General features: G+C 35.6%; 2 protein-coding genes across 4 annotated transcripts in view; one reads left to right on the top strand and one right to left on the bottom strand.

The window, feature by feature from the left end:
- Positions 1–926: 926 nt before the first annotated feature.
- Positions 927–33,315, top strand: F13B (coagulation factor XIII B chain). Of its 3 annotated transcripts, XM_045456678.1 has the most exons (12): positions 927–1,212; positions 4,523–4,723; positions 6,299–6,484; positions 8,505–8,681; positions 9,402–9,578; positions 12,136–12,315; positions 12,404–12,589; positions 13,653–13,835; positions 22,177–22,377; positions 23,118–23,300; positions 29,457–29,670; positions 32,957–33,315. In XM_045456678.1, exons 1-12 carry the CDS (start codon positions 1,149–1,151, stop codon positions 32,988–32,990), a joined length of 1,986 nt encoding a protein of 661 aa, XP_045312634.1. In that variant the 5' UTR covers positions 927–1,148; the 3' UTR covers positions 32,991–33,315. The 3 variants fall into 3 exon arrangements, with proteins under 3 accessions (XP_045312634.1, XP_045312635.1, XP_045312636.1); XM_045456679.1 differs by lacking the exon at positions 9,402–9,578; XM_045456680.1 differs by lacking the exon at positions 4,523–4,723.
- Positions 33,316–51,845: 18,530 nt separating this feature from the next.
- Positions 51,846–72,089, bottom strand: part of CFHR5 (complement factor H related 5) — a 31,755-nt gene continuing 11,511 nt past the window's right edge. Inside the window, exons 4-10 of the mRNA XM_045456681.1 lie at positions 70,070–70,246; positions 68,805–68,987; positions 68,507–68,686; positions 63,856–64,032; positions 56,103–56,285; positions 53,446–53,628; positions 51,846–52,145 (exon numbers count right to left, since the gene is read on the bottom strand). Of these exons, the coding sequence (XP_045312637.1) occupies positions 51,949–52,145; positions 53,446–53,628; positions 56,103–56,285; positions 63,856–64,032; positions 68,507–68,686; positions 68,805–68,987; positions 70,070–70,246 (1,280 nt within the window). The 3' untranslated portion in view covers positions 51,846–51,948. The remainder of the gene's footprint in view (positions 52,146–53,445; positions 53,629–56,102; positions 56,286–63,855; positions 64,033–68,506; positions 68,687–68,804; positions 68,988–70,069; positions 70,247–72,089) is intronic.

Consider the following 72,089-nt stretch of genomic DNA (forward strand, 5'->3'; position numbering starts at 1 on the left):
AAAAAAAAGTAGTGTTTCACATCGGGGTGGGCATATTTAGTGACTTCTGAGGTGCTGGTATATTCTATTTCTTATTTTGAAATGGGTTCAGTTGGTGAGAATTCATGTTCTGTGCTCTGATGATTTGTGTGCCTTTTCCCTTAATATATTTTAATAAAAAGTTACATAAATTGGGGCGCCTGGGTGGCGCAGTCGGTTAAGCGTCCGACTTCAGCCAGGTCACGATCTCGCGGTCCGTGAGTTCGAGCCCCGCGTCGGGCTCTGGGCTGATGGCTCAGAGCCTGGAGCCTGTTTCCGATTCTGTGTCTCCCTCTCTCTCTGCCCCTCCCCCGTTCATGCTCTGTCTCTCTCTGTCCCAAAAATAAATAAACGTTGAAAAAAAAAAAGTTACATAAATTAAAATAATAACAGCTCTTATCTCCCCATCTTACTTTCTTATTTAGATTAAAACCCATTAAAATGTAAACTCCATGAAGACTATAATTTTAATCTTTTTTTTTTCACTGCTGTATACCCAAGATTAGAACATGACCTGCACATAGTGGTCACACCAAACATTTTTCATCAACGAATGATAATATCGCACAGTGCTTATTCCATCACCTGCCACAGAATACAAACACTGTAAACATTAGATCTTACTATAATATTATGATATCATTGCTTGACACAGTTAAGGTCACTTTTCTCTTCCAGCAGTGCAACCTAGACAGCACTGTATTTTTACATCAGGTATCCATTATCTCATGTTTCTAAGTTCATCTCTCCTTTTGATCAATGGTGGTGGAGAAATCAATGGCCACAGGTGAACTTTAGTCCATGGACTTACAATAGGGAATTGAAGTTGAAAATTTACCCTGTTTTTTTATGCAGTCTGAGTTAATTATTTATGCTGCCGCTCTTGTTGCCCTTATAGGTGATCATGCCCTTATTGGACTCTGGCACCCAAAATTCTGTCAATTAACATAGTTGTGTTATTTTAACATTATTCCAAAAATGGTTTAAATGAAAGATATGTCTTGTCACAAAGATACTTAGACAGATGTTGTAAATAATTAACTTTTTCTTCAGGCAAAGTATTGTGTACTTAATGAGGAGTCCCTAGTGCTTTATAATTGTTACAATCTTTCTGGGGCACACCACTGAAGATGAGGTCGAAAGACTTGGCTTTTATCATCGTATTAATCATCTCAGGAGAACTCTATGCAGAAGGTAAATTGAATTTTTAATACTCTTTATTCCCTAAAAACCATAAAGGGAAATTCTAACATCCATTTAACTTGAACTTTTAATAAAGTCTTTCATTTTTGTGTATCAACTTTATAAAAGCACAGTTCTTATAAATAGAATTTGTTATAGTTAGGCAGATTTATTTTTCCTTTGGGCATAACTAGTAAGTATTTTTGTAGTATTTAGTATTTTGTAGTATTTAGAAAAACAAAACAAGACAAAACAAAATCCTGCTTTGTACCTCTAGGTTTTAGGGCATAGGAGATTAGGATCTAAATACCTCAAAGGGTTTTCAGGCTAACAGTACCACCATTTAGAAGTCGTATGTGAATCTTAATTCTAACTTCATAATGGAATTGATTCATAACACTGCAAAGCTTGTACAAATTTAATTCTCTGTTCATAAAGTGAGATGTTAGTGTGGGAAATTTGAAAAGAAAAAATAGCCAAAAATCATCAAAATTTTTGACTCTTCACCCTTTGATTTTTACCCTAATTTACTTATTGGCTTCAATCTTTAGGTTGTGATCAGGAGGACCATGTAATTGATTACACAGACAAGGATACTTTTGAGAGTGAGAGGGAACTCTATTAATAATTATGTAGGACAACCGTTGCAAATCAAGAGTGTCCAGACAAGCCAATATCTGTTGACTCCCTGACTCAGAAATCTTCATCGCCGGACTTCCCAGTGTGTGAACTAGCGAATGTGAGGCAGGCAGTGTACAAGTGTGGATTATTTAGAAATAATTAAGCTGTAAGGATAAGAAACCAGACAGGTCATTAGATGTCAGCAGAGTGAATATACAAAATGGGAAACCACAGCAATAAGGCTTTTCTAAAATTCCTTAGGGAATTTGTTGAAATAAAATATCTTACAGATTATAATTGCCTTTTAGGTGAAGAGTTTACTACAAATTGTGTACCCCAAAAAAGTCTGCTATTAAAACAGTAAAAGTGAAATAAATAGAATTCATCTTATTCGATACATTTAATTCTACAATAAAATTATTTTTTAGGAATAGTTTCCTTTGGTTTTATTTTTCTGTCTAAATAGAGAAAAATCAGCTGATACAGTTCTCTATTATCTCTATCATGAAGACATTGCATTTTCTAGATAATTTCCTAATTTTTACATGGTCATAACCTTCTTTCTCCCAAGCAAACAGAAAAATAACCTGCCTGAAGACAGGGACCACAGTCTCATGGTCACCCCCCCTGGAAACCTAACAGGCAATAACTGATTTCATAGCATGCAATCATCATTGGCCTATGAAAGGTGCCACTTTTGCTCTATTTATACATTTCTTCCCTTTATCCCTGATCCCAAACTCCATTTCCCCTAGCATCAAACTGAGAGCCACTATAATGTGTTTGATATATTCTTAAATATGTAACCATCTTTCTGAACTATGTCTGCTTTTGTGTATGTGCTTGACATTCACATAAAAGCTTGCCATAGATTTTCTCTCCTTACTGGTTTGTTTTACTTGCTATCATTTAAACATATTTCCATGTTGCTCAATCTATTTTGTTGCTACTGCTACATAGTGTTTCATAAATTTTACTTATCCATCTCCCTGGTGATGGACACATAGTTACCTCTAATTTGCTTCTAACCACAAATAACTCTGAAATGAATGCTGTCCATATAATCACCCTATTTCTTTGTTATAATTTCTCTGGCATATATATATTCACATGTGTGTTAATAATATTATATTGTATATTTTAAAGTTGCTAAGAGAGTAGATCTTAAAAGTGCTCATCACAAGGAAAAGAATTTGTACCTGTGTTGTGATGGATGTTAACTATATTTATTGTGAGATCATTTTGCAATATATACAAATATATATGTGTAATCATTATACTGTATGCCAAAAACTAATATATTGTATATCAATTATACCTCAATAAAAATATTATGTAAGTACATATAATATTTACTTATGTGTGACAGGCATCTGTCACTCAATAATATGTTTGTGAGAGTCACCATTCAGAATTCACCACTTGTATTGCTATATACCATTTCATTGAATGCATAGTCTAAAATACATTTAACTTTTCCACCATGAATGGGCATTTGGATTGTTTCCAGTTTGGGACTACACCAATAATGCTGCTACGAACATTCTCTAAAATTGTCTTTGGGTGCACAGATAAATACTTTTTTTCTTTCTTCTTTCATGTTGTTGATGTGGTGTATTACATTGATGGATTTTTGTATGTTGAACGATCCTTGCATTCCAGGAATAAAGCCCACATGCTCATTGGTCCTTTTAATACGCTGCTGAATTCTCTTTGCTGCTATTTTGTTGAGAATGTTTGCATCAATGTTCATAAGGGATGAATGCTTTTTAAATATGGTATGTGCATATTTTGCTTTAATATCGCCAAAGATAGTTGAGTACTTTTTACTAGGTCTGTGACCATTTACACATCCTGTTTTGTAAATCTCTTGCTCAAGTCTTTTATTTATTTTTAATGGGTTGTCTTTTTCTTTCTAAACAAAAAAAAAAAAAGCCATTCATTTAAAAATTCTGTACGTTTGCAAATCCTAAGCAGAACTTCACCTATTCTAGAACTCTGCTGTCCAGTATAGTGACTACTAGCCACATACAGCTATTGAAATGTGGTGAGTCCACACTGGGATGTGCTGTAAGTGTAAATATGCACTAGAGTTCAGACTTAGTAAGAAAAAAATAATGAAAAATAATTTTAATATTTGAAGGGGTCAAATAATACCTATTAAAATTAACTTCAATTGTTCCATTTATTAACGTGACTACTAGAGATTTTGAAATTACATATGTGGCTTGCTTTATATTTCTGTTAGTGAGTGTTCTTTTACAAAGTTAGGGAAAGCTTCCCTGAGGAAGTGGCCTGACCAATTTTCTTCTTACTGTTGGGTATTGGGATTACAAGCAGATTAATTCTGATTGAAAAAATTGTCATAGAAGTGCCTTAAAATTTTAGTTAATAAAAAGAAGTACTAGTTAAAGTGGCTGCAAACATTTCGAATTTAGAAATGTTGGGGTGCCTGGGTGGCTCCGTCAGTCAAGCGTCTGATGCTTGATTTCGGCTCAGGTCATGATCTCATGGTTGTGGGATGGAGCCCCACACCTGAACGTGGAGCCTGCCTAGGATTCTCTCCCTCTGTCCCTCCCCTCCTCCTCCTCCTCCTCAAAAAAAAAAAAAAAAAAAAAAAAAAAAGTATTGCCATTTGGTCACACATTTCATGGTTTTAGGTATGTTTTTCAGTTTTCATCTTGATATTTACTCATTTCAGAGAAACCCTGTGGCTTTCCTAGTGTGGAAAATGGAAGGATTGCCCAATATTACTATCCTTTTAAAAGCTATTACTTTCCAATGAGAATAAATGAAAAATTGTCATTTTCCTGCTTGGCTGGTTATTCAACGGCAACTGGAAAACAAGAGGAGCGAATCACATGTACCCAAGAGGGCTGGTCTCCAGAACCACGATGCTTCAGTGAGTTGGTGGCCTGTGTCCACAAAATATGTATAATATGGGAAGAGAGTAGTCTGTAAGCGTCCAATAAAACCTGGCTGGTGGTGAAAAGTTTTGGTAGATTAAGAACAAAATTACTGGTCCAGGGTCTCTGTTACAAAATGAAGGCATATTCTGAAATTCTATAAATAATGTTTCTTATTAAAATGCTACTGTCTTTATTTTCAGTAACACCCTGTGAAGAGAATAAAAACATTTATTTTATTTTTTTTTAAATTTTTTTTTTCAACGTTTATTCATTTTTGGGACAGAGAGAGACAGAGCATGAACGGGGGAGGGGCAGAGAGAGAGGGAGACACAGAATCGGAAACAGGCTCCAGGCTCTGAGCCAACAGCCCAGAGCCTGATGCGGGGCTCGAACTCACGGGACGCGGGGCTCGAACTCACGGACCGCGAGATCGTGACCTGGCTGAAGTCGGACGCCTAACCGACTGCGCCACCCAGGCGCCCCTAAAAACATTTATTGAAATTGGTGTTATCATACCGCCAGAAACAGAGATACAAATAAGTTACTTTAAGGAGTGAGGAACTTATACAGATAATGTGCATAGGAAGCCAGAAAAAAATGCTTGTCACTGGCCATAGGAAGAAGAGTAAGATTGTTACTGTAGTGTTTTATCCTTTGAAAGACTCATCTCTCCTTTGTGCACCAACTTCTTCTCCCATAATATCCATTAAAAAATGTGTTTTCTGAATTTTGAGTTCAAATTTAGGAAAAATAAATCTGATGGATCTGTCTCATTATTTAATGCCAGGCTACCCTATAGTCAAACTATTAATTAGCTTCCATCAGAACAGGTGACCTCTCTCAAACAAAGAATTCTCTAAGCTCTGTTTTGCAGAATAGAGGTTTTAGATGAATCTCTTTTATTTAGAAAGTCGGTATGCGCTTTTGTTACACAGTGTTAAAAATTGTCAAACACAGTGGACTTAAAAATATTAGGAAGTAAATTCAAATGAAATTGCTTCTACTTGCCATTAATGACAATTAGTGGAAGAGCGCTGTTAAATTTTCTAAAAGTAGATGAGATAGGTGTAGGTGTCACTATAAAAACTGAAGTTAATAAATGCAAAGAATGTCAGTATGAAGTTGAATCGATTTTTGAAGTTTGTTACAGAACATGGAGGCTATTTCCAAAATTAAGGAATTTGGGAGTGAAATTTGTTCTTCATTCTTTAAATTCCAAGAATAATAGGGGCACCTGAGGGGCAACCGAGTGGCTCAGTTGGTTAAGCATCTGACTTCAGCTGAGGTCATGATCTCACTCTTCGTGAGTTTGAGCCTTGTGTCAGGCTCTGTGCTGACAGCTCAGAGCCTGGAGCCTGCTTTGGATTCTGTGTCTCCCTCTCTCTCTGCCCCTCCCCTGCTCACACTCTTTCTGTCTGTCTCCCTCTAAAAAAATACATAAACATTAAAATAATAATAATAAATAAATAAATTCCAAGAATAATATTAAACTTTTGCCTTATTTTTACAACTAAGTAAAAGACAAACTTAAGTTCACCAAGTTAAACAAAGAATTTTCTTTCCCATAGAAAAATGCACTAAACCCGAGCTGACAAATGGTTACATCTCTGATGTAAAATTATGGTACAAAATCCAAGAGAACATGCGTTATAGTTGTAATTCAGGATATAAAACTACTGGAGGGAAGGATGAAGAAGTGGTTCAATGTCTTGCTGATGGATGGTCTTCTCAACCTGCCTGCAGGAAGGAACATGGTATGTGTTTAAGAACCATTTCCTAAAACCGAAGAAAAGGGACAGTGAGGCTAGTACTTTCTTATATTGATAGGCATTTTTATTTAATAGAATTTATTTTTCATCATGTCTGCAAATGCAAGAAGTTGGTATTATATTGTTTTTCTTAAGTGCTAGCTGTTTCCCTAACCCAGGGGTTCTCAACTCCTAAAACACACCTACTCCAGTAGCTCCTACTTATTTGTTTTGATATTAATAGACTTTTATTTTTAGAGCAGTTTTAGATTTGCAGAAATATTGATCAGCTAGTACAGAGAGTTCCCATGTACCCCTTCCTGCCCTTGGCCACATACAGTTTCCCCTCTTATTAACATCTTGCATTGAGTGAGGCATATCTGTTGCAATCGATGAGCCAATGTATAACCAAATTCATACTTTACATTAGGGTTCATTCTTCGTGTTACACATGCTATGGGTTTTGTCCAGTGTCTAAGGATACGTATCCACCAGTAAGGTGTCATGCAGAATAGTTTCAGTGCCTAAGAGCCCCCTGTTTTCCACCTATTCATCCATTTTTTCTTCCCTCAAACCGTTGGCAGCCCTCATCTTGTTTTTTAGTTGTGGCAAAATACGCATCACATGAACTCTACAATTTCAACTGTTTTGAAGTGTACAATTCAGTAGCATTACGTACATTCACAATGTTGTCATCACCATCACCGCTGTTTCCAAAACTTTTTCATCAAACCGAAGAGAAACTCTCTACCTTTAATAATCCCCTACATCCCCCACCATACCCCAGTACCTGGTAACTTCTATTTTCTGTCTCTATCTATTTCCTTATTTTAGAAACTTTGTATAAGAGGAGCCATGCAATACTGTTCTTTTGTGTCTGGCTTATTTCACTTAGCACAATGTATTCAAGGTTCATTTATGTTTTAGCATGTATCAGAGTTAATTTCTTTTTATGATGGAATAATATTCTGTTATATATATATGTATATATGTATATATAAAACATTCTAATAATATATATATATATATATATATATATATATATATAGCATTTTGTTTGTCCATTTATCCACTGATGGACACGTGGATTGGTGACAATTCCTCTAAAAGTTAAACATAGAATTATCATACGATCCAGTAATTCCACTTCTAGGTATATACCCAAAGGAATTGAAAGCAGGAACTCAGTCTACACCAATGTTCGTTCCCAGCAGCGGTTTTTCACAACAGCCAAAAGGTGGAAGCAGTTCCTACTTTATACTAATAAAGAAAAGAATGAAATGGAATAAAATAAAAAAACCTTAAACCTGTTCCTTGCAACATATGTAAATTACTATTTCCTTTATTAAAGAAGAATTCAAGATAATGCCCATGATTTTTATTGGCAGACCCATATCGGATACACTTAAAATAATCCAGTAACTTGAATAGTCATACTTTGCTAACGTGTTGTTAGTTGCTTAAACTGTACAAATCCTCAGATGGCACATAATCAAAAAATTGTTACTGAACAAGCCTTTAGTTGAATTGTGGCCTTTTTTCAACTACACTAGAGTAGAATTTTAAGAATAGAGTGGGTGCCTGGGTGGCTCAGTTGGTTAAGCAACCAGCTCTTGCTTTTGGCTCAGGTCATGATCTCATGGTTGGTGAGATTGAACCCCGCATCAGGCTCTGTGCTGATGGCACAGAATGTGCTTAGGATTCTCTCTGTGTCTCTCTCTCTGTCTCTGTCTCTCTGCCCCTCCTGTGCTTGTGCAGATCTGTCTCTCTCTCTCAAAATATTTTTTTTTTTTTTTTTTAGAAAAAAGAGTATAAGACTGGTGCATTAACACACAAGGTGTATTTAAAAAAAAAAAAGGGAATAGAGAGACAAAGGCAAACTGGCTGTTTTTCAATTTTGCCAAAGATGATTCCACCAAATATGCTCCAGATTTTGTGAAAATACATTTTGAGATTTGTTTTTAATATTATTGTTCTAATGATAAAATTCATAAAATAAATAACGTTGATTTTTTTTTTTTTTTAGAAACATGTTCGGTCCCTGAATTACATCATGGAAATTATTCCACAACGCAGAAAACATTCCAGGTGAAGGACAGAGTACAATACGAATGCACTGCGGGCTACTATACAGCTGGAGGAAGGAAGGCAGAGGAGGTAGAATGTCGCACATATGGATGGTCTCTCACACCAAGATGTACCAGTACGTTCTCATTTTATTTTTTTTTTAATTTTTTTTTAATGTTTATTTATTTTTGGGACAGAGAGAGACAGAGCATGAACGGGGGGGAGGGGCAGAGAGAGAGGGAGACACAGAATCGGAAACAGGCTCCAGGCTCTGAGCCATCAGCCCAGAGCCCGACGCGGGTCTCGAACTCACGGACCGCAGATCGTGACCTGGCTGAAGTCGGACGCTTAACCGACTGCGCCACCCAGGCGCCCCAATACGTTCTCATTTTAAAGATGATCTGGTCTCATTTAAAAACTTTCTCTTATATGGAAATGTATATAAATTGTCACCCTAATTATGTTTCATTTTTCATACTTGTTTTTGCTTATGGTTTTAATTATGTCGATCATAGGCTTTGATCAGTTAAAGCTCTCAGGGGTTTCATACGTAGCTCCCTCGCTGAGGTCTGTTGGAAGTCAAGCCTCCACACAGGAAAAAAAAATAATTAAAAAAAAAATTAAAAAATAAATATAAAGCTCTCAAATAGCAGAATTTCTTTTAGCTCAGATAATTAAATTAACATAAGCCTAATGATATTTCATAAATATAGGAATTGACAAGCTTTTATATGTATTACAAAATATGGCAAATTTACCAATTTCTATTCCAGATATGATATATAAATAGATGAATTTTGTTCAACAGAAAAAATGACACTTTCTTTTGTATTTTATGTCGTTCTTTCATTTTTAGAATTAAAGTGCTCTTCTTTAAGATTAATAGAAAATGGTTATTTTCATCCTATAAAGCAAACTTATGAAGAAGGAGATGTAGTTCAGTTTTTCTGTCATGAAAATTATTATCTAAGTGGATCTGATTTAATTCAGTGCTATAACTTTGGTTGGTATCCAGAATCTCCTGTATGTGAAGGTAATTTTAAAAATTTCACACTCATACAAATAAAATATCATGTCTTAATCAGCTTTAATTTTTATGAAAAAAAATTTATCTGATGATATCTAATCCTTGTCCTGAGTGCTATCTTTTAAGATAAATATGGTCTTTTAAATCAGTGCTATTTTCACCAATATTTAATACATTTAAATTTGAAGAAATCTTAAATTTTGCATTAGTTTGTAGAGTGGTTATAACTTTTAAACTCTCTTATTATAAATTTAAATCTCTTATAACAATGAATAAATTTTCTTTTTGAGAATTACTAGATTCAATTATTCCAAGCTGGCAGCTTTGTGAGGGTTTCTTTCTTATCTGGCTACATATTTCGTGATATGAAAATACAGTCTTCAGAATACTGGGGGTAAAGAATAGAAAAATCAACAGAATATTAACCAGAGTAAAAATGAAAAATATGATCCTCTAGTAAGAGCTATTGTAAAATGTAATCCATGGGGTAAATTTCTATCACTGGACATGTCCAAGAAGATAGTATGATCACCTGTTGGAAGGCAACAATTCAACAGTCATTTAAATGTACCTACAATGAGATATGAAAGAGATCCTAGCCTAGCAGAGGGAACAGATTTGAAAATTGTTCATTTGAAAATGAACACATTGATGCAATGTGACAAATATAATAAAGTCAGGTATAAAGTATTTGAACAAACATTGAAGATTTTGAGGTATGGGGTGCGATAGCATTTTTGGAGGTGTTGGATAGTATTGGAACTGAAAGGTAAGTAGGAGTTTCAGGATTGGGAGAGATGGGGAGAAGTAAAGGTCTTGATAGCCTCTATTTTCTCTGTAATATAGAAAATAATGCCATTATTGACAGGCAGGAGGAAGACAGGAAAGTGGAACTTGGAAGAGGGGGTGAAGCTAGAAAGAGTGAAAGGGGAAGATGACCAGAGGTATGAGATGGGACTGCCCAGAAGGATCCTAATTCTTTAAATGCACCAAATGATAACTTCAATGTTTTTGTTTTTACTTTTCCAGTCCTGCTCAAGAGCCTTGGTCTAACAGTAGAGAGGAAGATTGTTAGCAAATTACCTGCCGCATGTTATTTGAGAAATAAATGGCAAACCTACATTATGCGTACCCCCCTCCCCCCATCCAAATTAGTCAGCATGCCAGCATGCCATGTTATTTTCTCTAGTAAATAGTCATTAGATGTAAGGTAGGCAGTGCAGTTGGCTGAATAATAATAAATTATATCCTAATCTCTGGGGCCAGTGAATGTTACCTCATTTATAAAAAGGGACTTTGCACATGTGATAAAATTAAGGATCTTGAGGTAGGAATAATTTCTGGGATTATCCATGTGGGCCCTAAATGTAATCCCAAGAGGGAGGCAGAGGGAAATTTGACTACAGAAGAGGAATACAGATGTGACAGTGGAAGCAAGAAGTTGGAGTAATAGGAGGAAAGGTCGTGTGCCTAGAAATGCGTTCAGCCTACAGAAGTTTAAAAAGGCAAAGAAGCTGATTCTCTCCTAAAGTTTCTAGAAGGAATGAAGCTTTCCTGATGTTTTGATTTTAGACCAGTGAAACTGGTTCTGGGCTTTGCCTTCCAAAACTGTAAAGAATAAACTTGTGCTATTTTAAGCCACTTAAGTGTGATAATTTGTCCCAACAGCAATAGGAAATTAATACAGTCTGCATTTTAGAATAGTTAAGAAGATTTTATTTAATTTATATAACATGGTACAAGAACAGATCCACCAGTTAATAGTTAATATACTTACTTCAGAAGCTTTAGTTTATCTATATGAGAGAAATAATTGTCCCTGCTTAATAAAGTTACTTTAGGAATAAAGGAGATAATGAATGCTGTTTTAATTTACTTGCTTTTATAGTTTTCTATTGGTGTATAACACCACTATTACAAATTTAGCAGCTTAAAACAACACATTTGTATTATTTCATAATTTCTGTAGGTCGGGAGTCTGGGAATAGCTTATCTGGATCCTCTGCATCTTTGTCTAACAAAACTGCTATTAAAGTGTCAGCTGGGGCTTTGGTCTCATCTGAGGCTTGACTGGGGAAGAATCTGCTTTCAAACTCATTGTGGTTGTTGACAGCATTGAGTGCTTTGCATATTGCTGAGCTGGGAGCCTCAATTTCTTCCCAGCTGCCTGCTGGAGTCAGCCTTCTGCTCCTGGCCTTGTTGTCTCCCCATTTGGAAGCTCACAATGTGGGACTGTGCTTTTTATCAAAATCAGCAGGGAGAGAGTCTCTCGACAAGAATGGCCTTACAGTATTATGTTGCATATTATACATACATAATCACATACATCCCCTCGTCTTTGCCACGTTCTATTGGTCAGAAGGAAGTCACAGTTCCTGCTCAGTGGGGAGGGGTATCACACAAGGAAATGAACAACAAACACATCAAAAGTGGAGATCAAGGGGGTGACCTAGGGTCTGTCTTCAATACTTCCTCTGGTACTTGGCTCAATGAATGTGTTTATTAAATCTACCTATTATTTTTGTAACTATATGACTAAATATGGTGATTTTTTTTTTATAAGGAAGAAGAAACCGATGTCCTCCACCACCTCTGCCACTAAACTCCAAAATCCAAACACATTCGACAACTTATCGTCACGGAGAAGTAGTCCATGTAGAATGTGAAATTAATTTTGAGATACAGGGATCAGAAGAAATACGTTGTGAAAATGGAAAATGGACAGAACCTCCAAAATGCATTGGTTAGCAACACCTTGAATAAGCTTTCCCTAAAATGAGGTTTGCATGTGTAGCTAAATGGTCTCTTTCCTCTCATTTGTTTCTTTGCAGAACAAAAGGAGAAGATAGCCTGTGAGGACCCACCTTTCATTGAGAATGGCATGGCAAACCCACACTCTACGATTTACTACAATGGGGATACAGTGGCGTATGAATGTAAAAGCGGGTATCATCTCCGGGGATCAAAAGAAATAACTTGTAAACGTGGAAACTGGACACGTCCTCCTGAGTGTGTTGGTATGTATGCTATATTTACCATCAACAGCTAAGCCAATTCCGTACAATTTTTCACTCTCCTTACTTAATCCACTCACTTATAGCAAGACACTACTGCCTACTACTGCACCTACTCTACTACCGTTTTCGTGTGTGTGCAGCCATCCATAGAATTTGACCCAGTATAAAGAATTGGGAAACTAAAAAAGATTTTTGAATGTCCATTAGTGCTAAGCACTGTTATCTGACCTATTTTATACCATGATTTCTGAGCTTTATATGAAATTACATAAGTAACAGTGTGCTTCATTAGAGAAGTAAATAAGGGCATGTTGGATTGGGTGACTGGCCATGATCATGATCTACTTCCTCTCCCTTTATGTCCTGCAAAGTTATATTAGAGCACTCTGTTACTGACTTTGAGTCAGTCCTTCTGATATTACTTATGCATCTGGCCAGTCTGAGCCCTACATCCTTCTGAGACATGTCTCTGGTCTTTTGCTGATACGCACAAGCAAGCTATACTGTCACTCCTAGGTGCTATCCTTCCTGTCATCCTTCTCATTTCTCGAGCTCTCCTAGAAAGATCTCCACAAACATGTTTATTTAAGATATTTATTGCATAAGAGAAAAGCTATGAAGGATGCTAAAGAAATCAGCAGATAAGAAAAAAACTAAAGGGAGAGAAAAAGTAGAAAATCTCATCCACAGATTGACTGAGATCTGAGATGAAGGGAATGAGAATAAAAAAAATAAACGATAAAAAAAAACTGACGGTAATATTTGGGTTATTGTTTACCTTTCCATACATTTTAAGAATATCTCTATTATGATTCATTCATAAGCAAAAAAAGTGACAAATATGCATATGTGTTCTTAGGTGAAACATTTGCTGTTTATTCTTACATAGTAAATTTTTAAAATATTTGAGTTGAATAGCATTTTTCTCATTTCTGGAGAATTTAGAAATCAATGGTCCTGAATCAATTGTCCTAAATATTGAAGAACTAGAGTATGGGTAACTTTATGATATCATTATGTTGTTATAAGTTCATATTAATTCTAAAATAACCACTTTCCTTAGAAAATAATGAGAATTGTAAGCCTCCACCTGCTGTAATAAATGGGGCTGTTGTTGATGGATTACTGGCAAGCTACACAACAGGATCCTCTGTGGAATATAGATGCAATGAATACTACTTATTGAGTGGGGCAAAAATATCTCGTTGTGAACAAGGAAGATGGTCACCCCCACCTGTTTGCTTAGGTAAGATAGAGAACACATTGTGTTTTTTTTTAAATAAAGAGATGCAATTGACACATAACATTGTGTAAATTTAAGGTGTACAATAAGGTGAGTTGATACACATATGTATTTTGAAATGTTTACCACAATAAGGTTAGTTAACATTTCCTTCACCTCACATAATCACCATTTTTTGTCATTCTTGTCATTATGAAGATCTACTCTCCTGGCAACATTCCAGTATCAAAACAATACTATTGACTATAGTCACCATTATGTACATTAGATCCCTGGAACTTACTCCGTTTATAACAGAACACGTTGAATTTCTTTTATGATTATGTGTCTATTTTTATGTGATTTTGACACGTTTTATGGCATGGAAAAGATGAATTTTGTATAAACTTTTCCCCAAATGTTTTCTTTCTCTTCTCTCTCTCTTTTTTTAGGAGGTTTTTATTTTATTTTTTTAAATATGACTTATTGTCAAACTGGCTTCCATACAACACCCAGTGCTGATCCCAATATCCCTTCGCTTTTCTGTAAGCAGAAAATCTAATATCACAGGGTCTAAAACTCCACTAGTTCTCACCTATTACTTTTTAAAAATTGTGGTAAAATATGAACAATAAAACTTTACCATCTTAGGCATTTGTAAATGTGCATTTCAGTGGCATTAAATATATTCACATTTTTGTGACTGGTTACATTTCGTGTCATCTTTCTCTGAACTGAAATTAAGGATCATCAGCATCTCTCCTATATTGTCCCCAGAATGTCATTTGGAGAGGATAATCAATCCAGTTCCTTCCTTGCTAGAGCATATTGTTAATAGCTTTCTTGGCTATCAATTCCTCACTTGAATGATCACCTTTCTTTTATTTTGCTGAGCAAATAAAGACATGCTTGTAATTACTTTAAATATATTTTGCATTAAGATATGGTATATACAATGTGTTAACAATGTGTCAAATGGAGAATTAAGGCAGCTATCTAAATAATTATCTAAATTGAGATAACTTTCAGAAAATAATATTCACCTTTCATTTCAAGCCTATATATTTGCCTCATTTTTGACATTGCTAGTCAAAATTATATTTAAAGGAGTATAATTGGTCACTACAGTTGCAATGAACTTCTTACATTGTGACTTCTACAAATAGGTAATGGTATCATAAACTTTCTATAAGTTAAAATAAAATAGTAATTTAATTAAAAATGTTAGCCTTTCAAACTATAAATGTAAATCATTGTTATTTACTAAAAAAATAAGTATATAGAAGCAACTAGAAGAAAACAGAAAATATCAGTAACTTAGGAGGAAACAAAAGCTGTTAATTACTTAGATAATGGTTTTCTAAACCTTTTCATACACATACACACACACACACACACACACACACACACACACACACACGCAACGCATATTTATAAAAAATATATGCTATCATGAGAGGCTATGTAACTTGTTTTTTCCCCACAAACTATATTATGAATGTGGTTTGATATATTTGTACAATATACATTTTAATTGATGCATAGTATTCTATAATGCAGATATGCCATAATTAAATTAATCACTTTTAATGGAAGTTTAGTGTGGTTTCAACATTTTTATATTCCAAACAGTACATTTTTTTGTACTAAATGTTTGCATGCTTAAAAAACACTTTAGTTTTTGATTTTTAGAATTAAGTATGTTTCTTTCACATGTCTTATTTTGTTTTAGCTTTTTTTTTTTTCAGATTTTCTGAAGGAGAACTTTGGATGAAAGAAATTTGGAATTTTAATTATTTTTCTGTAAATTGTCAAATTGTCCTTGAGAAAGTTAATCTGATTTATGACCCTACCATCAGTGAATCAAAGTAGCACTTTTCTTACACTTTAATCTTCACAAATTGTTAATCCAACAATTAAAATTATTTTAATTTGGTTTATTTAAGTACTAATAAATTGAGTTTATTTATTTGATTCGGTTATTTAAGTATTACTCAATTGAGCATTTGTCAATTTTCTAGTGGCTGGCCACAGGTTTTTTTTTTTTTTTTTCCAATGACCTTGATTTTTTTATACTTGTAATAAAAGTTTTATTAGTATAAATTATATTATTCACTTGACAATGATGCAAGATATAACAATGTATATTGCAACCATTTTTATTTTCCTTTTCTTTATACTGTTTTCATATAAGTTTAAATTTTAAATCGCAAGCTCTTTCCACATCCCCTTTGTGGTTTCTCTATTCCAAATCATTCTTAAGCTACTGTTCTCGTGCAAATTCAGATATGTCTACCTATGGCTTTTCTTTTTTATAGTTTTTTAAATGTTTTAAATGTTTTTTATTTATTTTTGAGAGAGAGAAAGACAGAGCATGAGTGGGGTGGTGGGGAGGGGGAGACACAGAATCCAAAGCAGGCTCCAGGCTCCGAGCTGTCAGCACAGAGCCTGATGCGGGGCTTGAACCCATGAACCACGAGATCATGACCTGAGCCGAAGCTGTACACTTAACCGACTGAGCCACCCAGGCACCCCTACCTGTAGCTTTCCTATTGCTTTCCTATTTTTATAAAAGTTTTTGATATTAAGGCTTTGATGATGTGATTGATAATGCATTGAATGGAATTACAGTCATCTCTGAGGATGGAGACTAAATGGAAATAGCAATGGAAAAGCTAGTAATGAAACAACCTCATAAGGAATAACAAGGTTTAAGGAAATCTGTCATTCTGTCTGGAACAATCGTCTCGAGACACATAGACTTGGTGCTCATAAGTCAAAGCAGATACCGAATGAAGACCATTTACTGTCATCAGGGCAAGAGGGCAGAGTTCTGTACATCTTATTTGTCCACAGAAACTGCAAGTATTCTCACTACAAATGGGGAAAATGGTGTTAGGAGCAGAATCTTCCATCTGTGAATTATTGTTCCAGTCATTATGAACCTCTTCAACCTCCCACCGATCTTCCCTGTCTCCTACTCCAGCCACTCTGGTTTCCTTGCTCTTCCTCACACAAGACAAGTATGCTCTTACCTCAGGGCTGTTTCCTCTTCCTGGAACGCCCTTCCCTCAGAAAAAGCCATGGTTCACTCCTTGACCTTCTGTCTGTGTCGATACTACTTCTTAGGCTTATCACAACCATTTGACTTAAAAATTACTTACTTCCCTTACCCCATCCCTCTGATAGCCCCTCCTCTCCCTCCACTACTTATTCCCCATCTAATTTATTATATGTGGTTTTAAGATGGCCACAAATTATAAAACCCATGTATTTATTTTAATTACTGCTAGTTCATTTGTGTTTCTCCCATTTAGAAGGTAAGGTCCATGAGGGTGGAGATCTTTGTTTTGTTCTTTGATATATCTCAAGCGGTAGGTGTCCCACAAATATTATACAGTAAATATGTTTGCTATGTCATGATTTTTATTTTAGAGGGAGGAAATCATGCTTAACCTAAGTGATTATATATATATATATATATATATATGTTTTTTCTTTTTACTGAAGTACAGTTGGCACAAAATTTTACATTATTTGAGGGATACAACATGGTGATTCCACAAGTCTATAAGTTATGTTACACTCACCACCAATGTAGCCAATATCAGTCACCTTACAACACTATTACAATACCATTGACTACATTCCCTCTGCTGTACTTTTTATCTTCATGATTTATTAATTCCATAACGGAAGACTGTATCTCCCACAATGTGTGAAGGGTCACACATTTTGCCAGTCCCCATATCCCACTCCTTTCTGGCAGCCATCAATTTGTTTTCTGTATATATGGCTCTGTTGCTGCTTTTTGTTTGTTTATGCATTTGCTTTACGTTTTAGATTCCATATATAAGTAAATCATATGGTATTTGTCTTTCTCTGACTTATTTCACTTAGCTTAATACCCTGTAGGTCCATCCATATTGTTGCAAATGGCATGATTTCATCCTTTTATTTTTTAAAAAAAATTTTAAACATTTATTTATTTTTGAGAGACACAGAGCATGAGCATGGGAGGGGCAGAGAGAGGGGAAGACACAGAATCTGAAGCAGGCTCCAGGCTCTGAGCTTTTAGCACAGAGCCTGACATGGGGCCCAAGAGACCATGACCTGAGCTGAAGTTGGACACTCAACCGACTGAGCCACTCAGGTGCCCCATGATTTCATCCTTTTCATGGCTGAGTAATATTCCATTATATGGACACTTGTGTTGCTTCCATATCTTATCTATTGTCTATAATGCAGCAATAAACATAGGGGTACATATATCTTTTTGGGTTTGTGTTTTCATTTTCTTTGGGTAAATATGCAGAAGTGGAATTATGGGATCATATAGTATTTTTATTTTTAATTTTTTGAGGAACCTCCACAATGTACACCACAGTGGCTATACAAATGTACATTCGATCAAGAGGGCACAAGGTGATTTTTTTTTCCCCTTCTACATCCTCACCAACATTTGTTACCTCTCTTTTTGATTCTAGCCATTCTGACAAGTGTGAGGTGATATCTCATTGTGCGTTTTTTTATTTAAAAAAATATTTTTTAACATTTATTTATTTTTGATAGAGAGAGACAGAGCACAAGTGGGGGAGGGGCAGAGAGAGAGGGAGACACAGAATCCAAAGCAGGCTCCAGGTTCTGAGCTGTCAGCACAGAGCCCCATTTGGGGCTCAAACTCACAAACCATGAGATTGTGACCTGAGCCGAAGTCAGATGCTTAACTGACTGAGCCACCCAGGGTCCCCTATCTCATTGTGGTTTTGATTTGCATTTCCCTGATGATGAGTGATGTTGAGCATCTTTTTATGTGTCTGTTGACAATTTATATGTCTTCTTTGGAAAAATATCTATTCAAGTTCTCTACCCATTTTTTAATTGGATTATTTGTTTTGTGTGTGTGTGTGTGTGTCTGTGTCTGTGTGTGTGTTGAGTTGTATAACTTATTCATACATTTTGGATATTAACCCATTATCATATATATCCTTTGCAAATATCTTCCCCAATTCAGTGAGTTGCCTTTTTGTGTTGTTTATGGTTTCCGTTGCTGCACAAAAGCTTTTTATTTTGATGTAATCCCCATAGTTTATTTTCACTTTTGTATCTCTTGCCTCAGGAGACATATTTAGAAAAATGTTACTAAGGCCAGAGTCAAGAAGATTACTGCCTATGTTTTCTTCTAGGAGCTTTAAGGTTTCAGGTCTCACATTTAGATCTTTCATCCATTTTGAGTTAATTTTTGTATGTGGTATAAGAAAGCAGTCCGGTTTCATTCTTTTGCATGTAGCTGTCCAGTTTTCCCAGCACCACTTATTGAAAAGACTTTTTCCCATTGTAATATTCTTGCCTCCTTTGCCATAGATTAATTGACCATATGAGCATTTCTGCACTCTCTATTCTGTTCCACAGACCTATGTGTCTATTTTTGTCCCATGCCATGCTGTTTTGATTACTTCAGCTTTGTAGTATATCTTGAAATCTGGGATTGTGATCCCACCAATTTGGTTCTTCTTTCTCAAGATTGCTTTTGCTTTTGTGGTTCCATACAAATTTAAGGATTATTTGTTCTGGTTCTCTGGAAAGTGCTATTGGTATTTTGATAGTAATTGCATTGAATCTATAAATTGCTTTGGTTGGTATGGACATTTTAGCAATATTAATTCTTCCAGCCCATGAGCATGGAATGTCTTTCCATTTCTTTGTGTAATCTTCAATTTCTTTGATTAGAGTTTTATAGTTTTCAGAGTAAAGGTTTAATCTCCTTGGTTAAGTATATTCCTAGGTATTTTGTTCTTTTGGACATATTTATAAATAAAATTAAAATTATTTTCTTAGTTTCTCTTTTTGCTGCTTTGTTATTAGTGTGTACAAATGCGTTTGAATTCTGCGTATTAATTTTGTATTCTACAATTTTACTGAATTCATTTTTTTATTTTAAATAGTTTTTTGGTGGGGTCTTTAGGGTTTTTTTGTGTATAGTATTATGTCATCTGCAAATAGTTACAGTTTAACTTTTTCCTTGTCCATTTGGATGACTTTTATTTCCTTTTTTTATCCAATTGCTGTGGCCAGAGTGTTCAAGTGGTATGTTGAATAAAAGTGGCAAGAGTGGGCATCGTTGTCTTCTTGTTCTTGGTCTGAGAGGAAAAACTCTGTTTTTCACCACTGAGTATGATGTTAACTGTGGGTTGACATTTTTCATATGCTTTTTCTTCATCTATTGAGATGATGATATGGTTTTTATTCTTTGTTTTCTTGATGTGGTGGATCATATTGATTGATTTATGAATATTGAACCATCCTTGCATCTCCAGAATAAATTCCGCTTGATCATGGTGAATGATTCTTTTAATGTATTGTTGAATGCAGTTTGTTAATAATTTGTTGAGGATTTTTTCATCCATGTTCATCAGGGATATTAGCCTGTAGTTCTCTTTTTTTGTAGCGTCTGTCTGGTTCAGGTATCATGGTGATGCTTGCCTAATTGAATGTATTTGGAAGCTTTCCTTCTTCTCTTACGTTTTGGAATAGTTGAGGAAAATAAGTTTTAACTCTTCTTTAAATGTTTGATAGAATTCACCTGTGAAGCCATCTGGTCCTGGACTTTTGTTTTTTGGGGATTTTTAAAATTACCAATTCAATTTTGTTACTATTAATTGGTCTGCTCAGATTTTCTATTTCTTCCAGAATCGGTTTTTGATTATGTTTCTAGAAATTTATATGTTTCTTCTAGATTGTCCAATTTTCTGGCATATAATTTTTTGTAGTATTCTTTTATAGTCATTTGCATTTCTGTGGTGTAAGTTTTTACTTCTCTTTTGTTTCTACTTTTATTTACTTTGTTGTCTCTTTTTTTCTTGAGAGTCTGGCTAAAGACTAATCAATTTGGTTTATCTTTTCAAAGAAACAGCCCCTAGTTTCACTGATCTTTTCTATTTTTTTTTTTTTAGTCTCTATATTATTTATTTTTGCTGTCTTTATTATTTCCTTCTTTCTACTAACATTGGGCTCTTTTTGGTTCCTTTGGATGTAAGGTTATACTGTTTATTCGATTTTTTTGTTTCTTGAGGTAAACCTCTATTGCTATAAATTTCCCTCTTCGAACTGCTTTGCTGCATCCCAAATATTTTGGATCACTGTGTTTTTGTTTTCATTTATATCCATGTTTAAAAAAATTTTCTTCTTTAATTTCTTCATTGATCCATTGGATGTGTAGTAGCATGTTGTTTAGCCTCCACCTGTTTGTGGGTTTTTTTCCCTATTTTTTTCTTTGTTATTGACATCTAGTTTCTTACTGTTGTTGTAAGAAAAGATGTGTGATATAATTTTAATGTTTTTTAATGTATTGATACTGTTTTGTGGCTTAACATGTGATCTATCCTGGGAACGTTCCATGTGCACTTGAAAAGAATGTGTATTGTGTTGTTTCTGGATGAAATGTGTTAGGGATATGTGTTATGACCCTCTGGTCTAAAAGTTCATTCAAAGACACTGTTTTCTTATTGATATTATACCTGGTTGATCTATCCATTAGTGTAATGGGATGTTAATGTCCCCTACTACTAATGTATTATTGTCAATTTTTTCCTTTATGTCTGTTAATATTTGCTCTATGCATTTAGGAACCCCAATTTTGGGGTGCATAGATATTTATGTGTTATATGTTCTCATTGGAATAATTTCCTTATCATTATGTAATGCTTCTTGGTCCCTTGTTATAGTCTGTTTTAAAGTCTCTTTTGTCTGGGGCGCCTGGGTGGCTCAGTTGGTTGAGCGTCCAACTTCGGCTGAGGTCATAATCTCACAGTTCGTGGGTTCGAGCCCAGCATCAGGCTCTGTGCTGACAGCTCAGAGCCTGGAGCCTGCTTCAGATTCTGTGTCTCCCTCTCTCTCTGCCCCTCCCCCACTCATGCTCTGTCTCCCTCTGTCTCAAAAATAAATAAACATTAAAAAAATTAAAAAAAAAAAAGTCTCTTTTGTCCAATGTAAGTATTGCTACCCTGGCTTTTTTTTTTTTTTTTTACTTCTATTTGCATCGTATTTCTTTTTGTATCATTTCACTATTAGTCTCTATGTACCTTTAAGTCTTAAGTGCATCTTTTGTAGCTTAAACAATATTTTTAACGTTCAAATTAAGTGGTTTAAATTTATAATATAATGATAATAATAAGAAATGTATAAATTCATTTGATAGCAATATAATGTATATTTTATTATGTATATGTTTGAAGGGTTTTAATAATGTAAATGTTAGATATAAAACATTGCTTCTGATACCTATCAAGATTTTTATTTTAAAAATATATTAAGCTTCATACTTGTCAAATGAGTAAATAATTGAAAAGAACATTTTTTCTTACAGAGCCATGTACTATTAATGTGGATTACATGAAAAGAAATAACATAGAGATGAAGTGGAAGTATGAAGGAAAGGTCTTACATGGAGATTTAATAGATTTTGTATGTAAACAAGGATATGACTTATCTCCATCAACCCCATTGTCTGAATTATCTGTACAGTGCAATAGAGGAGAAGTGAGATATCCTTTATGTATTATAAAAGGTAAAACAATAGTGTTTTCTGACAATTTCTCAGGTGATTAATATCACTACTTGGGTTCAAAGTATAAGAAAGACCCTACACAACTCACTATCATCATCTTCTAATGTACAACATTGGTAATGATCTGACTAATTTCCAGTAAGCACACATACTTAAAAAAGATGACTATGCTGACATCTTTTAATTCCAATAAGTCAATTTTATAAAGGGAGAAATTAATAGGTCTTATAAATATCCCCAGACTGTCAGGGGACTGATCACCCTAATGTGAGCAATCAACAACTCTGGAAAACATTGCCCTTCTTGGGGTTTGCTGGGTTTGTATTGTCTCAGAAAAGATCTTGATACAGACTGGGAGATTCTTTGTGCTCCTTGGACATGGAACTATTACTTTTAATAAGAAAAAAAAATGTAAGAAGATACATACAGAAAGCCTGGCTTCAATGGGGTTTCATACATTTTCACTTTTGGCTACATAAAAAGGGAAAAATAAAATCATGATTGTTAATTCTTTGCCAGTTTTAAATGTGTATTTCAATTTTATAATAAGATTCTAATTCTTGCAATAATCAATTTTATGTTATTAAGTTATTACAGAAATGCTCTCAATATTTGAAATTTGACAGCTATTTTAAAAATTCTTTTACATGAAATGTGCCATTTTATTTCCATAGCAATTATTAAAGTATTGGATGCTTACTATGGAAATTCATTATATCCTTCTAAAATTATTTTTGCAGAATCTAAAGGAATGTGTGCATATCCTCCACTTATTAAAAATGGAGTCATGATTAGTTCAACATTAGGCATCTACGAAAATGGTTCTTCAGTAGAATACAGATGTTTTGATCACCATTTCCTTCAAGGGTCTAGGGAGTCCTATTGCTTAGATGGAGTGTGGACTACACCACCATCATGTTTAGGTATGTACTACTAAATATCCCACTATTTAATCAAATAAAAACCATATTTTTTACTTTCTATTCTCTTTTAGTTGATATAACACTATTATAATGCTTAATTTGCTATATTTGTGCTTCAGTGTACCTATTCAATCATTAGTTCCTCTTCTTTCCTTTAGATCATAAATAACTATTGTCCAGCTGGTTCTAACAAGTATTATTAAATACAAATATACACCAGATACTGGTGTTGTATGGGGCTATACAGTGACTAAGTCATAGTGGTGTGGGTAAACGTGTTAACAATTATCATTCAGTGTGATTGGTACTATAATAGGAAACATGAGTGCAATGGGGAAACAAAGATAGAAAGTTGAAGCAAGTTAATGCCTTATTAGTGAAGTATCTGAGTAGAAGTAACAATATCTACCAAGGTTCTCAGAAGTCAAAAAAAAAAGCATATCTTTAAATAAAAAGAAAATTTTTTTGTGTCCGTATTTGACTCATTTGCTATTTTATTTCACCAGCTTGAACTTGAGTACAATGCTGAGTAGAAGAAGTAGTGGATATCTTGTTTCCCAAACTTATAAGCAAAACTTTCAATAATTCATCTTTATTTACAGTGTTATAAAGTCTTTAAAAATCGAATTAAAAATATAGAAAGCTCTAATTTCTATTTTTCTAATTTTTTTTAATCTTCAGGGAGTGTTTAACAATACCTATTGAAATGACTATATGAGTACTTTTCCCCCCTAGAATTATAATTGCTTCTTTTTGATTGTTAAAAGCAGGATTATATTCCTCTAATAAATCACACTTGGTTGTGATGAATCATGATTTTTTACATGGTGTTGGGTTTTATTTGCTTATATTTTACTTAGAAGTTTTGCATCTATTTTCATGAGAGAGATCAGTCTGTTATTTTCCTTTTGGGTTTGGTATGAACTTTCTACTTATTTCATATGGTGAATTGGTATGTTCCTTCTTTTTGAATTCTCTGGAATTTGTGTAAGATTGGTACTATTTCTTCCTTAGTAATTGTAAGAATCCATCAAACATGCCATTTGGGCATCAAGTTTTCTTTGAGGACAGATAATGACAGCTGTCAGTTTTGGTAGGGTGGTTTCTAGGAATTTGTCTATCTAAATTGTCAAATTTGTTGACAATGTTCACAACATCTTTTTACATTCTTTTTAATGCCTTTAGTGGTGAGTCTTTTGCCTTTACTGCTATTAATATGTATCTCTTTCTTTGTTGGCATGTCTTACTAAGGGTCTACAACTTGTACTAGGCCTCTCAACTAATATTTGCATTTCATCAAATGTTGCCTATGATTTTATTAATTTATATTCTTATCCTTATTTCCTCTCTTCTAATTTCTTGAGTCTATTTTATAGATCTTATTTTTATTTTTTATTTTTTTATTGTGTTAACATTTATTTATTTTTTAGAGACAGAGAGAGACAGAATGTAAGCAGGGGAGGGGCAGAGAAAGGGAGACAGAATCCAAAGAATCAGCACAGAGCCCGACGCATGGCTCGAACCCTCGAACGGTTAGATCATGGCCTGAGCCTAAGTCAGAGGCTTAACCGACTAAACTACCCAGGTGCCCCTATAGATCTTCTTTTAGCTTTTTAGATAGATACTTAAATTGCTGATTTCCAGCCTTTGTTTTCTTTCTAATATATGAATTTAAGGATATAAATTTCCTACTGAGCACAACTTTAACTTTATCCCACACATTTTTACATTTTGGAATTTTATTATCATTCAGTCATTCAGTTTAAAAATATATGATATCATGGGGTTCCTGGATGGCTCAGGTCATGATCTTGTGGTCATGACCTCACTGTCATGAGATTGAGCCCTGCTCAAGATCTGCGCTGACCGTAAAGAACCTACTTGGGATTCTCTCTCTCCCTCTCTATCTCTCTGCCCCTCCCCAGCTAGCGCTCTCCGTCTCCCTCTCTCTCTCTCAAAAAAGAAAAAAAAAAATATTTTATTTTGATTCATTTTGATCCATATCCATTTTGATATCTTGTACGCACTCTGAGGTTTTTAGGTTTTGAACATTGGAGGATTTTCTTTTGTTACTGATTTCTAATATAAATCCCTTGAGACATTTTTTTTTATAAGACTTGTGGGTTTGTTTTTTTTTTTAGTTTTTAAAGGTTTTTTTGTTGTTTTTTTTTTATATTTCAGGTATTTATTTAAATTTTAGTTAGTTAACACATAGTGTAATATTAGTTTCAGGAGTACAATTTAGTCATGCGTCACTTACATAGAACACCAGTGAGATGTACTTTGAATTATATCAATCCTTTGAGTTTCATTTGATACTTACTTTATTACTGTATTTGTGGTAGGTACATGTTCTTTTGAAATAAATGAATAAATAATCGTCAGTGTTGGATTCACTGTTGCTGCACATGTCAGTTGAATTTTGTTTTCCATGTTAAGTTCATTCATATCTGTGCTGATTTGTGTTTATTTGTTTTTCTATCAGTTGTCAAAGGAAGTATGTTGAAGTCTCTCCCGCTGTGCATTTAAAAACATTTCTTATTTTAGTTCTGTCAATTTTTGCTTTTGTGTTTTCACGCTGTTCTTCTAGGTACACACAAATTGAAGCATATTAAATCTTGGTGTATTGGCCCCGCCAAACTTTAAGAGAGTCTTCCTTTGTCTATGCCATGCTTTGTTTTTTCTTGTTTTGCCTGAAGTCTACTTAAGCTGTCCTAGCGCACTTTTGACAAGCATTTACAAGGCATACATTTTTATCATCCTTCAACTTTCAATTTTTTGGTTTCTTACTTTCAATATGTATGTCTTATAAGCAATATATAGTTAATTTTAAAAGCATACTTTTTCAGTCTGACAATCTTTCTCTTTATAGTATTTAGTCTATTTATATATTAATATAAGTACTGATATATTGGGGTTTATAGCTACCATCTTACTGTACTAGATATATATCCTATGTTCTGTATTCTTTACTCTCTCTTTTTTTTTTTTCTTTTTTTTTTTCTTTCTTTTGGGTAAATCAATTCTTTTCATATCATTTTACTCTCTACTAGCTTGTTGGTTATAATTTCCTCTTGGCTTCCTTTAAGTATTATCATAGATATTACATAATTCAACCTGGACTTATTACAATTGCATACAAATTAGTACTTTTACCACTTCTCCAGGACCCAGAACACCTTGACTTGATTTACCCTTCCCACTTTTTGTACTACCGTCACCCATGTCATTCTCCTTACAGTTTAAGTCTCAATGATACTGTGAATATTATGTTGTTCAAAAATACTCTTTAAAATTTGTTTATGTTTTTTCAGTGATTTGTTTCTCATCTTCTCCTGCTTCTCTCTGTTTCTGATTGGGATCATTTTCCATACACCTGAAAAATATTATTATTTTTTTTTTTAATTTTTTTTTTCAACGTTTATTTATTTTTGGGACAGAGAGAGACAGAGCATGAACAGGGGAGAGGCAGAGAGAGAGAGACACAGAATCGGAAACAGGCTCCAGGCTCCGAGCCATCAGCCCAGAGCCTGACGCGGGGCTCGAACTCACAGACCGCAAGATCGTGACCTGGCTGAAGTCGGACGCTTAACCGACTGCGCCACCCAGGCGCCCCAGAAATATTATTTTTTTAATTATTTTCTCAGTTTTTGTTTGTCTGCAAATTTCTTTATTTTCCTTCACTTTTGAAGAGTTATTTTTGCCAAAGATAGAAGTCTAGTTTGGTCCTCATTTTTCTTTTAATGCTTTAAAAGATGTCTTTTTATCCTTTTTTGCCTTTTGTAGTTTTTGTTTGTTAATGTTGTTCATAATTGTACTTCTTTGAAACTAAGTTTCTTTTTGTCCTCTGCTGGTCCTGAGATTCTTTTCCCCTTTATCTTCAGTGGGTTATTTATGCTGGGCCTGATGTGGGTTTCTTTGAGCATTTCATTCTTCATGTTGGTAGTACTTCTTGAATCTGTGGCTTGATATTTTTCATAGGTTTTGGAGGTATCTTTTATCTTTTTTTTGTTTCCATTTGGCTATTTTCTACTGATATATCTTCCAATTCATTAACCCTTTCTTTAGATGTGTCCAGTGTGCTTTAAATTCATCTACTAAGCTCTCAACATCTTTGCATTTCTAAAATGTCCACTTTATGCTTTTGTGTGCGGGTAGATTTGAGTTCTCTGATGAAAGTCTTTACCGTAACTTCCATTTCTTCACCATGTTAATCCCACTTATTTCAAGTTCTTGTCTGAAAATTCCATTATCTGGATCATCTGTAGGCCTATTTCTATTTCTAGCCTAATTTCTTGCTATTTTTATTAACAGTTGATTGAATATCAAATATTATTCATGGAAGTTTCTAGAAGCTTGAAGCAACAGTGCCATCTTGTTCCAGAGAATACTCATCTCATCTTCTGGATAATAGTGTAGGGGAAATTGGTCTCAATCTAATTAGAAGTGAAGTTTTTTCCAGGCTTATTTTCAATCCTTTGTTTGCCTCTACTCATAGAATGTAACCCTGCAAGGTTCTTCGCTAAGAATTTTGGTGTTCATACTAAGGTTCCTCCTTCTTGACTGGCTATCATATTACTGGAAGACTACCAACAGTTTAATATAGCTTTCCATACACTTTCTGCTTGGCCCTTTATGCTCTCACTTCACACAAGTCAAGAATAGGCAAATGCTTCAAGGGAAAAACCCATGCCAAGTATCACGTTCATTCTCTGCACCTCCCATTACTCTGGGTCTTGACCCTTTAAGTCCTGGCTGTCATAGCTGACCTAAACTTCCATTTTTTCTATCCTCAACAACACTAGATTCCCAAAAGATCTGCTAGCTGTATGTTTGTTGTTGATCATTCTCGACACAGTCTCTCAGCTCATGCTGAGAATCACTAAATCTCCAAGAGGAAAATGCCCCTAGAATGTTGGATTCTTCTGAATGAGCTTTTACCAGAATCTTAGCACCATGAGTACTGACTGGCTTGGGAATTCTCTAATTCCTTGAAATTCTTGCTTTATGTCTGTTTTCAGATTTTCCATGTTTTAGTATAAGTGCTGGTCTGATATAGGCTATTCTGTCATAGCTGAGAACAGAAGGTCCATGAATTAATTTTTAACTTGTTTTAATTAAAATTTCATATTTTGTATAACAACATTTTAAATTATAGTGCCATTTGACCTCATTTTCAAAGCTATTTTTCAGTGACTACAAAGACTCTCTTAGAGTCTTTCTGATTATATTTATTCATTTTTATTCTGTCTATAGAACTTCTAGCATAACAGCAGATACATAGGGATTCAACAAATATTGAAATCTTGAATAAAGAAGTTTGTTAATGTATTATATGATCCATGTGCTCTATTAACAATTCTGGACCTTTAACCTATCTCAGAATGTACTGTTTAGTGCTAGGTCATTCAAGAGGCAAATAAGGACACAAATAACTTCATTTTCTAAAATAACTTGACATTTTTAAAATATCAATATTTTTATTAAGGAAAAAAATCAAAGAAATTTATCAGGTCTCCTAATAAGTTTTTTAAGTTTTTGTTTTGTTTTGTTTTAATGCATTAGTGGAAGGACACAATAATATTTTCAATGCTTAGAATTTAAAGCACCTTAATCCAATATCGATATTCCTTAATAACTGGAAATTTAAAAGAGAGAAAACTGTCAACCACTCTGGATGCCATCAGGTGATAGAGTTTGAGTCATTGTTGAGAATCCAGCTTCTTTCTACATTTCAATAATATCTTATCTATCCAACAATCAAACAAATACTTTGTCTCGTGGGGATTTTATTTGAGCTTTCTGAGGAAAAAAAAATAAGAAAAGGAAGCTTACTTGAATAATTGTTAGTAACTCTCAATGCTCTTTATTAAAAAACACCTTTATTTATTTGCTATCTTTGAAAATCTTAATGACATAAAGCTAAGTGACTGGCAGGATATACACTTTTTTCTTTGCCAAATCCAGGACCACAGATAAATGGCAGACTGTTTTCTGTGAGCTTTGAACATATTTTCCAACTCAAATATTAATTCTAACTAACTTAGTTGCCACTCAAATGCCTGGGAATTTTAAGGTCATCATGAGTAGGAAGCCACAATGCTTCCTGTTAGTGCCAGGATGTGTCAAGATTATTTTCTTCTTTTTATTTTTCAGAGCCTTGTACGTTATCTTTTGTTGAAATGGAAAATAATAATTTACTCCTGAAATGGAGTTTTGACAACAGACCATATATTTTCCATGGCGAGTATATTGAATTTCTTTGTAGGAGAGATACATATATAGATGAGTCCTCTATTATAGGATCTGAACTCAGAGTGCAATGTGACAGAGGGCAGTTAAAATATCCAACATGTGTTCCAAAAGAAAGGTAAGAAGAAACTTGTGCCTACAATTAATTATTTTCTTCATGTTGTTATCCAAAAGATTTTTTTTTGTTATAAATTTCAGAAATATTAGGTTCTATGACACTCCTACTTTATGGTCATTATAAAGGAAAAAAATAATTTTATTTTTTTAAGCCAGGCAAACTCCTAGAAATATTAATTAATTCAACAAACTTTCTGAGTTGTCTGAAGTCAAAGTGTTGTTTGTATTTCATATTGGTGACACTTGGCAACTTGGCAAATCAATTTATATGGGCAATATTTAAATGTGGAAAAATTAACTTATATGTTGAGATGGAAAATCACATTTTCTCCCACCTCTCAGTATAGATCCAAGTATGAATAATAAAGATGGGGGAAATAAGGGGCGCCTGGGTGATTCAGTTGGTTAAGCATCCAGTTCTTGATTTCTGCACTGACAGTATGAAGCCTGCTTGGGATTCTCTCTCTCTCTCTCTCTCTCTCTCTCTCTCTCTCTCTCTCTTTCTCTGCCCTTCCCCATTCACATGCCCACTCTCTCTCTCTCAAAATAAATAAACTTAAAAAAATATGAGAAACAAAACTGTACAAATCTTTCTACTGATAGAAGAGCATATTAATAACAATGATTAAAATTATGTTATTTTCAGGAACACATTTCTGTGTAAGAGCTTGGAAACACTAAAGTGTTTCCTCATAGGACAACTTAAAAATATATATTTTATACCTTTTTGTTTGTTTTTTTCCTCATTCTTTTCTGGTTTTTATTTGAGTATAGTTGAAACACAGATAGTTGTAAAATTCTGTGTTTCGGGGATACAACATAATGATTCAGCAACTCTATTGTTATGCTATGCTCACCACAAGTATAGCTACAATCTGTTACCATGAAATGCTATTATAATACCATTGACTATATAACCTATGCTGTACCTTTTATTACCATAACTTACTTAAACTGGAAGTCTGTATCTCTCGCTCACTCCCCTTCTCCCATTTTGTCCATCCCTCCATCCCCTTCCTCTCTAGTGACCGTTTGTTCTCTGTATTTATAGACCTGTTTCTGCTTTTTGTTTGTTTTTTTGCTTTTTAGATTCCACATATAAGTGAAATTATAAGGTATTTGTCTTTCTCTGTCTGACTTATTTAAAGACCCTGAATAGCCAAAGCAATCTTGATAAAGAAGAACAAAAATAGAGGTATCGCAATTCTAGATTTCAAAATAAACTACAAAGCTATAGTAATCAAAATAGTATTGTACTGGCACAAAAATAGACATACATAAATGGAACAAGATAGAGAGCCATACTTACATTGTCAATTAATCTGTGACAACGAGGGGCGCCTGGGTGGCGCAGTTGTTAAGCGTCCGACTTCAGCCAGGTCACGATCTCGCGGTCCGGGAGTTCGAGCCCCACATCAGGCTCTGGGCTGATGGCTCAGAGCCTGGAGCCTGTTTCTGATTCTGTGTCTCCCTCTCTCTCTGCCCCTCCCCCGTTCATGGTCTGTCTCTCTCTGTCCCAAAAATAAATAAACGTTGAAAAAAAAAAATTAAAAAAAAAAATCTGTGACAACGGGGGCAAGGATATACAGTGGGGAAAAGAAGTCTTTCAATAAATGGTGCTAGGAAAACTGGACAGCTACCTGCAAAATAATGAAACGAAGCCACTTTCTTACATGATACACACACACACACATACACAACTCAAAATGAGTGAAAGACCTACATGTGAGACCTGAAACCACAAAGCTCCTAAAAGAAAGAATAGGTAGTAATCTTGTCTTTGGCCTTAACAACATTTTTCTAGGTATGTTTCCTGAGGCAAGAAAAATAAAAGCAAAAATAAACTATCGGGACTACATCAAAATGAAAACCTTCTGTATAGCAAAGGAAACCATCAACAAAACAAAAAGGCAACCCACTGAAAGGGAGAAAATATTCGCAAATGATATATCAGACAATGGGTTAATATCCAAAATATATGAAGAATTTATACAACTCAACACACACACACACAAAATCCCCCAAATATTCCAATTAAAAAATGGACAGAGGACATTTTTCCAAAGAAGACATACGGATGGCCAACAGACATATGAAAAGACAAAAGACACTCAACATCACTCATCATCAGGGAAAATGCAAACCAAAACTATGAGATATCACCTTCCACTTGTCAGAGTGACTAAAAACAAAAAAGACAAGAAATAACAAGTGTTGCCAAGGATGTGGAGAAAAAGGAACCCTAGGGCCCTGTTGGTGGAAACGTAAATTGATGCAGCAACTATTGAAAACAATGTGGAGGTTCCTGAAAAAATTTAAAAATCAAAATACAATATGATCCAATAATTCCACTTCTGGGTATTTACCCAAAGAAAACAAAAGAAAACAAAAACACTAATTCAAAAAGATATAGGCAACCCTTTGTTTATTGAACCATTATTTACAATAGTCAATATAGGAAAGCAGTCCAAATGTCCACTGATAAATGAATGGATAAAGAAGATGTGGAATATTATATATATAATAGAGTATTACTCAGCCAGAAAAAAGGATGAGATCTTGCCATTTGTGACAACATAAGTAGACCTAGAGAGTATTATGCTAAATGAAATAAGTCAGACAGAGAAAAACAGTAACCATATTTTATACTTCTTGATGAATGAAAAATAATTCTGCTTTTAGAAAAATATGTTACAATAATACAATGAAATGATGTAAATGCAAACAATTTTATAGGATCAGGATTTTGACCTTTTAGATGATGCAGTATAAAATGGAAATTATACTTTATGTTCAATTAAGAATATTATAAAAATAACTTATGGCAAAGTGTATGTGTTACTGTCCTAGTCATTGTAACCAATGAACTATATGAACAACATTAGGACAACTTTTTAGATACTTTGAACACTCTATTAAAAAAACATTCATAAGACACACATGGGTGGAAAACTTTAAAAATAATTTTTAACTATGGTAAAATCAGCAGAGGAAAATTTTATATGTATTTAAATGTTTTGGATTTCTCATTTCCAAGAGAAAAAGAGGTAAATAACTTAGAAAAAATGTTCAAAATATGGTATTATTGTATCAAATGACATTGAGTTTTTAAAAAGGAATTAATAGCTGGTATGATTTACCAAGTTGGGCAACTTGCTTTCAACAATAGTGAGTTAAAACAGTGACTAATTATATGAAATGTTGAAGGGCTAAGAATGTAATAAATACTTGACCAGAAATGGTGCTTATTTCAAAAATCTCTCTCCTTTTCTGTCTTTCTCATCAAGGATGCTGTCTTATCAAGAACGCTTAAGGACATAAAAATGCACGGCAGAGAGAAGAATAGTATATCAACACATCATAAAATCTTTTGTAAAACATGATTTTTAGAAGAAAATACAAATCTCTAAGTTTTTACTTGCTTGAGGATTTGAATCTAAATTGTCTATGTTGAACATTTTTTTATTTATAAATAAGCCAGAACATGTTGTTTCCTTTCTAGTTTGAATGATTTGACATGTAACTTAAACTTTATTGAATATTTTCCATCTATTAAAAAGATTGATCTACATGCAAAAATGTTTTTGATACCTAATATCCATTCATTGTGCTATAGTGTTGCCTTCAATATATGTGAAAAAATTCACATTTGTCTTTATCATATTCATTAATATTAGGGTTTTCTGTTACTTTTAATTCAATCTTTATGTCAATATTAAGGAACCAAACACACTAGAGATAAGAAACTATACATCACATTAGAGGATTTACTTTCTTAAATACAGAAGAGACTACCCTTCAGATTTCCTAAATGTAAAGAATTTTAACAATTAACTATAATATTAGCTACAAGATTAATAATCAAATTGTGAGGTGGTGAACTATCCACATCTTAAAATGTTGCCCAAGGAACATGGCTTAAAAAAGAATAACCCTCTCCATTTTTTTAATATGATTTATTGTCAAGTTGGCAAACATATAGTGTATATGGTGTGCTCTTGGTTTTGGGGGTAGATTCCCGTGATTCATCACTTACATATAATATCCAGTGCTCATCCCAACAAGAACCTTTCCATTTTTGTATTTTACACTTTCAATTAATATTTTTAGGTTACGTAATTGTTGGAAGCATGCAGATTATGAAATCACAAATCAGTCCTGCAAGCAACAAAGTCTGATAGTGTAGTATTACCAACATCTTTTGAAGTGTTCAAATAGCCACATTGTCACCTTTCTGTTTGAAGGACAGTTATACTTCCAATGGTTATTACAGTTCATTCATAAGCACATGTAATCACACTACCCCTGTCAGGACTCGTTGTTACGAGAACAGCACATTTTCTTATCTAGAAGATATTCGGTTCATCGAACTCAAGACCTTCTCAATATGATGACATTCTTTAAACCCTCAAGTTACAATTTTCTACTGGTGTGCTAAGGGATACCTTCTTGTAGTGAAGCCACAATGGACCCAACTCTGGATTAAATAAGACTTTGTTCAGTGTTGAACATGTATATTTCAGAACTGTCCTTGAGTCCATAATCATGATTTTAATATTCTGTAGTTGTTTTCCACAGTGGATCCCATAAAATTGAAATCTGATTGAAATTAAATATCAACAGCAAAGTGTTAATCATTTCAATTAATGCATCAATCAATCCACTAATCAACAATATTGAGCACCTGTTATATCCTAGAAAATAGAAGATTTGCTCAAGGCGGGTAACTCTCTTGGGAATATGTATTCAGTATTGCCATATCTTCTGATTTTTTAATGGTGAGATCTCCTCTGATTTTGATATGTGGAGGGGGATCTAAAAATATTTTGTGAGCAATGTGGCTCATAAGCTGCCAATTTGTCAACTCCAAATGCTAAATAAATGAGCATGTGAAAAGTACAACACTGGAAGCATGTATAAAATAAAGTGGTGGCATGGAGGAGGTGGTAATTAACTTTTTGATGGGTGTATAAAGCTTCCTGGGAAAAGCCCAAGGTCTGCAAGGCTAGAGAAGACATCCCAAGTAGAGGAAATGGCACACACAAAGTCAAATATCAAGCACATACCATATGCTAGGTATCATGCTGAGCCCTGGAGATAAAACAGTGAATATGATACGTTGTTTCTACTGATATGGAGCATTGTGCTTTGATGGGAAAGGAAGGTATTAATGAAATCCTTACATGATGACATGTGCCAAGAAAGACATGCCCATGAACACAAGGAGATGCAGCTTAGTCCCAGATGCTCAAGAAAGGCTTCTTTGAGGAAGTGATACATCAGCTGAGACTTGAAGGGAGAAAAGAAATATTTTGGGTAAGGGATGATCATGCAGAAAACATGTGCAGAGAATACGATGTTTCCAAGAAGATAGTAAATATCCAGTATGGATTGAGTGGAAGGAGTGAAGGAGAGAGGGGAACAAGGTAAACCTGGAGAAACTGGAGTCCCATGATGAAGGCCTTTATAGGCCAAATCAAAGATTTTGGAAGTCACTGATTGAAATGAGATGTTTCTAGTAATTGCTAAAAAGACACCACTGACTGCCATAAGGAGAGAATGGTCTGAAGGAGGAAAAATGTAGGCATAAGGACAGCCACTTTTAGGGAAAGAATGCCATCATCCATGCAAATTATGATAGTAATTTACTGGAGGTTGTTGGGGAAGGTCATCAAAAAGACGAGGCAACCAGTTGACCTGTGAGCTGTGCCCCAGCTCCTAATCCCTTCCCCTGTCCTTGGAATATGGGTTCCATTTGCCTTTCCTGCTCCCAGAGGCTACTCCAACGGCATAGACTTGAGAGAGTCTTGTGGTATTAAGAACACCTGCATGGCACACATGACTGAACCTAGTTAAGGCCTCTATATAAACTTTAAGATCTGATGAGCAGGTGCAGAGATCTAGCCCTCTTCCTGCTGCCCAAGGCAAACATCATATGTAAGTTCACTTTGCTTACTAAAACTGCCACCTACCAACCTGGAGCGGGCTGCCTCTTTTTTCAAACTCTGCCCACCCTCTGAGTACGGGGGCCAATTTCAGATTATATGTGGGAGGCACCCAGGAGGGTTGCAAATCAACAGAGGCAGCAGCATGGATGGTACAAGCTAGACTGGAGCAAGAGATGCTTACGATGTGAAGTCACTAGGATGGTGACTGATTAGATGCGGGTGGGGGGTGAAGCAGAGAAAAGGTTCAGGAGGACACCTTGGTTTCTGGCTTAAATGGATGCTAGCCTTCTAAGTGTGATCAGAGGAATCAGAGCAAAAAGCAGTGCAAGGGAGTGGGGATTAGCATGAAAAGTTTAGTGTCAAAAATGTAATTTTTGAGGTATTTGTTGGGTAGCCAAGAAGAAATATGAAGGAAACAGTTGATTCTTACAGTCAATGCTGTAGTGAATGACCCAGATTCAGAAACAAAAGACTTATTCTCTCAGCTGCTGGAAGTTCTCAATTACCAGCTTCCTAAGTCAGTTGCTTCAGCTGAAGAAAATCCTTCCTCCCAAGGTCATAACTCCTTCCAAGGGTGACCTGCCATTCACCAATGACTGGTCAACAGGCATTCTTAAGAAAAGACCCTTCATTCCAACTCAGGACACTTTGAAAGGGACATTCCAGCTTCAGATCTACCCCTAGAGTTGGCAGATATCACTGCTTCCTTCCTTTCCCTTCCATGGGTATGGATCCTAAGAGTATTCCCTAAAAATGCTCTTGGCTGTTAATTTCCATCTCCTAGCCTGGGAACCCAATCTGTGAGAATTATATAAGCCTGATTATCAGAACAGAGCTCTGGGCATAATTTCCAGTTGTCAGTTAGCAGATGTCTGTTAAAACTAAGTTAATAGATGAGTTTTTCAGGGTTAGGTTAGAAGTCGGCCTAGTTTAAGGCTTTGAGGATACCTAAAGCTTAGTGACTTCCTGTAGGAAAAGGTATAATGAAGGAAACTGAAAAGGAATGGCTGGACTGTTCCAATGGAAACCAGAAGAGTTGAGGACCGAAAATAGTGTTCGGATATTATTGGTTACCTTGAAGGAAACAGTACCATTAAGTGTGAAATGGAGATAGGAGCAGGCTGAGGGATAAATCTAAGGTACAAAAAACAGAGATGTGACTGTAGTGAGCTGGGCAGTAAGGACGACAGTGAAGGGGAGAGAGGTAGGTTGGCCTGGAGGGGGAGGGAGGGATAAAGAAGGGTTTGTTTTTTTAATGGAATGGAAGAAACCAGAGCATGTTTTCATTAAATGGGAATGGGTCAGTAAAGAAGGACGGGTTGGAAAATACTGAGAAAATATTGCATAACAAATTGCACAGGATTCTTGCAAAAGTGAGAAGAGATGGGACCCAAGACACAAGTGGAGGGTGGCTCTTGGCTGGGAGGTGATTCATGTCACATAATTTCTGTCTCCTCTGTGAAGGGAGGGAAGTCACTGCTGGGCATGTGGAAGGGATATGTGGGCAGAGAAGTTGAAGGATGGAGGAGACCAGAGAAACTCGGAACAAGTCAGAGGGTGAGGGGATAAGCAAGCACAATCCAACAAGGTGATCTGGCAAGCTGTAACCGTTTCAATGAATGATCGCTTCAATGCGATGTGATGTGTGATGTGCTGAGAATAATGTTACCATAATGACCAGTTTGCTTTTTAGAGAGCTTCATGTTGCAAGATTATCTTTAGCATAATGAATATGAAAGCAAACAGTGTTTACATGATTTGCCACCCCTGCAATATAGGACAGATGAGTCAACGATCAAAGAGTCCCTGACAAGGTGATTGCCCTAGGGTAGCCCACAGTTTAAAAGGGCACTGCCTGGTTGTGCAGAGAGAAACTGATTTTTCAAAGGGAGAAGTTCATAGATATCTCTGTTTCTTCATAATGAGAGATCGAAACCCTAGAGAACATCACACAGTAAAACTGAATTCAGGGAGGGGCTCCTGGGCGGCTCAGTTGGTGAAGCGTCTAACTCTTGATTTTGGCTCAGGTCGTGAACTCACGGTTTGTGAGCCCACATCAGGCTCTGCACGGACAGTGTGGAACCTCTTTGGGATTCTCTCTCTCTCCCTCTCTCTCTGCCCCTCTCATGCTCTCTCCTTCTCTCTCTCTCTCTCTCTCAAAATAAATAAACTTAAATAAATGAATTCAGGGAAACTCAGCATGATTCCTTTGGAGGAAAAATGGAGAGCATGAGAAATGTAAAAAGGCTAACCGAAACTGAAAAATGGTTTGCCTAATATACTTCTCAAACGTAAACTGATGACTAATCATTAGACAATAGGCAAGGTTTCAACCAACAAGAATTTTAATTTGTTTTTATATACTTGATTTTTATTTTCTCATGAACTGTTTTACTCTTTAGATGCACACCACGTTGTGTTTTATATACTTTAGTCTTTAAATGCACCTTATAAGGCCCGCAGAAGGGAACCCATGGTAGGTCAGTAGCACAGTGGGAGACCTCCCGTCATGGTTTGGTCCTCGTTCCTGTTACTCCCGGAGGCCAGGAGCCCCGCAAGCATTGAGAACCAGGCACCCCACAGACCCCCCTGTGCTATGCCACAGCTGTGACAGCCTATTCAGAACTTACCCATCTCAGGTTCCTTAGTGCAGGAGCGCACCCGTGTTTGGTGATATGGGTGCACATTGGAGGACCCAGTAGCACTCCCCAGAGGCCCAACACTGATGTGACCAGTCTCCTGTCTTTTTCCCTTCCACCTCCAACACGAAGCATTCAAAAAAAAAAAAAAAAAAAAGGAAAAAGGAGAAAATAAAGACTTGTTTTTTCTATATGCCATTTATTGTAAGAAAACTTCAAATCATTTCTTAAAGAGTTTATTTATTTATTTTGAGAGAGAGAGAGAGAGAGAGCGAGAATCCCAAGCAGACCCTACACTGTCAGCACAGAGTCAGACGCCGGGGCTCAAACTCACAAACCGTGAGATCGTGACCTGAGCCAAAGTCAAGAGTCCGGTGCTCAACCAGCTGAGCCACCCATGCGGCCCCTAAGACTTTCATTTTTGCTTGGTATATGATAGACCTATCCCCATATCAACACACATGGATTGATCTCATTTGTTATAAGATCTAAATAGTATTTCAAGAGCTGGAGGTAACATAATTTATTTAATTAATCTCTGATTAACGGACTTTTCAATTGTTTTTATCTTCCTCACTTCCTTTCTACCTTCCTTCTGTTTTTTTCTTCCTTAATTCCTTCCTTCATAGGTTACAGGTGGAAATCAAATAATATAATTTAAAGCAGAAGTGAAATAGAATTCTAAATATATTTAAAAGAACAAATATAAATGCCAAGGAAGATCTTAACATGAAATAAAATCAGGTGATAGAGGAGAAGGAGGGAAGAAGCGGAAAGGAAAAGGTTGTAAGCTAATTTTATTGTTTCTCACGATAGAGACCAATAGACATTGTCTGAAGCTTGTAGGAGTAACTAGAAGCAGGAAGTATGTCAGACAGGTAGTAAGAAGGCAAGGAAGTAAATTTTTTAGCTTAAAATACTTCAAGTGAACAAAATATAAGTAACGAATATAGAACACTCTAACAAGCGGTCAATAAGGTATATCTTATAAATTTATGTTAATTTTGTACCTAAATAACAGTGAATATGAAGCAGTCATGAATACTGGTCATATACATTAGTCCATAAAAAATTCTAATTAAATTCCAAATAGACTAATATAAGCAAAATTCTCTGGTTATATGCAATACATTTACAATTTAAGCAAAATAAAAGGGGCCGTTCTCCTAGGGATGTACAAACTTTCTATTCGACAAGTTGGGTTTAAATGGGAATATGAACTAAAACTGCCGAATTTCTAGAAAACATGAAAACATTACCTATCAGACTTTATGGGCTATAGATAAAACAGTGCTCAGAGAAAATATCAGCTTAAATATATATATCAATTAATGTTTTTAAAAATGGTCTAAACAACCAAATCTAAAAGCTGGAGGAAGAACAATAAATAAAATTTAAAAAAGAAGAAATTAACACAAGTAAATACAAACCTTAATAAAATAGGAAACATACAGACACTAAGTAAATAAAAATTGACCTTTTAAAAAAAAGTAGCCAAAGAGAAAAATGAATAGAGATATAATAAAGCACAAATATAAATAACAAGATATGACATGGAGTAAATAATGCCTCAACTCACTGCAAATCAACTTCTTACCCCATTATTCAGTTTATTCTAATCTGGAAAATTCAGGGAACACATGTACATCTCAGCCTTAATTTTTTTTTAATTGACTCATAGCAGACATACAATGTTACATTAGTTTCAGGTATACAACATAGTGATTGGAAAATTCTATACATTATGCTATGCCCACCACAAATATAGCTCCCATCTGTCACCATAACAATGCTATTACAATACCATTGACTATATTACCTATGCTATACCTTTTATCCCCATAATCTATTCATTCCATGACTGGAAGTCTATACCTCCCACTCCCCTCCACCTGTTTTGCCCATCTCCCCGCCATCCTCCCCTCTGGCAACTGTTTGTTCTCTGTATTTGAAGGTCTGTTTCTGCCTTTTGTTTCTTTGTGTTTTAGATTCCACATGTAAATGAAATCATATGGTGTTTGCCTTTCTCTGTCTGACTTATTTCACTTAACATAATACCATCTAGGCCCTAGAACTATATAAGACACATATACATATACCACATCTTGTTTATCCATTGATCAATCAATGGACGCTTGGGTTCCTTCCATATTCCTTATCTTGGGTATTGAAAATGATACTGCAATAAACATAAGGATGTAAATATCTTTTCAAATTAGGTTTCCTGTTTGGGCAAATATCCAGAATTGGAACTACTGGATCATATGGTATTCCTATTTTTAATTTTTTGGGTAAACTGCATATTGTTTTCTACAGTGGCACCATTAAGTATGATGTTAGCTATGGGTTTTTCATATATAGTCCTTATTATTTTGAGATAGATTCCACTAAGTCCACTTTGTTGAGAGTTTTTATCATAAACAGATGTAGAATTGTATCAAATGCTTAGTCTTTACCTATTGAGATAAACATGATTTTTATCCTTTGTGTTGTTGATATGGTATATCAGGTTGATTTGCCAATATTTAACCATCCTTACATCCCCAGAATAAATCCCACCTGATTGTGCTGAATGATTTGTTGATGTATTGTTCAACGTGATTTACTAATATTTTGGCGAGGATTTTGCATCTATGTTTATCAGGGATATTGACCTGTACTTTTCTCCTTTTTTAGTGTCCTTGACTTTGGTATCAGGGTAATGCTGGCCTCATAAAATGTAGTTGGAAGCTTTTTTCCTCTTCTGTTTTGGAATACTCTGAGGAGAATAGGTATTAACTCTTTTGTAGAATTCGAGTATGAATCTATCTGGTCCTGGGTTTTTGTTTGTTGGGAGCTTTTTGATTACTGTTTCAATTGCATTACTAATAATTGATTTTTTGTTTCTTCTGAATCACTTTGGAAGATTGTATGTTTCTGGGAATTTATCCATTTCCTTGAGGTTGTACAATGTGCTGGCATATAATTCCCCATAATAGTCTCTTAAAATCTTTGTGGTGTCAGTTGTTACTTTTCTTCTTTTGTTTCTGATTTTATTTATTTTTTTCCTGTTTTTTTTTTTTTTTTCTTGATGTGTATGGCTAAGGCTTATCAATTTTGTTTATCTTTTCAGAGAACTGGCTCCCTGGTTTCATTGATCTTATCTCTTCTTTCTTTCTTTCTTTCTTTCTTTCTTTCTTTCTTCCTTCCTTCCTTCCTTGTTCTCTTTCTTTCTTCCTCTTTCTTTCTTTCTTTCTTTCTTTCTTTCTTTCTTTCTTCCTCTTTCTTTCTTTCTTTCTTTCTTCCTTTCTTATTCTTTCTTTCTTCCTGTTTCTTTCTTTTTTCCTTTCTTTCTTCCTCTTCTTTCTTTCTTTCTTTCTTTCTTTCTTTCTTTCTTTCTTTCCTATTTCATTTGTTTCTACTTTTATCTTTATTATTTCCTTCCTTCTGCTAACCTTGGGCTTTGTTTATTGTTCTTTTTCTAGTTCCTTTAGGTGTAAGTTTAAATTGTTTATTAGATTTTTCTTGTTTCTTGAGGTAAGTCTATATCGCTAAAGATTTCCCTTTCAGAACTGCTTTTGTTGCATCCCAAAGATTTTAAACTGTTGTGTGTTCATTTTCATTGGTCTCTGTGTATTTTTTTTATTTCCTCTTTGATTTCTTCATTGACTTATTAGCTGTTTAGTAGCATGGTGTTTAGCTTCCACGTGTTTGTATTTTTTTTCCAGCTTTTTCCTTGTGATTCATTTCTAGTTCTACACCATTGTGGTGAGAAAAGATGCATGATATGATTTTCAACCTCTTAAGTTTATTGAGACTTGTTTTGTGGCTTAACATCTGATCTGTCTTTGAGATGGCTCCATGTGCACTTGAAAAGACTGTATATTGTGTTGTTTTTAGATGGATGTTCTGTATATGTGTTAAGTCCCTCTGGCCTAATGTGCTGTTCAAAAACAGTTTCCTGATTGATTTTCTGCCTGGATTATCTATCCATTGATGTAGTGGGGTGTTGAAGTCCCAGACTACAGCCATATTGTCAATTTCCCTTTATTTCTGTTAATATTTGCCTTATGTATTTAGATGCTGCAATGTTGGATGTATAGATATTTATAATTGTTATATCCTTTTGTGGATTGACCCCTTTATCATTATGCTTTTCTTTGTCTCTTATTATAACCTTTGTTTTAAAGTCTCTTGTCTAATATAAGTATTGCTACCATGGCTTTTTTTCCTTCTATTTGCCTAGTGTATCTTTTTCTATCCTTTCACTTTTACTCTGTGTGTTTTTAGGTCCGAAGTGAGTCTCTCACAGCAGCACAGAGATGGCTCTTGTTTACCTGTTCCATCACCCTATGTCTTTGATTGGAATATTCAGAGCATTTACATTTAAAGTAATTCTTGATAGGTATTGGAGCACCTGGGTGGCTCAGTTGGTTGACTGTCTGACTTCAGCTCAAGTCATGACCTCACAGCTCTTGAGTTCAAGCCCCGCATCCAGCTCTGTGCTGACAACTCAGAGCTTAGAGCCTGCTTCAGATTCTGTGTCTCCCTCTCTCTGCCCCTCTACTGGTCATGCTCTGTCTCTCTCAAAAATAAATAAACATCAATAAAGTAAATATTGATAGGTATGTACTTATTTTCATTTTCTTAACTATTTTCTGGTTGCCTTTGTAGTTCTCTGTTCTTTTCTTCTTTTCCTTCCACTTCCCCTTGCCCCTTCTACTCCTCCTCCTCCTCCTACTCCTACTCCTTCTCCTCCTCTTCTTCCTCTTCCTCCCCCTCTTCCTCACCCCTTCTCTTTCTTTCTTTCTTTCTTTCTTTCTTTCTCTCTTTCTTTTTTCTCTTTTTTCTCATGAGTGATGACTTTCTGTGTTGTTATCCTTGACTTTATTTCTCTTTATATTTTGTGTATCTATTATAGGTTTGGGGTTTGTGTTGGCCATGAGGGTCAAATATATGATCCTAGGTATGTAACAGTCTGTTACATACTTACATACTGTTAAGTTGATAGTTTAGTTTGAACTCATTCTAAAAGAACTTCTTTTTTACTCTCTCCTCCATGGTTTATATAAGTGTAGTTATATTTTATATAATTTTAAAGTAATTTTCTTACCTCTGATTATGGCCTTTACGTTTGCACTTAAGGAAGTCCTTTTAACATTTCTGGTAGAAAAAGTTTAGTGGCGATTAAATCCTTTCACTTTGCTTTCTCTGGGAAGCTCTGTTTCTCCTTCAATTCTGAGTGATAGCCTTGGTGGGTAGCATATTCTTGGTTGTAATTTTTTCCCTTTCACCTCTTTGACTATATCATGCCTCTCCTTTCTGACCTACAAAGGTTTTCTGCTAAAAAATCGGCTTATATCTTATGGGGCTTCTCTTGTATGTGATTTTTTGCTTCTATTTCGCTGTTTTCAAAATTCTCTTTATATTGTTAACCTGTGACATTTTAATTATTATGTGTTGTGGTGTGGACCTCCTTGGGTTCATCTTGTTTTGAATTCCCTATGCCCCCTAAACCTGGATGTCTGTTTCCTTCCCCAGGTTAGGAAAGTTTTCAGCTAGTATTTCTTCAAATGAATTTTCTGCCTCCTTTACTCTCCCTCTTCTCTTTCTGGGACTCCTGCAACACAAATGTTTGTTCACTTGATGTTGTCCAAGAGATCCTTTAACATAACCCCATTTTCTGAAATTCTTTTCTTTTTGTTATTCAGATTGAGTGCTTTCTATTACCCTGTCTTCTAGATTGTTGATACGTTCTTCTGCATTTGCTCCTCTACTATTGATTCTCTCCAGTGTGTTTTTCAATTGTTGCATTTTTCAACTCTGATTAATTCTTTTTTATCTCTCTGCTGAAGGCCTCACTAAGATCTTGCAGTCTTTTCTCCAGGCTGGTGAGCATCTTTACAATCATTACTTTAAAATCCTTGTCAGGCATACTGCTTATCTCTGTTTTGCTTAGTTCTTTTTCCAGGTTTTTGTCTTGTTCTTTTGTTGGGAGCATGTTCCTCTATCTCCCCATTTTACCTGACTTTCTGTTTTTGAATCTATGAATTAGATGGAATAGCTACTTCTCCTAAACTTGAAGGAATGGTCTTGTGTATGGTACTCCCCCATGCAGACTGTGTGTTTGGTGACTTTGCTGGTTGGTTGGAGCTGTGTCTGGTGTGGCTGGGGATTCTGGAGCACTCTATGCTGAGACTTCCTTGGTGTGATGGCCTGAGCTGAAGTGTATGTGGGCCTGGGTGGTCCTGGGGCTCTTTGAGCACAGGGAACCCTGGTAGGACATAAAGCTGAAGTGGGCATGGGCCAGGGTGGTCCTTGGATTCTCAGCACAGAGGGTACCCTTGCAGGATAGCTGAAGCTGAACTGGGTACAAACTGGGGTATTCTGGGGCTCGCCATGCAGAGGGCACCCTGGCAAAGTTGCTAGAGCCAAGGCAGGGCATGGGCCAGGGAATCTGGGGCAATCCACATGAAAGGCATCCAATGAGACACCTGGAGTTAAGCTGGGTCATGGGATAGGCAATACTGAGGTGCCCCATGCAGGGGGCATACTGGCTATAGCTAAAATGGGCATGGGCTGAGGTATTCCTGGGGCTTTCTACTCAGAGGGCACATGCAGAGGACAGCTGAAACTGAAGTGCATGCAAGCTGGGGTGACAAGGGTACTCAGTACAGGGATCATCCTGGCAGGGCAGTTGAAGCCAAAGCAGGGTACAGGTTGGGGTTCCAAGGTGCTCCAAACAGGATGCAACCAAGGCAAGCACAGGCTGGGGTGTTCCTGGGTGCTCTGTGCAAGGAGTACCTTGGCAGGGTGGCTAGAGCCAAAGAGGGCATGAGCCGGGAGGTACAGCAGTGCTCTGCACTGAGGGGTGCCTTTGCAAGCCATCTGGACCCAAAGTGATGTGGGCCTGGAGTGTTCTTGGATGCTTTGTATCTGTGTCATCTTGGTGTGATGGCTAGAGCTGTAGTGAGCTCTGACCGGGGGTGTCCCGATGCGTGCCTTGTGGGGCTGCTTTGATAGGATGGCTAGGGCCAGTGTGGGCTAAGAGCCAGGGGCTCACTGAGGCAGTAGGTTTGCTGTGGTGCTTGGATCTTACCTCAACCATGATGGCAAGATGGAACACAGACTGTGGCACTGGGCAGCTCCTCCTGTACGGAGAGAGTTCCAGTAGCTCCCCTGCCATTTGGTGGATTTCTAGGGCTAGTTCCCTTACGTTCTACTTGCTCTTTGAAACAAGGATTTTTTTCCTATGTACCAGAGTGTCTGGGCCTGGGGTGCATCAGGGACTGCAGCTCACTGAGGTGGCAGGCCAGTTATGGCACCCAGAACCCTTCACCCATCTGCACTATCAACGTGAAAGAGGAACAGAAACCATGGCACGTCCAGCCTCTCCAACCCAGGGAGCGTGCTGGCAGCTGTCTCACCACTTGACAAGGGTCAGGCCTAGTTCCTTTAGATACTAGTTTCTCTTTAAACTTAGGCTTTTTCTCTGTGTCCCAGGGCTGGCAAATCTGATCTCTCATAGTGTCCGTCCCCACTGCAGTTTGTAGGGCTGGGGGGGGGCGGGGGTAGTTCCCTTTGTTACTGATCTCTTTCTCTCTTGCCATTCTGTGTGGTCTCTCTGTCTTTGGTTGTGCAGAAGCTGTGCCGTCAACCCCCAGTTCTTCAGGAGGAATTGCTCTCTCAGTAGGTAGCGATTTCGTGTGGAGAAGATGCGTTCAGGCTCTTCCAACATCAGATCAGACCAGAACTCCAAACTTTGTTTTATTAACATAATTTTACCGTTATTATGAGTAGTACCTTTTCTTTTCACACATTCAGAGCTCTATCCTAGTCAAAGAATGTAATAAGTTTCTAATCACTATTTAAACCATTCAACTACATACATCTTTAAGTGTACTTGTTTATGTTGCCAGCGACATTATTTTAGTTCAAAATTGTGGAAGTCCCTACTCTATCATATTCTTAGTTTTCAATGTACACAAACACACAAAAAGAAAGCAAAGAGGCTGGAGTGTTAAGACCTGGTAATGAGACAGTCATGTGACATGTCCGGTAATTTTGTCAAGGGTGCAAAGCCTTAATCCAAACGAGAGTGGAGGGTATTAGTCAGACAAAAATAAAATAGAATGGGATTATTTAGCAGTGGTAAAACATAATGATCATGAATTTTGAGAGATACCCATCTGCCTATTTAGTTTTCTCCACAACGCTTGGCTGCTTAAGTACTGGGATAGAGAAGACTGATGGATAAGTTTCTTCATTATGGAAATTTGTTAGACTAGACCTTCAAAAGAAGAGAGAGGCAAGAGATTTGAGGTTGGTTGTGAAAGAGTTTGGGCATAATAAGGCTTTTAAGGGGAGGTATGAAGAAAGGAAGTAAATACTGGAGGGCATTTTAAGATAGGGGGAAAATGGGGCAGCTGAGTGGCTCAGTCAGGTAAGTGTTCGACTTCGGCTCAGGTCATAATCTCATGGTTCATGAGTTTGAGCCCTGCTTCAGGCTCTGTGCTGACAGCTCAGAGCCTGGAGCCTGCTTTGGATTCTGTGTCTCCCCCTCTCTTTGTCCCTGCCTCCCACTCGCACTTGGTCTGTCTCTCTCTCTCTCACTCACTCAAAAATAAACATTAAAAAATATTGTTTATAATAAAAATTTTTTTTAAAGATGGGGGAAAGTATTAGTTCATTAAGTTTAGAAATGTCAAGAAGGCTTTTCAGGTTAGAAGAGTTTTGCTCACTCCCAGAGGGAAGTCTGGTTAAGAAAACCACTTAGACTTAATTTAGTTGTATAGCACTTCTTTGTTCTTTGACATTATTTTTCAAGTAGAATGCACTTCAAGTGAAAAAAACCTACAGTTAGTAATAGAGTAGAGGGGTTTGGAGACACCTGAGAGGAGTTTCTGGTTTGCAAGAGTAGCTTATGTTTTCTTTCTCAAACCAGGTGACTGAAGGTTGGTTATGAGGGAAAAACCCAGAGAAGGAAGAGAATATAGCTGAGAATTCATGTCAGATGCACACCTATTTCCTTTTCTTTTTTTAAGTTTATTTTTGAAGGAGAGAGAGAGAGTGCGTGTGAGCAGGGGAAGGGCAGAGAGAAAGGGAGACACAGAATCCAAAGCAGGCTCCAGGCTCTGAGCTGTCAACACAGAGCCCGACATGGGGCTCGAACCCACAACAGTGAGATCATGACCTGAGCTGATATCAGGTGCCCAGCTGACTGAGCCACCCAGGCTCCCAGATACACACCTATTTCTTTTTTTTTTTTTTTTTTTAATTTTTTTTTTCAACGTTTATTTATTTTTGGGACAGAGAGAGACAGAGCATGAACGGGGGAGGGGCAGAGAGAGAGGGAGACACAGAATCGGAAACAGGCTCCAGGCTCTGAGCCATCAGCCCAGAGCCTGACGCGGGGCTCGAACTCACGGACCGCGAGATCGTGACCTGGCTGAAGTCGGACGCTTAACCGACTGCGCCACCCAGGCGCCCCCACACCTATTTCTGATAGTGTAGGTCTCCTGGCCATGACTTTTCCTAGTTAATTATTTTCATTTTTTTTTCTAAAAATGTGCCAATTTTGCTTTTCTTCTTGAAGGAATTTTTCACTAGACATAATATTTTGAGTTCAGAATGTTTGATTTTAGTACTGAAAAACTGTTTTCCATTATCTTCCAGCCTCTATATCTGCCAATAAGAAACCAGCCTTCATTGAAATTATTTTTCCCCTGTATGTAATGCATCATTAGTTAATGGTTGTTTTCAAGAGTCTCTCATTATCGTTAGTTTTTGGTAGTTTGTATATAATATATTTTCTTTTTATTTTTCTTGCACTGACTTTATTAATTTTTTAGATCCCATATAGTTATGCCAGTCATCTAATTTGAGGAACTGATGATCTGGCTTCTTCAAATATTTCTTCTTACATATTCCTTCTTTCTCCATTCCTTATTAGCCTCCATTTACACATTTCGTTTTTCTATTGTCCAACCAACCGTTCCCACACTCAATTTATAATTATTTTTCTTTTTTCTTTAGATTGGATTATTTCCATTGTTTATTTCCATTATGTCCATCTATTTTTATGCTATCTTTTGTCAATTCCATCTATTTTAAGTCTCCCCCATGAAGTTTTTCTTCAGATGTTGAATTATAAGTTCTAGAATTTCTTTCTCTTTTATAGTTTCTATTTTTCCACTAATGTCTTATGTTTTTACTCATCGAGAGCATATCTTTTTATTTCCTTTAGAATAGCTATAATTCTTGTTTAAAATACTTCTCTATTCCAATATCTGGATCATCTTATAGTCAATATCAGTTACCTGTCTTTTCCCTTGAGAATGGGTTTAGCTCACATTCTTCTAGTTATTTGTATATCATATAATTTACTCATCTGACAACTGTCTATAAAGGAATGCTTTCTGGAATTGCCAGTCTTATACTCCTTTTGTATTTTTTTTTAATTTCTTCACATCTTGGAGGAGAGTAGTAAGCTAAGAATAGCACATCTTATCAAGTACTATATTGCCACTCAAGCAACTTCCTTAGAATTATGTGCCACAAAATAGTTTGAGAAAGAAATTCTCAGAAACGGAGAAAGAATATCTAAGTTTAAAATACTGCTATGTATTGTGCTCTAAATAAAATATTTTCATAAAGATTTTTATTTTTATTCTTGCGAGAGACAGCGCAAGCAGGGAAGAGGCCAAGAGAGAGGGCGGGGTGGGGGGACAGAAGATCCAAAGCGGGTTCTTCACTAACAGCAGCAAGCCCAATGCAGGGCTCAAACCCATGGATCAATCACAAGATCATGACCAGAGCCAAAGTTGGAAACTCAACCGACTGAGCCACCCAGGTGCCCCTAAGTAAAATATTGCGTATGTATTATATCATTCTAAACATTTTAAGTTAGCAGTTTCCTTTTAAGATTTCCTCCTCAAACTGGAAGAGGAAAAATAAAACTTCTGCCTGCCTTTCTCCTATCCAAGAGGTCAGCTGTTTTAATAGATAACCACTGTGGGTTACAAGTTTTTACTTTTTTATTCAACCCCATCAATCTTTGAGTTAGTATAAATTCACTATAGGGGTGCCTGGTTGACTTAGTTGGTTGGGCGTCTGACTTTGGCTCCGGTCATGATCTTGAGGTTGGTAAGTTCGAGCCCCAGGTTGGTTTCTGTGCTGACAGCTCAGAACCTGGAGCCTGCTTCCAGTTCTGTGTCTCCCTCTTTCTCTGCCCCTTTACTACTTGCACTCTGTTTTTCTCTCTCTCAAAAATAAATAAACATTAAAAAACTTAAAAATAAATAAATGAATAAATTCATTATAAATTCCGATATGGTCTTAATTTTTTATTTTATTTTTTAATTACCAGTGTTTGTCCTGATTTTGAAATGTTGGCCACAGTTTTTAGAACACTTTATTGAGATATAATTCACCCATCATACAATTCGCCCATTTAAAATGTATATTCAATGTTTTGTTGTATAATCACAGAGCTGTACACTCATCACCACAATCAATTTTAGAACATTGTCACTGTTAACTATCAGCCCCTGCCTCCCTACTCCAGCCCTAAGCAACCATCGATCTACCTTCTATCCCCTCTACACCTGTCTATTCTGGACATACCCTACAAATGGAATCACATAATACGTCGTCTTTGTGACTGGCTTTTCTCACTTAACATAAAGATTCTGAGGTTCATCCATGCTGTGGCATTTGATAGCATTTTATTCCTTTGTTATAACCAAATAATAGTATGTAAGATGCATGTTTTGTGTATATTGACAAGCATCTGGGTTGTTTCTATTTTGGGGCTATTATGAATAATACTGCTAAGACATTCATGTTACAGTGCTTGTGTGATATATGTTTGTCTTTCTTTTGGGATATATCTAGGAGTAGACTACTGAGTCTATGATAACTCTATTTCAACCTTTCAAAGAACCTCCAAATTATTTTCCAAATTGGGCGTATCACTTTACATTCCCATCAGTAGTGTATATGTGTTCTAATTTGTCCACATTCTTAACAATAGTTGTTACCACCTGACTGATTATAGCCATCCTAGTGGGTGGGAAGTACTATCTCATAGAGATTTTGATTTAGTTACTTAATGATTGATGGTGTTAGGTATCTTTTCATGTGTTTTTTGGCCATTCGTACATCTTTTTTGGAGAAATGCCTGTTTAGATCTTTTGCTCATTTTAAAATCAGGTTGTCTTTCTATTTTCACTCGTAAGAGTTCTTTAATTCTGGATACGAGTCCCTTATCAGATATATAATTTGCAGCTATTTTTTGTGATTATATCTGCATGCTTTCATTTTCTTATTAGCATTGTTTATAGAATGAGGGTTTTTAGTCTTGATAAAGTCCAATTTCTCTATTTCTTAATTGTTTGTTTTGATGTCTTATCTAAAAATCTATTGCTGTATCTCTAGTCATGAAGATTTTAAGAAATTGTCACCATTTTCATAGATACTTAAAAAAAACTTGCTGGCCAAAAAAAATGTTTTAACTATACTATGCTACCTAAAATATAGGAACATGCAAAGGACATTTCTAAAAGTTCCTGTTTAGTATTTCCCCAAACTATGGTACATCAAAAAATAATGGAGCTTTGGTATGAAGTCAGCCTCCTGGCCCACAGCACAGAGTCGTTATACTCTCAATCTTCTACTTTCTTGGTCTCTAATCACAGTTCTTGATAACTCTCATCTAAGTGTAAAAGTAATATAATTCAAAATGAAAAATTATAAAATGTAGGAATATAAAAATTTACAAGTATTCTAATTTCTGAAACCACAGACCACATAGAATTATTACAGCCAAACTTTGTGTTTACTCTCAATCTTTTTTAAGTATGTATGCATATCTAGATAATCCTATAGATGCACTATTGTAACCTAATAATTTTCACTTATAGTTACCTTTTTGTATGCATGTATCACATATTGACTATAATAGAAGTTCTGCACTAGGATTTGTAAAAATTTTAGTCTTCCACCCATTTGTGGAAGATGGTGTATTTAGTATTTGATGAGTAATCAGCCTCCCATTAGAGGACTTTTTAATATTTACTAATGCTTGCTACAAGCATAAAAGGTGACAGTTTTTGTATTTAGGAAACTTTTTTTAATGTTTATTTATTTTTTAGAAGGAGGGAGACAGAGAGTGAGCAGGGGAGGGGCAGAGAGAGGGGGAGACACAGAATCCAAAGCAGGCTCCAGGCTCTGAGCTGTCAGCACAGAGCTCGACGCAGGGCTCGAACTTAATGAAATGTGAGATCATGACCTGAGCCAATGTCGGATGTTTAACGGACTGAGCCTCCCAGGCACCCTACAGTTTTTATATTTTATGATGTGATAGAAAGATAGAAAGCCTTGAAGTTATCTTACACATTTTAGACAATTAGAGGAGGTTAGATGGGACAAAGTACTGAATTGAGGCACATGCTCACTTTATGTGGGTAATATATGAACAGGAGACCCAGCACTATGATTTGACCCAGGTATAATATGGTCCACCTAATAAGTGAAGCGTTGCTCTTGGTTTATAAATTTGTGAATCTCTGAAAATTCAGAGTTCAAAATAAAACTGAGATAAGCAACACTCGAAAGAATAAATACATTAATTATAGAATTGCCTATATAATGCATACTTACAACATATATATATTACTTTAAAATTTATATTCAGGGAAATTAATGCTTGTTTCATTCACATCTGGGATATTCAACTTCCCCTTCCTGACAGATTGCCCGAAATGACTGTATTGATGTGTTTGCTTTATGTGGCCATTTACATTCAAATTCAACAAAATCCCCTGTTTTTACATAAAGTTTTTTGGTGTCTTTTCCTCTTAACTGTACGTTATATTTGTTCATGTTATCTTCAGATATTATACATGCATCTGAAAGAATTAAAAAAATACATCATTAATAATATACCTTTCCCTTTCCAAGAGTAGTGACATTTCTTTTAAGAATATTTTGGAAATAAATAAAATTTATGAAAGGATATTAAAAGCTAATATTTATTGAGTTCTGCCCAGTACTGTTCTTAGTACTTTGCCTTATCTCTAAACACTGTGCATCATTTCCCTGAGCTACATAACAGGAGATGGGGGCTCAGAAAGACTGAGTAATTTCTCCAAGGTCACATAACTTAATGAGTATTTTGACCCAGAATATGGACCCTGGCAGTTTGACTTCAGAGCCTGTGCTCTCAATTACCACATGCCATATAGGATTAAATTAAAATGTTCTGTTAGGGTCAGTGTTATTCACCCTCCTTTCCCAACTCAGGATTCTCTTTTACATTGTTTCCAAAATGTGCATAGTGTGAACATACGGATGTATTAACATCTTACTAAATATTACAGTAAAAATAAGTTTACTTCTGTCTATCAGATATATGGTGCAGAAAGTGGGCTGAAGAAGGGACAATATATATAAAAGCCAACCATCTCTTAAAATATTCACTTAGCATATTCTTGAAGGTAATTATTTATCAATAAGACCAAAAATTCTACTAGCTATTATATTAGCTATTATATTTCTTATTTAGAGCTCCTTTTCCACAAAGTAATTATCAGTGGGTTGTCACTTTTATGCAACATTGATTTCTGTAGGAAAGCAGTATTATCTTCCCCCCATGATCAAGTCCCCTCATTCATTTTTAAATTTAGCATTTTGAGAGGTAACATTCCTCTGAGTAAATAGCACACCCAGCAGTACTAAGTAGCATGTTCTCTATAGCCCATCATCTCTGATATAGGAATTGTTCTGAGTTTTAAAAATAAGCACATGGTTAAATTTGAGGAGCCATCCTAGGCAGTGGTGACCATAAGGAACTTCTTTTCGTACCTAGATTTGTCCATGCCCAGGATTCTAAGGTACATTAGCAAGTATTTTCCTGATGACATACGATAGACCAGTCCTTTTACTGTTAGAGTGAGGTTGATCTTTTTTCTCCCTGACTTTTTTTGTAGACAGGAGAGGCCACCATAGCCTCAGGCTTAAATACGTGAAATTTGGAACCAGGTTGCTGTGCCTGATTCCTAGCTCCACCAAATACCCGCTAAGTGGCTTGAATCCATGTCAGATAGGTTTTCAGCTGAACTGAAGTAAAAATCATCCTATGAAATTAGTCCATGAAAGCTTTACTATGAATATCAAATCTCAGACTCTAGGAGAATATGACAAACTCACCTATGCATTTTGGTGGTTCTGACCACTGTCCATTTCTGCACGTTACATCTATGGAGCCCCGAAGTTCATAGAAAGACTGGCAATGGTACTGGACTTTTGATCCTGGAGGATATACTGTTAATGGGAATGAGGTGATATCTCCATTGCTAATAGGTGGAGGGGAACCACAATATTGTGTAGAATCTGGAAAATAACATTTATGTGTTGAGAGAAAACCGATATGTAGTTTAAGTAAATTAGTATAAATAAATTTCTTTATATTATATGTTCGATGTTTAATATGATGTCTGCGAGCTCAAATAACTCATTATATAATTTCTACAATATAACCTGATAACCAAAAATTATAGTGCTTCCCTTCACCCATAAGTCAAATACACTTAAGTATTGAGTACATATATCTTATAAGAGCACGTATTATAAGGGCACCCATAAGTCAAATAAACTTAGGTATTGAGTACATATGTATTATAAGGGCATGCAACTAGGAATAGTTTTTATTTAACGTGTGATGAACAGATAAGTAAATCTTATCTGGTCTACTGTCCACCTCCTTCATAAATTTTTTTTATTTAAAGAGGAAAGGTAAAAATAAATAACTCCCTTCCCATTTCTATTCTCTGGGACAACTGTTACTTTCTGCAAGTAGCATGTACCTGTGAAATGAATTATTGACCTACTGCCTTCCATTTATTTTCCACTTCCAAATAATAGCGTAGGCATCTTTCTCTGTCAATAAAAATTTCAACTTCATGTTAAGAATGGCTAGGATACATTCCATTGTACTGATTTATCTTCCTACATATCACCAAGGATATAGATACGAAATGGCCAAATAAATAATCTTATCCTGAATAACTTCTTCTATTTCTTGTTTCATTGAGTGACTCTTCCTGTATTTTTCTCAGACGAACTCTTTCACGTGGGCACTAGATTCTTTCTCCATTAAACTCAGCAAAGACCATGAATCATCCCTTTTGGCTGTATTAACAATTTGTCCTTCTCTACCAAATCATTCCTCGACATACAAACGTGTTGAAAATGTCACAATGTAAGGTAAAATTTCCCTTTATCCACACCCTATATCCAGCTACTGCCTCATTTCTCTTGTCCCTTTAGAGCAAACCTACTTGTTTCCTATCATCCCTGATCTTACTTTATCAGCCCACATTCTCTCTAGAACACACTGCAATTAGGTATTTCCCAGTGCTGAAATACCTCTAAGCAGAGCTACCAATAACTTTAGGTACCTAAATCCATTGTTCAATTATCAGTCATCTCGTCCAGTTCTAAGTAGTCTTTGACATGCTTGCCCACGTTTTGAATGACATTGTGTAACATGTCCTTCGGAAGTATGTCCTTGATATTGCTTCTGGGACACCAGCTCTGATAATGTGATTTATGATAAATAGTTGGTATTATTCCCCATTCCTGGCACAGAGATCCTAAAACTCTTGGAATTTCACAAATGATGAGAGAAGTAAATGTATCTTCTGTTATGTTCGTGAGATGACTTTTGTAAGACCCATAGGTAACCAGAGGATAACCTGGTTGCCAGGAGGGCTAACCATGTGATGAGGGGGTTGGAACTTTCATTCCCATCCTGACCTACGGGGGAAGAGATAAGGGCTGGAGGTTGAATCAATCACCAATGGCTAATGGCTTAATCAATCATGCCTATGTGATGAAGCCTCCATAAAACCCCAAAAGGACGAGGTTCTGAGAGTTTCTGGGTTGGTAAATACATGGAGATGTGGGAAAAGTGGTGGCTGGAAAGGGCATGGAAGTTTTGTGCCCTTTCCCCATACCCTGTCCTATACATCTCTTCCGTCTGGCTGTTCCTGAGTTATATAGTTTTATAATAAACCCATAATCTAGTAAGTAAAATGTTACTCTGAGTTCTGCAAACTGCTCTAGCAAATTAATCAAACACAAGGAGGGGGGTTGTGGGAACCTCCAAGCTATAGCCAGTCAGTCAGAAACACACAGATGGCAACCTAGATGTGCGACTGGCATCTGAAGTGGATACAAGAAGCAGTCTTCTAAGACTGAGTTCTTACCCTGTAGAAATCTGATGCTATCCCTGTACAGTGTGAGAATTGAGTTGAATTGTAGGACACCTAGCAGGTGTCTAAGAGTTGCTTGTTGGATGTGGGGGAACCCCGCCTCCCCCAACACACACAATGTAATTGTGTCCTAGAATCATTTTATCAGCCTCCCCTAGTTTTTCTGGGTACTATCTGGCTACTCCTCATTTCCCAGATCTCTAATAATGGAGAGTCTCCAAGGCTGTCCCTTCGACCCCCTCTCTTTGTTAGCCATTTGAACTCTCCATGTGATCCCATCCAGTCCTGTAGCTTTAGATATCATCTATATACTAGCAGTTACCAAGTTTACATCCTAGCCCTGACCACTCCCAATTGCCCATTCTATATCCAGTAAAGACCTCAAGCTTCTTTCTTATATGGTCACTGTTGTAAATACCTCATAAAGAAACAGTTTTTAAAAGTGACAGAATTGAGTAACTAGATGACAATTTAATGCTTCAAAATATGGAGCAATACATAAATCATAAATTCTTTTTCCCTTTCTTTAGATAAAAAAAGAAGATTAGTAAATACTTTTTAAATAACATTATTTAGAAATAAACTACTAACCAATACACTGTGGTAATGACTGCCATTTTCCTCTTTTACACACAATTTCTCTTGCTCCGTGAAGTAGATAATTTTCTTTGCAAAGAACAGCTACTTTTTCTCCATCCTGATAATTCACTGTGGTTAGCATATCCTGAGCATTAGGTATCTGAGGTGGAGGTGGACAGAGTTCTGTCTCTTTTCCTAAAAAATATTGGAATTAACTTATTTGATTAATAAAATCTAAAGAAAACAGCTCAACAAGATAATATTTCAGTATATTTCAGTATAACGATTGTGTGTGTATGTATATTTTTATGTATATACAGGATGCTATAGTCACAAATGTACTTTATGTTAACATAGTTTAAGGTTTAACAAGCACTTTTGGGGTACAACCATCAGACTAAAATTTCTCTGGTGTTCCTTCTATTTCCTATTCATTATTCTGTCTCTTGTACAAATTAACCCTTTTAGTTTTTTCTGGCTAATTTATATGATTCAAATAAGTTATGCACATGTTACTCAAACAAGTGAACACAAAAAAATTAAATTGGTAATAGTAATGAGAGAACCAATTAAGACTTCCCCTAATAACCTAACCCTTGATCTCAATAAAAGCTTTCGTGATTTGCCTTTTGTTCTAAACATGACAATGACTGGTGATCAATGTAATTAGAATGCTTCTGTTTGAGTAGAAATTAACTTACTTTTGGTTGCTTGGTTTGTTCTAAGGGATAAATTTTAAATGGCCAATTTGGATGTCAAAACATCATTAACTGAGCCACAGTCCCCCCTCCTGACCTGGAGTCATACAGTGTTCTCCTTCAGTTCATTCCCCACCCCCCACCCCAGGACAGAAGCTGCTAAAGTGGTACTTCCCTTCAAAATTATTACAAAGAAATTAATACATATTTTTTATCTCCTACTATACTACTTTCTTTTAAAACCAATATAGAAGTGGGGCGCCTGGGTGGCGCAGTCGGTTAAGTGTCCGACTTTAGCCAGGTCACGATCTCTAGGTCCGTGAGTTCGAGCCCCGCGTCAGGCTCTGGGCTGATGGCTCAGAGCCTGGAGCCTGTTTCTGATTCTGTGTCTCCCTCTCTCTCTGCCCCTCCCCCGTTCATGCTCTGTCTCTCTCTGTCCCAAAAATAAATAAACGTTGGAAAAAAAAATTTTTTTTAAACCAATATAGAAGAGTGAGCTTATCTCTCCTGGTTTCACTACATTTAAAAATATACTAATAATTTATAGTAAACATTTCCAAAATTATGTGAATAGAACCTAAGATCAGTATAATTTCAGTGAAAACACACATGCTACCTGGAACCTGAATTTTACATTGGGTTTATTTTTTCAAGAAAGGAAGGCACATTAGAATTCTATACTTCAAATCCTGTAAACAAAAGCTATTTCTGTGAAAACCCAGAGGGTTCTCTGAGAGGTGGGACCACTCATGCATATTTCTATGCTCTATAGGACTTGCCCTATTTGTTTATTGGTTGAAGAAATATATGGCATAAAAGAATTTCATTCCAGTGTCATCATTATTCTAGTCAACCTTTAACAGGGTCAGTCTTTAATTATCTGTTTTGGCTCAACTAACTCTGCAAAAGAAGATAAAGAATAGCCTGATATTACTGTTATTGCACATTTTCTGTTGGTGAAGTCTGGCTCATAGGCCAGAGGACAAGCTGTGAAAAGAACATGAAAAGAAGATAAGACACATTCAATAGATAGATGGGGCAGTTTGCTCTTTTTTTTTTTTTAATTTTTTTTCAACGTTTATTTATTTTTGGGACAGAGAGACAGAGCATGAACGGGGGAGGGGCAGAGAGAGAGGGAGACACAGAATCAGAAATAGGCTCCAGGCTCTGAGCCATCAGCCCAGAGCCCGACGCGGGGCTCGAACTCACGGACCGCGAGATCGTGACCTGGCTGAAGTCGGACGCTTAACCGACTCCGCCACCCAGGCGCCCCCAGTTTGCTCTTTACATAGACATTTTCCTACTTTGGGTGTCCCATTTCCCCTTTGTTGAAGAATTTTGTAGTGTCATTTATTCATTTCTGTTTAGGTGTGCAAATATTTTTATTTAAATACAAAGTCACAAGGATGAATACTTGTTGAATTTCATCAAGACTCTTGACTGAGCATCAAGGTGTGTGATGCCAATCTTGGGAATCAGCAACCATGTGCTGTTTACCTCCTAGAAGTCCCAATATAGGGAAATAGGAAGGTTGACATTGTCTGTAATCTCAAACATATAAATAATAATTTAAAAAATGTAAACCAAGTCCCAACTAACCAAGTTAAATATTCAAATATCATTGCTATTATATTTTAGGTAAAAATATTATGCATGATTATGTCAGTTGTCCAACTTACTTTCCTTACAGAAGTATGGACATTGTCTTTAGAAATTTCAACCTAGTATAGATATAGTGTAGTTGAAATAGCACTAATATAAGAACCAACAAACGAGTTCCAGTCTTGATTTTCGCTAAGTGACTTCTTGGGGTCTTGTATTCCTGGTCTGTAAAATGAAGGACTTTGTTGTGTTTCTTAAGAGTAAGTCTGGCAGGCGCCTGGGTGGCTCAGTCAGTTGAGCGTCCAACTCTTGATTTCGATTTAGGTCGTGATCGCAGGGTCGTGGGATTGAGCCCCACATTGGGCTCTGCACTGAGTGTGGAGCCTCCTTAAAATTCTCTTTCTCTCTCTCTCTCCCCTTCTGTCCCTCTCCCCCACTCACGCTTGCTCTCATTCTCTCTCTGTAAAATAAAAAAAAGAAAAAAGAAGTCTGGCAATTTGAGTGACAAATATTTGCCACTTGATAATATCCTCACCTAATCTCCACCTGCCACCTACCACCATTTCTCGAAATTATTAAACTCTTCTTTCAGCTTTCAGTAAAGCTTCCTCCTCAGGTTTCTACCTCATTCTGGAAATATAATTTTATTATCTATAAGTACAACCTTTAAGAAAATCAAGTTGATGCAATAAATCAAATGTTTATGATTTTTATCTAGCTCATATCGAATATTTGGGGATTTTAAATACCATTGTTAATGTGTTCTGTATATTTTATAGAATCTTTAGTATTAAAACTATCAGTAATCTGACAACCAGCAATGGAGGAATGGTACATTATATACCGCCTTATCTAATACACAAACATATTAGGTTCTGATATGAAATCAACAATACAGAATAGATATTAATGTGTATGATATGATAATAGGATTAATAATGAAGTACCATTAAGGTGTAATATTTTTAATGCTGCTGCTTCTCCATATAGGCAGATATGTTTTATTCCAGAGTCACTTGAGTGGCTCTCTCAGACAAACATAAAGCATCATGGGGAATGAGAGCGGCAGGATGTCTTGTTTTTGTCATTTGGCCCAAACTACATTTTTTCCCCAAATGGAGTTAAGGGTATGAGTAGACTGGAAAGGAGAAGGGGGGTTGTCAGGAAGGGAAAAAATTTACACAAAAAAACTTCTGGGATTTAAGCAGCAATAAAGCAATAATCCCATTTTCTTTTCCCCAAGATTTTTTGTGTCGATCTTGCTAAGATGAAGAACTGACCAGGAAATATAATACGGAAATGGAACTCAGGACTCCAAAGGAAACTCCAGGAAAAGAGAGGTGAGCATTCTGAAGTCATCTCAACATTGAGGATCAGAGGGAGACAGATTTCCCAGATGCTTTCTTTCTATTTTCTAACCCTAACATCAGACTTTAGCAGGGCACTTGGAAAAGGTTGACAGATGTTTTGGTTGTTTGTTTCAGGACTCTGGAAATTTTAACAGTTGTGCTAGCCTTCATACCACTTGTAAATTTTCTTTTAAAACTCTGCTATTTTGTGGCGCCTGGGTCGCTCAGTTGGTCAAGTGTCCAGTTTCGGCTCAGGTCATGATCTTACAGTTCGTGGGTTTGAGCCCTGCAACGGGCTCTGTGCTGACAGCTCAGAGCCTGGAGCCTGCTTCAGATTCTGTCTCCCTCTCTCTCTCTCTGCCCCTCTCCCACTAGTGCTCTCTCTCTCTCTCTCTCTCAAAAGTAAATAAGTGTTAAAAAAAAAACACAAAAAACCTCTGCTATTTTATTTATGTTTATGTTTCTAGTGGCTTTCTCGTCCTTTCACTGTTCCAGGAAGGATAAAAGCAGCAGTGTGACTTGCTTTTTTCCTTGGAGAGGCATATTATATTCTGGAATTTCATTCGTTGGTTTCTTAGCTCTCTGATAAGACTGTTTAAAAGAAAAAAAAACTATAATTTTAGAGGTGCTTAGGTGGCTCAGTCACTCTTGATTTGGGTTCAGGTCATGATCCCAGGGTCATAGGATCAAGCCCTGCATTGGGCTCTGCGCTGAGCATCCAGCCTGATTAAGATTCTCTCTCTCTCTTCTCTCTCTCTCTCTCTCTTCCTGTCTTTCTCTCTTTCTCTCTCTCTCTGCCCCCTCCCCCGGCCCCTCTGCCCACTCACACATGCTTTCTTTCTCTCTCTCTCAAATGAAAAAAAACTATAATTTCATAGTTTATCTTGATTTTTCTTGTTTTACGGGTATAAGTAACATTGTCTTCTTCCTTTTCTTAATAAAAGAAACTAGATTCTGCAGCTATAGTAAAGTTCCTCTTGTGGATATTAAATATGGATTCACATGTATGTGTTTAGAGAAAATAAAAACTAGAAATTACACATATGTGATTAAGTAGAAGGAAAAATGAGGAAACCAGTGAGGCCACAAGAGGAACTTTACTACAGCTGCAGAATCTAGTTTCTTTTATTAAGGAAAGGAAGAAGACAATGTTACTGATATCTGGAAAACAAGAAAAATTCATGTCTGTGAATTCATTTATTTTTTAGCATTTATAAGGGCTATACTATAGCATATCGAAAGGCAACTTGCTTTTTTCATGAACTATGATGTTTTGAGACCCATACATGTGTGTATATGCAACACAAAGCATTAAAATAAGAATATTCTTCTTTCCTTTGCCTAGTCTTCCAAACTCAATTATACCAAGATTTAAAATGAGATGATAAAAAACTTTTTTTTTTTTTTTTTTTTTTTTAGAAACAGAGAGAGCATGCAAGCAGGGGAGGGGCAGAGAGAGAGAATCCTAAGCAGGTTCCATGCTTTCAGCACAGGGCCTGACGTGGGGCTCAGTCTCACAAGCCATGAGATCATGACCTGAGATGAAATCATGAGTGGGATGCTCAATTGACTGAGTCACCCAAACACCCCAATAAAAAACTTTTTAAAGACATGGAAAGAGATTATAAATTATGCTCTGCCCCCATTAAACTGGTATTGCATGCACGAGAGGCTAAAAGAATGAGTTTTAAAGAGCCAGTAGTAAAGGTTTCCTTAAAGGGTGCTGTCTGCATGTTATATCATGGGAGAGAGAAGGCTAAAATCACATTCCGCTTAGGCCAAGTGAAAGTAGGAAGCTTCTATACAACTGCTTTTCCCAGGGAATTAATGGTACAAAGAACAGTTTCTGACTCACACTTGAAATTTAAGAATAACTGAAGTAGTCTGTCTGGTAACACCTAAAGGCATGCCTGCACTGGTGATATTCTCCATTTCCAAATCTCAGTGGCTAGGATGGAAACCACGGGTAAAGGCTAGCTGTGGGTTGTCTTAAAAGGGCTTTCCCTGAAAAGTCAACTGTGGGGAGTGAAATAACTCCAATGGAAAAATGGACTTGAAACCCAGGATTGGTAAAACTTTGTCAAGACAACTACCCTAGGTTAAGGGAAATCTCCAGAAACAGCATTCTCCTAAGATCTGTAAATGCCCTTTTCATGGTATTTTCCTTTTCAATTAATGTTTTTAACTCCTTTATTTTCAAAACTGTATTCTTATATTATTTTTCCTATATTTGTATATTCATCTAATTTTGGCTTATAGAAATGTTTATTTGGACCTACCCACCATTCTTCTTGACTAGAGTAGAATTGATTAGCTAGGTCTGCTCATTAACCTTTATAAAATTAATGTTATTTCCCAGATCAGCTGTAAGTAAAATATTCTATTTCATTCATATCTGCTTTTACATTTATTATTTTGCCTCCTAATATCTGGAGTTTACTTTTCCTAGCCTAGGGGAGATAGATAATAGATGAAAGATAGATAGATAGATACATAGATAGATACATGAGAGATAGATAGATACTAGATCCAAACTTATTATTTTAAGGCTATACATTTCACTCTAAATTTTGGTTAGGTTGCCTCTAAGGGGTTTTACTATATGTTCTGAGAATTATAGTTCTTAGTAGTGTAAACACCATGTTATTAGGTTATTTGGAAGTGAGTTATTTCACAAAATGAAGGGTAAGGAAGTAGATAGATATTATTATTACTTTTAAATATTATTTCTTTGTGGTTATAAAAAGTAATCTAGGGGCGCCTGGGTGGCGCAATCGGTTAAGCGTCCGACTTCAGCCAGGTCACGATCTCGCGGTCCGTGAGTTCGAGCCCCGCGTCAGGCTCTGGGCTGATGGCTCAGAGCTTGGAGCCTGTTTCCAATTCTGTGTCTCCCTCTCTCTCTGCCCCTCCCCCGTTCATGCTCTGTCTCTCTCTGTCCCAAAAATAAATAAACGTTGAAAAAAAAAAAAGTAATCTATAGGGTATTCATATTTGAAACTTAGGAGAATTTTTTAATGCACAATAACAGATTAATTTAAACATTACATGGGCACAGAAAAGGCTTTAAAATGCTTGAAACTCTCAGAGCAATACTTCACTTCCTTACATAAAAATAAAAATATATTGAATAAAGAAATTTAACAAAAATAAAAACATTTTAGTTGTTTTAAACAACTAAAGCTTCTTGAAATTATTACTTCTTTAAATTTAATATATTTTACTTTTTACCCTCACAATTTCTGGTAACATCACATTCTTTTGTTAAGAATTAATATTTCATCTTGCCGATATATATTTTATATGATTTATTTCAAAGGATGATTTTGAGTGGTAAATTCCCTTCATCTTTCCTGTGTTTAAAAATGTATTTATTTTGTAATCATCAATAAATACTTTGGGTATGGAAAACACTGGTTGCCAATTACTTTTCTAAGTACTTTGAAGATATTGCTCCATTTTATCCTGGCTTCTTATATTATTGCTGGTGAGAAGTCTGAAGTCTACTCTGTTTTCTCTATCTTGTTATTTCTCTGTAAGCATTATATCTTTTCTATGCCTGGTTTATTTTAATTTAATGTGGTGCCCACTTTATAATTGTTTGTAATTTATAATCCTGTTGCTCACATTAAATAATTTGAAAACAAGCCTTTGAGGAATGTGAGATTTAATATTAGGAAAATAATTCCTTGATCATTTTTCTTCCCAGACTAATTTTCTACTTTTGGTCCAGACTTTGTCATGTCTGTTAGTTTAACCTTCACAGTGTGTCATTTGGGTTTTAGTTGTTTCCCAACATCATTGAATATTGAGTTTTTGTTCTATTTTTACCGTTCTTTTTTTTTTCTTTTATCATTCAAGAGATTGTAATAGAGTTAAAATGGGTTTACTTCATCACCTTTACCAGAAGGCAAGGGCTCTTAAGTGACAGTATTTGAAAATAGTGTTGTGAGTAGTTTCTATCTTCACCATCAACTTAAAAAATTATGTGATGCAACAAACAATTTAATTTAAAAACATGCTAATTACAAGAGAAATTTTCTGATAAAGATGAAATAAGTCCTACAAAATCTGTTTTTTTTTTTTCTCTTACAAAAATATCTCTAAAACAAATCTTACCTCTGCAGTTTGGTTCAGGATACCAGTTTCCATTTATGCAGGATATTTGCATCTGTGCACTCTTCCCCAAACATCTGTAATTTATTCTGGCATTATGATTATATTCAGGCATCCAAGGACTTATCAGTTTTCTTCGATAAAAATTTGGTATTTTGCAACTCTTAAGTTGGTCGGTTGCTATTCAAAAGGAAAATATGGATACATGAGCAGAATATTGAACAGAAACTAGCAATTATTTCAGTAAAATATCTGAAATATTAGTGGTATGATGAAATCATGTATGATGCCTTTAGGCCATATCACATAAAACTACTCTTAATTTCATTGCGTAGGCTACACTGGCTGTTGAAAAAATGAGAAAGAAAATGCAAAGCTGTGTTCCATTTTGAATGACAGAAAAATATCTCAAAGTCGCTTAGGAAATGGGAATGCAAGATGGATTAGTCTGGTCCAGGGTTTTGACTGGAGAACAGTCCTTATGAAACTTCATTCAGCCTAGTTTTTAAAGGCCATGAAAAGATATGTGTATCTGATTGTTTCCCACTAAATAACCACATATCTGTGGGAAGTACAGTACTAGGAGAGATAAGTCTGGATTTCCCTTGAGGTTCAATTACTCCCACATTTCAGAAGCTCAGTAAAGACCCTGACCCAAGAACTCAGAGTATGCTCACAGGAAGAACCCCCTGATAACAACACTATTGAGCCTTAGAACATGCATTCACAATGGGCCACATGCTTGTCTACATAGTTTTTATTGTTACGATTCTTCCCTTTTGTCCATAAATATGTAGCTCATCACGGAATCTTTCCTTAGGGTGTCCAAGGATGGCATAATGAGACATGAATTGCTCTGCTACTGCTTTTCTTCCAAGTGTTTTTTAATCCATGTTCTAAATCTCCCCTATGTGATGCTAGTGATTGGGTATCTGTATTTCCCTCATATAATAATTGTTGACCATGAGCACATACAATTTACACCTTTTTATAACAGAGTCCAGTCTCTCGGGGCTGGAAAACATTCCCTCCCTGTAGGTCATCATGAATTGCCAGTGGCCAAGGTGTCTGCCAGGCTTAAAGAAGCACAAGAGCGACAGTTTTCATCACCAGAAGTGGGTAGGTCAGTTGATAATCCAAAAGTCTAGGAAATGAGGGAAGAGAGTGGGTCTGGGTTTTCCACTTTAGAATCTTGAAGAACAGCAACAGAGAGTGCCAGTTGTTAAAGCTCAGAATTAAAGGCTTTCATATTTTGAGATTGCTGGAGATAGGACGAAGGAGAACAGTATCTGACGGCATCAGGACAAAACTTGCACATACTTATACATTACGGCTGAGAGCCTAAGACTGCTTGAACGCAGTTGAGAGAGCACAGCCCACAGCCTGATGGATTGATAGAAAAACCTGAAATAGATTTCACTACTTCTGCGGAAGAAAATGGACAAGCTGATCAGAAAATCTGGAATAGAGTTAAAAGATTTAGAGGCATAGGAAGAGTAAGAATCAGGTCTAGTTCCTAGGTCCTGCCTTCAACTCTTTCTCTAAGAGGAGAATCCAAATATCCCAGACATAAATAGAACTCAGGCTACATGGTTGTTATTTTGGTGGTTGTTTCTGGACCATGTAGAGATAGTTTCATGAACTAAAGAAATAAAATAAAAGAGATTAAGTTGTGGTTATTTATAAAAATAAAATATCCAAATTCATTATTAGAACTAATATGGGAATTTAGCAAGATTGCTGGAAACAAAACCAATATACAAAATAAAATATAATCCTGTATATAGAAAGTATAACTCTTCAAATATATAAATTAATAAAAGATCTCATTTATTTTGTCAATAGAATCCCAAAGAACTTAGGGAAAAAGCTTATTTAGAAATAATTTTAATGAGAAATGTATATTATTATATATAAATTTTAATATAAGACCTGACTAAATAGATTGATGCATTATATTCATGGGAGGAAGAATCAATAATAAATAAAATTGCAATTCTGGCCAAGTTTATAAATTTCATGTAATCCCAAACAAAATTGAACCAGAATTATCAAAGAATTTAGTTTTAAAATACAGATAGAGGGGCGCCTGGGTGGCTCAGTCAGTTGAGCGTCTGACTTTAGCTCAGGTCATGATCTTATGGTTTGTGAGTTCGAGCCCCGCATCAGACTCTGTGCTGACAGCCTGGAGCCTGCTTCGGATTCTATGTCTCCCCCTCTCTCTGCCCCTCCCCTGCTCATACTCTCTCTCTCTCTCTCTTTCTCTCTCTCTCAAAAATAAACATTAAAAAAATTAAAAATAAAATAAAACAGAAAAATTCGGGCATTTTAAAGAATAGTTGCGATGATTATAATAAGTAAAAAAGATTGCTGTAATAATAATGATTTTTTCCATATTACTATAAAAATAGACAAACAGGTTAAGGGAACAGAATAGATAATCTAGAAATAGATATAAATAGGGTACTAGTAAATGGCATGGGGGAAATAAATATTAGTAGAAAATAGAACAGACAATTCACTTAGTATTGACATAGTTTTCCACATCGACACAAACAAAAGTACTCTAATACAACATAAATATAACAAATAAATTAAAAAAATAAATCTTAGTAATGAGATTTTAATCCTTAGAATAAAAGGGAATATATTTATGCACCTAAAAAATGAGGGATTCCTAAACAAGATACACACAAACATGCAAACAATCGAAAAGAGAAAGATTGACAATTGAGTTTAAGCAAAACCCTCCAATGAAAAAGGCATCATAGAGAAAATAAAGCAAAAAAAACTTTAAAACTTTAAAACGTTTGCAATATAATTATGAGAATATTTAATGCAGAACTCAAATCTTAAAAGGAGAAAGAAAACACAAAGTTAAAGAAAAATGTTCATTGCACGTAAGAGAAAATCTAGCTACCGACAAATACTTGAATTTATACTCAATATTACTATCAGTCAGACAGATGAAATTAAATGCGAGAAATGATTTTGACCCACCGTCTTGGTGCCAGTTCAAAAATATTAAAATACCAAGTGAGGGCAAGAGGAGTAAGGTCTCCGTATACATCTAGCAGTACCTTGTAAAATCAAAAGTATCTACAATCCAATACCAACAATTCCACTTGCAGAAGCATGTCTTTTATACCAGGACAAAAAAAAAAAACAACAACAATTTCCATTTCCAATAGGGTAATGAAGTGATAAAGCAAGGTACGTTCTCAAGGTAGATTACAACACAGTAAAATTACAATGTTGAAGAAAAAAGCACTTTGCAGGTAGACAATAATTTTGCATAAGCTTAGGGGAAAAAACACAAAAATTTCCTCCAACATATATATATATATATATATATATCAAAAAGTAGATATATATATATATATCAAAAAGTAGAATGGAAAGTACAAATTCTACTTTCTGCTTGATTGAATTTCCCTTGGGAGGATGATAGGGTAATGGATACTCGCGTTTTTCTTTCATGTTTTCATTTCAATGATTTATTCTATTACAAAATATTTAAAGCAAATAATGTCAAAAATATCAATTGTGACTAGTGTAACACAGATGTTTTACAGCATTCTTTTTTTCCCCATTTTTTTCAACTTTAACCAAACATTGAATCAAAGTACCTTGGCTATGCCTTCTCATCTAGAACCCCTCTGGGACTACAACACGTTTAGGCTGAGGAGGAGAGATGAGGACAAGTTTTGAGACATTAATTCAATTAAAATGTCAAGCAGCGTCTATATAGACTTCCTATGTGTATGACAAAGTCTAGACCAACAGAAGGTAGAGTGCGGGTATGTGAGACAAAAAAGAGAGCTGATAGCAAGTGCACCGTGCCCCAGAGGAGGAGCTTGTGGGATAACAACCAAAAATAATTATGAAATGAGTTACTGACAAGGAATCTTAACACTTTATGCAAATAAAGTAATAAAGTATTGCATAAAATACTTTATGCAAACCTAAGCGAATGATTACTCAGGCAGTGAATTAGAGATTGGGTCCATACAGATGAGCCCTGATATTCTGGCACTTTATAATCTAAACGGAAGACAAGTATCTATTAGGTACATGACAATGATAAATGTATAGACAACACAGTGGAGAGGCTATATCATTCTACTAGAATTTTGACATGAGCATATGGGTACTGGAAAATAAACCAGGAGAGGTTACAGAGGTGAGTGAATTTTGAGTTGACTCTTAAAGGTGAATAGTTTTGCATATGATTACAGAGGAGAAAGACATTTCAGGAAGAGAGCAAAGGCACGAATGAGGAAAGGCACAGAGATTTAAAAGAACATGGCTTATCCAGAAGCTAAGGAAAATCCATTTTGCAAAGCTCCATCACATGGTGAAGATAGGATCCAGCAGTAGATACCTAGGAAAAGCAATCTGATGCTACTCCGAAGCAGAAGTCCCAAACTCTCCTGGTTCACAGAGCTCTTAGCATCTCAGTAATTTTTCACAGTGTTCATAGGTCAAAGACAATCTTTCCAAATTCACTTTCTTAAGTAATTAGGAGCAAACAACTTAGTAAGTATCTTATATCCTGTTTAATACCTGATGGGCACCAGCATGTGCTGGTGTGACTGTATTTATTGACTTAAAAAATTATAAACAAATACAAACTTAAGAAATGTATTCTCACCAACACACTTGGGAAGTTCAGTCCACGTTCCATCAATACAAGTAATTACATTATTTCCAACCATTGTATATGCATTTCTGCAGTGCAGTTCCACAGAAACACCAGGTCGATAGGGAGGGACTGAGGGCTGGGCATAGCCATTCTTGAGGTGAGGTACATATCCACATGTTTTCACGTGTTCTAAGAAAATGTAATAAAAGATCTGCTTACTTTTAAAATATTTCAAATATATACATGTAAATATATATATATATATGAAAAGTGCAAAGTTTAAACTGTTGTGTTTACATCTATTTACCAAAACAAGTAGGCAGATTTGTCCATTCTCCATCGATGCACTGTACGTTCTTAGGCCCCATCATTAGAAAAGCGGGATCGCAATCATACTCCACCATTTCACCGTGTTCATACTCTTCTTTCCTTATCTGTTTTGTTTTACCATTGGGGAGTTGAGGGGGTTGACCACATGACTGTACTTGCGCTATCATAAAGAAATTGTTTCAATAATGCTTAAATAGTCTTATAAATCTGGCAAAACGTGGAGTTACTATTTTGGTTGACCTAGAACTAAATTACATTTATGCTACATTCCTATTTTCTTCAGGTTTGCTTTTTATAGTGCACATAGTGTATTGTGTAAAGTCTATTCTTTTTCTCAAATATTGATGCCTTTTTTATAAATAATTCTGAACAAAGAAAGATGCACAATGAACACATATACCGACCACCTAGATATATATGAATGTTACATTTTGCCCAATTAATTTTTTTTGAAGTAATTTAAAGTAAATGACAGACATAGTAAGATTTGACTTCTAAATTCTTCAGAATACCTAAGAAATAAGAACACTGATCAGCACATACAAAACATCTTACTGCATTTCTTTAAGTTAACAATTTTTAGGGCAATCTTATCTTCTTTCTATATGCAAATATCCTGATTGCGCCTACCCCCCATATTGTGCAGGTTATTATAACCAAGATATTAATTGTACCCTTGAAGATTTTAAAGTAGTTCAATGATCTGGATATCATATAAAAGTAAGTAGTTGTCAAATATGTGATATGATATACATATGCAATTATAGTTTTTATTAATTAATATCTTTAAATATATAAAATAACTATCAAAATTTTTGAAAAAGTAATGTCATCTGAAGCAAGTAAAAAATCATAATTCTTTTATATTGAATAATCCATATGTTTATTTGATGACTTCTTAATTACTTAATAAAATATAACAAGGCCCACACAATATTTTTTAAAGTATTCTTTTTTTAAATTGAGTTTGGGGAAAAATCCCTAACATTTCTCAGTCCCAGTGACTATATTTTGATCTATAAAACTCCATTACATATTTCAAAGCACAGAGGTAGCATTACCCCTTGATAAAGGAAACATAACTAATCTATGACCCAGCATCCCTCCTTCTTCTCAATTAAAATACTACTTTTGCCATTTTTTTGCAGTTTGTCAGATTATAGATATAAGATCTGATAAAATACATAGACATTAATATAAAATTTTATAAGTTGTTTCATCAGCTCTAAAATAAATATTGACCTTTACATGTTGGAAAATTAGGTGACCATCCAAAATGATAGCATTGAACTGAATCTGGTCCAATTCTTACAAGTCCTTGTCTGCAGGAAAATTGCAACACATCTCCAGGTGTGTATTTTTCTTGTTTTGGATAAACATGTATGTTAGCTTCTAAAAATGGAACAAGACATTCTATATCTAAAAAAAAATAAAAGTAAATAAATATGTGTGAAATAATCATTGTGAAATTAAATTTAATATGTGCAATACAAAAATAAGATTAGGGGGACTTCATACGCAGAGATGCTTATATTCTTACCTTCAAAAAATAAGCTAATTATTTACACCCAATAAATATGTGTAAGCCCCTTTTAAGAAATTAACATTTTGAACAGCAGAGTAAAATTTTGCATGACAATCTCCTCAGGACCATAATAAATACGGTTTGAGCAGTTACTTATAAATTATTTCACTTATTGAATTAAAGATAATTTTAATAACTTTTATTATTTGTCTATAAAATAGCATATGAATAGTTTTCACACTCAGATCACATGAAAATCATTCTTTCAAGTAATAAAAATTAAAATGCAGCATATTTAATTAAATGATACATATGTTTAAAAAGTTAATAACTGGAATGGCCCAAAGAAGACACATCTAGTACATTTTAAGTAGGAGGGAACATTAAAAAACAAAAACATTCCTGATTTTATGAATGGGGAGCTGTATGTAGTATATGGACTTTTTGAAAAAAATGGCTAAGCAACATGGCTAAGTTGCTTCTAGGTGTTCTGAATCTTTCCATTATACCCAACCACATCTCTAATATCTTTCTAAACCACATCTATAATAACTTTCTAAATACCAATGCATTATGAATGCCTTCTGGTTCAGGTAAAAATGGATATATATATGAATATGTATGCGTATTTTTCTCTTCTAATCTGCATTCGTGGTTCATTTATAAAATTAGATATTGAAATTCACATGTAAAAATACAAATGACATTCAAGACAAATACTCTCAAATCAAGCACAAAAATATGATGAAATATTTTCTAATTAAATCTCAGAAATACTATTTAAACTAGCCAGTTTTATACATTGTTATCGGCAATTTAATAGTTTAATAACAGTTTGTACAAACCCCCTGGAATGTGACTCACTCAGCTTTAGTAAAATTTGTACCCATGCATCTCTGTGTTTTATTCCAATAATTTTGCATGACAGTTCTTTACTTACTGATTGTTTACATTCCCTTTCTTATCCAATTGCAAAAAAAAAAAAAAAAAAAAAGCTATTGAAAATAATTTATCTTGGCTGATGTAGGATTTTCTAGCTGCTTTATTTAAGTGTAATTATCACACAGTGTTGTAGACAGAATAATGGCCTCCCCAAAATGTCCACGTCCTAATCCCTGAAACCTGCAAATATGTTACCTTTCCTTGGAAAAACAGACTTTACAGAAATGATTAAATTAAAGGACTTGAGATGGAGAGCTTATTTTGAATTATCTGTGTGGTAGTGGACCCAATGTAATCACAAGGATCCTTACAAAAGGGAGCAGAGGTGTCAGAATCAAAGTAGGCAATATGACAACAGAAGCAGAGGTTGAAGTGATATGACGAAGGGCCATGAGCCGAGAAACGCAAAGGGCTTCTAGAAGCTGTAAAAGGCAAAGAGATCGATCCTTTCCTAGGACTTTCGGAAGGAAACATGATTCAGTATCTTGATTTCAGGACTTTTCACCTCCAGAAATGTAAGATAATAAGTCTGTATTGTTTTAAGTAATTAGGTTTATGGTAATTTGTTACAGCAGCAGTAGAAAACTAATACATATGGGAAAAAATGTACAACCATATTTAAAAGGCGCATGATTTGGCATGACCTGAGGCATTCTGGGCTGCATTTGAATCAAAGACTTTGTGCAACACCAAGAATGAACTATAATGTAAGCTATGGATTTTGGGTAATTGTGATGTGTCAATTGTCAATAGCACCCTGGCCTGTCAAGTTGAAAATGGGACAGATTATCTTGC

Source organism: Leopardus geoffroyi, chromosome C3 (genome assembly GCF_018350155.1).
Source record: "Leopardus geoffroyi isolate Oge1 chromosome C3, O.geoffroyi_Oge1_pat1.0, whole genome shotgun sequence".
NCBI lineage: Eukaryota > Metazoa > Chordata > Mammalia > Carnivora > Felidae > Leopardus > Leopardus geoffroyi.

What these genes read in the sequence shown, in the direction of transcription:
- F13B (XM_045456678.1), top strand. Translation starts at nt 1,149, where the DNA reads ATGAGGTCGAAAGACTTGGCTTTTATCATCGTATTAATCATCTCAGGA. An exon ending in TCTCACACCAAGATGTACCA is followed by an intron (nt 8,682 to 9,401) that starts GTACGTTCTCAT and finishes TTTCATTTTTAG; the next exon opens with AATTAAAGTGCTCTTCTTTA. An exon ending in AGAATCTCCTGTATGTGAAG is followed by an intron (nt 9,579 to 12,135) that starts GTAATTTTAAAA and finishes TTTTTTTATAAG; the next exon opens with GAAGAAGAAACCGATGTCCT.